We start from the raw sequence: 72,089 nt of genomic DNA, 5'->3' as shown, positions 1-72,089 counted from the left end.
AGTATTAAATACATGAAATTAAAAATTAAAAAATTGCAAACTTTTTAGAATTCTACAGTGTTATTATCACAAAGACAAAAGCCACATGGGTCTCATAAACTAGACACATGAAGTTCCGGTTAGTCTAAAATGAATATAATATTCTTCAATTTATAGAAAATGATAAAGAGACAGAACTGACGTATTACTGCCCATTTAACGTGTTAATTAATTAAATTATTATTATTTCAGTACTGTTGTTTTCGTCAGTATTTTGTCTATTTTTTTTAATTCGATTAATTCTATCAAATGTTTCATGCAAAGGTTTTATTATGTAAAGGCAAGAACTAGGGCGATTACTAATTTTATCATCAAAAAAATTTCTGAATGGTACAATATCACCACTCTTTTAGAAATTCTCCAAGGTCCATTAGCCGGCTATATATCATCTTGCTCACACGATAATCCGAAATTAGAAAGCAATGGGAATGGCAAAATCATTTCTACTTCTTATACTTTCAATTCTTCTCCGCTGCAAAATCTTAACCTTCACACCTCTCTCTCAAAAATATTGCAATAATTTGCCATCAGTACCAAATCAATTCTACACCAAAGCCGTACTAAACCTGGCATTCCTCGAGCCCAAGCAACAAAACGATGACGTATTACCCAGCCATCGGATATATTAGCACTCCTCGCTCTGTCAATCGCAAGATGCTGCCACCACCAGAACTCATCAAGATGCTGCAAGAAATTTCACAAAAAATCTCACTTATGTACCCAGACAATGAAATAGAGATGATATATTATAAATATATCCTTATGTTGGAATAAAATCTAAACTGTAATAGAGAATTAATCTAAGTTAGTCCCAATAAATTTGTGATTTTAAATATTAGTAGATCTCATGTACCAACATATTATTTAGTATTTAAAAAAGAAACATCAATGTAAGGCCTTCCTATTTGTATAATAGACCAAATCTATTTTTCTATTTTCTAAAAGCAAAAAAAGAAAAAAAAAAGTCTTCTCTAAATAAACTCAGTTAATTAGACAAAGTAAATCATAATATCAAACTAAAAATCACATGATTTCAAAAAAAATAAAAAATAAAGATCACTTTATGTCTTGTTAAGAAAAACAAAACAAAAAAGGGGTCCTAGAAGACTTTTTTTTTTTTCTCAGAATTGTACAATTTGACTCGTTTGACTTTTGAGAAATACCATAATATTCAAACACAAAAGCCACATAGGTCTCTAAACTGGTAAACAAGACATAATAAAATAATGATACATGTATTGAAAATATCATACAATTTAGTACAAAAAGTACAAAAGACAAAAAAAAAAATTGTTCTCTGGTTATTTTATCTATCTTTCAGTGATGGTGAGCTATTTTTTATACTACTTTTTGTAAGCATATCATTGTCGGATGGTATCCTTAACTTTATCAAGCAACAATTCACTTCATACAAGATTTCATGTTATCAAAGGCAAGAAGTAGGGCGAATACTTAGATTTTATCTTCAGAGAACATGATCATCTTTCTCAACACTTTTTTGAATATCATAAAAAGCAATAACTAAATGACAACAGCCACTACAAGAAATTTGATTTTTTAAGATGCCTTCTTCTATGACTTTTGCAGCTTTTGTCATAAAATAATATTTATTATGACGATTGTTTTTTAAAATCGTAGCCAATAATCTCATCTTGGCTTATGTTATATTTTGTAATCAATAATATTTATTTTACGACCCAGTAATTTGTCACCTAATCAAATATTTTATGACAAACATAAAATTAGTCGCAAAAGGACATGCATTTTTTTTGCTTAAAAACTTCCCTCCAAAATTGACCATTTTCTGACAAAATATCATCTTTTATGACAAAAAAATACGGTAGCAAAATTTAATTATAGGTGACATTATTATTTCGTAACTGAAGAAGAGATGTGAAATTGATCAAATAATTTGTGACAGAAAAATATTAGTCTCCAAAATTAATATGGTTTTGATTAATTTTAAGACCCTTTTTTTTTGTCATAGATAATTACTTACTGTAACAAAACTAAAAAATAATAGTCTAAAATTTTGTCTTGAGTAATATTGTATTTCATGACCATTTTTTCAGAGACAAATTATTTAGTATCTGATTAATTTTTTTATGACAAAAGTTACGTCACTAACAAAAAAAAAGAGAATAATAATTGATATTTTTTCTTTTTCAGAGACACATTATTGTTTAGCTTCATACAAATTTTGGTTAACAATGCTAGATTAATAAAAATTAAAATAATAGCCTAAAAATAATTAACTTGGATTAATAAAAAATGATGATTGACTTTTTTTTCTTCAAATCATTGATAATAACCTTATAATTGCTTCTTTTTTATTTTTAGAAGGACCTTATAATAGTTATTTAAGTTGGATATATATATTAGAAAAAATAAAACTTAAATAAAACCTAAATTTTCAGAGACACATTAAGTGGCCACTTCACGTACAAAACTACCCAACGTTATCTTCTCAACACCCCAACCCCTCTTCCAATTGCCGGTGTGTGTGAATGATTATTTCAAGATTAGTTTAACAAATAGTCGTCTTTACCTATCTTGTCTTGTCTTCCACTCATGGTAATTTTTCACTTTTCCTTTCATTTTTGGTTCAATTTTCTTATATGGGTGTTGTTTATTGAGTAAAAGATTTGATTTTTGTCATTGGTTTGTCTTGTTTCCCCTTTTATGTTTTTCGTTAATTCAAAAATATGTTGTTTGTTTGTTGTTTGATACGTTCAATTCGGGGAGGCAACATCTTAATTCTACCTTAGCCACCGTGCGGGCCATTAGAACCACGCCCTTTGCTGCCGCCCAGAAGGACGCCACCCCTCACCAGTCCACTCATGCATGCCAAAATAAGCCACTCGACAAAATTCACTCTCATCTCTCCTAGTACTTTTAAGTATCATTTATGAACTCATCAAATTTAATTTTTATTAGTTTAGTTGTGATTGCATTATGTGTTTGGTGAAATTAGAGATTAAAATTCTTGGATCTATTATTTGAATATTTTTATGCTTATCAAGTTTTTGATAAAATTCCTAATATAATCTAGTAAAAGAAAAACATAAAATACACAAAATAAATGAAGGAAATTGGAAGCGAAGTTTAGTTGTTTTTGAGAAACTTTTGTAAAATTAGGATATTAAGATGACTTTGTTTTTCAATTTGGGCAGTGGATTTAGGAATTAGGTGTGATGACATTAGATCCCCTTTCCCCCCCCCCCCCCCCCAAAACACCAAAACAACCAAAAAATTTCTTCGTAAGAACTTTAGAAAATTGGGATATTTCTATTATCGTTCACTTCATCTTGGTATGTAATTAATCATCTTTCTTTAATTTTTAAAGAAAAATTTAGCTAGTATTAATATAATGAAAAGAGTTAATAAGTTATTCAAGTCCAACCAATAATTATAAGTTAGAGTTATAGAACAAAATCTTAACTATCAAATATTATGAAGCTTTGATATATTGGTTCGCAGGATGGTGTTGAAGCTTGGGTTGGTACAATTTGCTCAAAATGTTGTTGAATTTGCTAGGAAACATATATGAAGTGATTAAATAAACTAATAAAGGTCAACAAGCCTTGGTTTTTTTCCCCTAATGTGGTTGTTGTATGTTTAATTAAAATTAATGTATTTATCTTCTTTTATACTGGGGTAATAAAAAAGTGTGGAGTCTCTCCCAGATTACTTTGTTTCAGAAGATGTATTAAAGTGAGCGTAAAAGGTTCAAGTAGTTTCCATACAAAATCTAAATGTGTAAGCTATCTTATGAGGATGATGATGATGATTATTATTATTATTATTATTTACTCAATCTCTTATTTCTTTCAATTTTATATTTATTATAAATATTGATTCATTGACTGCTTAATAGTTCAATTTGGTTCAAGTTTGACTCCAACTATTTGATAGATTAATTTAAAGAGTTTTGGATGTAAAATTTGTGCAAGTGAATCGAGGATGATTATGTGCTTGTAATCTTTTGATTATATTATTATTTTGAAGTAATATATGATTGAATTTGCTAAATAGTTTTGGGGAAAATCTTTAATTTTGTAAAGATTTAAAATGACATGTACCTTTAAAGTCATCATCTACCACAACATTGACTCAACAAAACGAGAATCAAAAATTAAAATCAAGGAAGAAAATAGCAAATCTAAGGAAGTTGAAGAATTCATGAAACAACTATGGTTTACATATCTCTCCGTTTGTGTAATGTTACTTTTATTTTTCTTCTACAATGTAATCATATTTTTGGACATGAATTTTTTTTTTTTTTTACATTTTAGATTTTAGATTTCTTTGTCATGAATTGTATTTATGTTAATAATATTTTTCACTTTAAAGTTCTTTTGTCATTAAATTTTGATTTCTATAACTACATATTGTTATTAAAATTTATGTGAGACTATATAAACCGCCTTCATAACAAATTTGAGACTAAATTAATTACCAATTGTATATTGCCGCAAATGATACCTACTTGAGACAATTATGTAACGTCGCGATACGTGAACTTCAATAACAGAAAAATAGCATTGCTAATTGTATATCCAAACCTCTAAAATGACAATTTTTAATAATTATTGAGACTCTATTTACATACTCTTGAGACAAATACTATAGTCACTATAAATCAACAATTGTGACAAATATGAAGTGTCATTAATTGCTTTTTTGAATATCTAATTCGATCTTTTTTAATACTGTTTGTGACAATTTTAACTTAATTTTAAGACAATAATAATTTTTGCCACAAAAACATATCTTTAATATGACGAAAATAATTCTGGTCGCTAGAAGTTTTTAAGACAGTCTTTCCACGACTAACGTGTAACGATATATTTTTTATCATAAAAAATATAAGATGACTAATTTGTTATCTTTAATGACGAAATTTTTTGTAATAAAATACCATTTTTCTTGTAGTGAGCAGAATCATTTCTATTTCTCTTACTTTCATTTCTTCTTCTCATCAAAATCCTTAGCACCTTCACACCTCTTACTCAACAATATTATAATTTGTCATCCCCCAATCAAGTTTACGTCAAGGTCGTTCTAAACCTTGGAGATACTCACCGCTTGGCCAACCACAAGGCACTGCCACCACACCGCCACCACTTATTAATGAAAACGACATGGTTACTTTGACAGACAAAAATTTCATTAGCTTCATAGAAAACAATTGAAATGTGATGGCGATTTTTTATACATCATAACAAAGAGTTGCACCAAAACATACAACTCTATGCATCTAGCTCACTGGTTATGTATCTCATTGGTTGCGTCTATGGTTGGAAAAGTGGATTTTAATGAAGCAGTGTTAATATAATTGAATCAATTCACAACTCTCTAAATTTTCCCTCATTTCACTAACCAGACAAGAACTCAAACTTTAACTTGGTATCAAAGCTAGATGTATAAGCTCTTATGGCTACTTCAAGCTCAAATCCAAACACAGTGTCCTCTGTTTCCTCATTCACCTTTACCTCACTTGTTAAGCTTGATATATGAAACTACATGATATGGAAATCTCAAACTCTCACTTCAGTTCGTGCTAATGGACTTGAAGATCTTCTTGATAGTTCCAAACACTATCTAGATCAGTTTCTTCCTGATGAAACTAACAACTCCACTGCGGAAGTTACATAAGAAAATCTAGCATTCACTACCTAGAAGAGAAAGAATCAAGTGCTACTGAGCTGGCTGATGTCCTCTATCAGTTTGGAAATTCTCAGTCTTATGCTAAACTTTAAAATTTGTCGTGAGCTTTGGAACAATCTTGAGCAATAGTTTTGTAACACCCCAAATTTTCCCAAGAATTCTAAAAGAAATTTAGAATGCAATCTCTAAACAATTAATTCTTATTACTATTCCCAAAAGAAAATCAATAATGTCCAAGGTCGAAACATAGTCTCTAAAATAATAAATATAACAATAATCCTCCAATACCAAATTCAACTCTAAAATAATAACCAAAATAGCAACAATTTATCCATCACGAAAATGCCCAAAGCTTTCGGCTAACAAATCTTCTTCTCTAAAAACCATCTCTAACATCACTCTGCAAAATGTTGGAGACGAGGGATAAGCCGTCAGCTTGGTAAGTAAACTCATACATAAGGTTGCTAATAAGGATGAAGTACATAATAATAATTATTAAGTGCCATGAATCAGTAATCATTTTATAATCTAATACATTTATACAGTAAAATTTATAACCAATAATGTCATAACATAATGACCATTTTCAATAAATAATCATTTGTCAATAAAACCTTTCATTTGTTTAATTTTGCTCATGCCTCATAGTGTCACATGTACTCTTGGTGAGCCGGTTGATAGTTCAATCAGGGTACTTTACCCCGCAATAATCGTCAATAGGAGCGCACAATACAGTTAACTGTTAAATCCTATCAGTACTGGTAACTAAGGACAATGAGCCAAAACCTTAAAATAATTTTCAATCTTTCAATATCAATCATTCAATTAAGTCTCTTATAAGACATTTAATTGGCAAAGCTTTACAAATTATATAATTTTTAAGGAAAAACAATTTATGGAACACAAGTATTTTAAAGCCATTTTTTAAAAAAAATTTAAGAAAACATTTTAAATAAACTTTAAACCAAAATGTAAATAATTATTATAAACTATAACAACAAAATACTTCAAAACTATAAATATGCCAATCCTTATGAACAACATTATTTTTTTCATACATAAATTCGTACATATATATAATAAACGTTATGCATGAATCCACTTATCTCAATTCGAAGCAACCAATAATAACCCCGTTGGTAGAAATTCAAATAGGTTATCTTTTTTTATTGGTTGTTTAGTACGACAAATGGTACCGTTGACCTTGGATAGTTGGCATAGAGTGGAATCAGACTTAAGAGAAAGACTTTGGACTTGTGTTAAGGTAGCATCCTACTTTTGTGGTAAATATTATTTAACTTATCAAATTTAATTATTAATGTTATTTTTCCCTTTAAATGCAGCAACAATTTAATGTTGATGGAAGTCATAGAAGATATATAATGAGTGCAATGGGTAGGAGCTGGAGGAATTACAAATCAGTTTTAACACATAAAATCAGAGCATTGGTTAAAAGCAATGATGTAACAAGAAAGCTTGAGGCATTGAAAGACTTGAAACCAAGGAACATAAAATCTAAGCAACAATGGCAAAGGTTTAAAGTAAGTTTCTTTCCCAATTAATGTACAAGTATAGTTTCTTATTAATGTACAAGAATAGTGTCATTAATCTAACATATCTTCTTACTATAGTTGAAGAGTAAGAGGTTTAAAAAAATGAGATCAAAACAAACTAACATCCACAGGACAAGTCGAAAAGGGATGGCTCGTTTAAGACATGAAATGGTTAGAAAAATCATATCATTAAGTTTATTTATTATTAAACAAAAAATTAGATGAGTAATAAAATGTTCTCCACTACATATTTTAGATGCAAGGGAGACCAAACTCACCGATAACTAGAGTTGATGTGTGGATTCTTGCACATACTAAGAAGGACAGGACTACAATTAATGAGGATGTTGCTAAAAAACTGGTGATAAATTCTTTATGATTTTTTAGTTCTTTATTCTTATTTTTTTGCTATTAACAATCAAAATTCTCCATGGATTAAAAAACAATTAATGAATATCAGAGGACACATGTGAGTGAAGATGCCTCAATAATTCACGATGATGCTCTGAACCATGTGATAGGAAAAGAACGTAATGGGCGTATACGAGGAGCTGGATTTGGAGTTACACCAACGTTGATGAATTTAGAAGCACTTAGCAAGTCTTATACTGCACAAATTAAAATGGAACTAAAAGATCTCAAAAAACTATTTGAGGAACTCAAGACTGCATTCATTAAGAACACTAGCAAACAAGAGGTAATAAATATGATTAAGAAAATTTATGTTCAATATAGTTAGAAGAAATACTTGATTAATAATAGTTTTTTCATATATTTTTAGGATCGAATTGACATAGATAGCATGATGAAAAATTCTCGAGACATTCGACTAGTAAGTTAATATTTTACTATTAGCTTTGAATTATTTAATACGTAAACCAAGTATTTTGCTTACGTGAATTGTTCTTTCTTTATGATATTTCAGGATCACAATGAGACAAGCCACAAGAGGAAATGTTCGAAAGACACTTCACATGCGAAAGTAAGTGATGATTTTTATAAATGCTATGCATCATTTATTGTTGATCCTCAAAACTCTGTTTAACACTAAAATGAATAGATTTTTGAGTTGTTGCTAATAAAGAACCATTCTCTTTATGAAAAAAAAATATTAGAATTTTGAGCTTGGAAAAACTGTTTGAATTTATTCGTATTATAATTGTTTGCCTCTAATCAGATTTTTTATTTATTATTATAGAAAGCTAAAACATGTGGAAGCACTTTCACAAATATTGAAAATGCTCGTTGTAGATTACTAGATTGGATGGGAACAGGAAAAGTTGTAGGGGAAGGAACAATTGCATCAAGAGATCCACTTGCCAAAGTACATCATATATGTCTTGGACCAGATTGCTGGAAAGTTTGGGTGATAATTGCACTGGTTGAAGATACTCCCTTATATCGTGCTACATCTGAGTTTCATGTTCTTAGTGATGCAATTGGAAGCACAATTGCTTGCCCAAAAAACTACATCTTGTTGGAGCAGGCTTATAGTTTCTAATTTTGTTCATACATATACTTGAATCTTACAAGTCAAGGGAAAAAAAACATTAACCTGGGCAAGAGTTTCAGTTTACACTTTGAGTATTATATTTAGTGTAGAGATTTAACAATCTTCAACTAAAATTTTGTTGTATGGATGCCAAGTTTAAATGATTTTATGGAGATTATTCTTAATTGATTGAACTATTATCAATTTTACTGGCAGCAGATTTCCATATTTATTTACTAATTTTTGCAGCCATTTACTCTTATAGCAAATGGCCTAGAAAACTGCATTTTATGCAGCGTTTCTTACTACAGCTGAAAAAGGCTACAAAAGTTTGATGTTATTTACTGCATCCTTCGTTAGGACATTTTTTATAAATGTTGTAATTGTGTTTTCGCATCATTTTTGATTGGTTGTAAAAGATAATATTTATTGTAGTGATATAACTTGTTATATATTGAGAAAGAAAAGAAAAGAATATTAAAAAAAAGTGTTTGCTTGACAAAATTAAAATTTAACAACTATATTTGAATATATATATATATATATATATATATATATAGTCATTCTCTAGTGCGGACACCCTATTATTATTTTTTTATGCGGATAGGCTTTTAAGATATGAGGTTTAATAGAGTTAGTTTTTAATGTTATTAAACTCCACAGCTTAACAATTTGTTTGTGTTAAAAAAAAAATAAAGGCGCTCGCAGCATAAATACACACACTCTTTAGTCCTCTACATTTACATCTCAACTAGCAATGAGAGAAATGATCAAAATCTCCCTATTGTTTGAGAAAAATAATTATTTCCCCTTCTTTTTTAAAACAATGTAGATCATAAGATGTTAAAAAGACATTGTTAAATTTCAAATTTTGTGTCTTTTATTATATTATTCCTGATATCATTAAAAACCCACCAACTTTTGATCAATAAAATTTTTAGGGGTAAAATAATAAAAAACGTAAAAAAAATTATTTTTTCAGTAAGAGATTTGATAATTTTTCCACCAACTGCCTAATGAGAAATAAATATACATTGAGCACAAACAAATATTTTACAAGAAATCCATACACCAATGGCAAGAATTCTACACACCGAGCAGCCAATATTTTTTGTTTCGCAAAAAAAATGTACACTCATAACAGTGGAAGCTGATGTATTGATGTACATTTCGCTACTGTTACTAGACGTTAAGCAACTACAGTGAGGTACGTATAAGAGTCAATATGTCATTTTATGTTTCTAGTATACACTCATAATATATATGAGGTCGTATGTAATAATAGACATAGTGATGAATAATCAACGGTTAATCTTGAGTATTGTAAGCAGCATACTAAGCTCGCTATGGGAGGCAAAATTCTCTATAGGTTTGGGACTCCAAGGGGCGCATTCTAAATGAGATAAATTTTGATAAGTTTATGGGGAATAGGCCAAGAAACATAATCCTCAAATCCTTAATGAGGTGGCCTTAGTTTTGTACTTCTCATCCCACTCTCACCCTAATCCCCACACTACAAGAAAAAGTGCCTACTATGACAGGCAAAAACTGTCATAGTAGGGGTGGATGACGGTTGTTCATACCGTCATTGTAGCCAGCGTCAAGAATTGATGACAGAACAATACCAGTCATAATATGTGATAGATATTACTAGTCACATAACTGTCATAACTTTATTTAGAGGGGAATATAATAAATTTGAATTTGGCTCTTTTTTAAAAAAATTTGCGCACCATATTTTGAATTTTTGGCGGGAAAATTAAATTTGGCACGAAATGCAAATTATAATTAAATGATTTTTTTCAATTAAATCAAAAATTGAAATTATAATTAATAAAAATTGGGTATTTTGTTTGCACCATGAAAATATTATCATTTTAATAACAATCCTATAATTGATTTATTAGAAATTAATATATCATAAATTAGCTAATTAATTAGATTATTAAAATTAATATTGCCATAAAAAATTCACTGACAAAGAAAATGAAATGGATAACATTGACTAATTATTCATAATTGTCAGCAAACATAATTTAATCAAATTTGAGAGTGACAAGTCCAACATAAATAGAAGAGGAGTATTATACCAACATAAAAACTAAATTCAAGCAACATGTATAACACCAATGAACCATGATCAATTCAATTCTAGTAGCATAAGGAAGCCAACAACAGAGTCATTTCTACCAACATGAAGAAAGGCAACAACATAGTTCATTTCTAGCAACATTTCCAGAAACACAAGAGGAAGGCAAAAATATTGATCAGACAAGGTTAGTTGTTCCCAAACGTGAAAATCCAACCTAAGAACAATCGAAATGTGTAAAATTGCATCAATATCCAGGAGCTATTTTCCAAACAAAGAAAAAAACTAGTCAACTCCAGCAGTACCCACCATCTTTATCATAATGCAACATAGAAGTATAATAAGCTAGATAACTGCCCAAGTAAAATATAGCTAGTAAATTAATTTATTTCATCAATGAACTCACAATAACAACATAATAGGTAAGGGTTACCTCACATAACAACAAGTACTCTAGGAAAATGGTTTGCCCACTCAATACGGACTTCATCTAATTCAGCATCGGAATATGTTGTCTTTCCGTTGAACTGTTTATGAAAAATAAATATTATGTAGTGAAACTTTGACACATGACATGTTCTTTTTTATGAAGCAAATTATGATCAAGGAACTCACATTGTTCATTAGCAAAGAGAAGTCATTAATTAAGTCTTTCATGAATCTCATGACGTAAAATCCACACACGACTGAACTTGCTGGTTGCTGTGGGACCTATTCACAATCAGCAATTGCACAGTTCATTATAATAACAATTAAGCATGGTAATATATAATTATAGTTAAGGTAATACTTTTTACCTTTACAGATCTGACCACCTTATTATAATTTCATTTCTCTTAATCTTCTTGTGCTATAAACATTGTCATAGAGTTGTATACAAAAAAAAAAAATTGTAACAAAGTATCTGTAAATTATGTAAAAGTAATTTCATATTGACAATGGTAATAAAAAAAAATTGAACATATACTTTAATGAGCTCTTTTAAATCATCATAAGGATCTCCCCCATAAGAATCGAGATAATAAACTTCTTTTTTCAACACATCAAAGATGACCAGCACCCAATGATAACTATAATAAAAGAAAGAACATTAAGGTAGCAATTTCAGTAAATTAAGGTAAGAAAGGAAATTAATATGAGTTGAAAAGTATTAAAGAAGCATACTAGGGATTATAAGGCATAAAGATGAATTGTCACTTCTTCATTTTTTTCAACCAATCACAAACTCCACGTGCCTTAAAGTCAAATGATGTAGTAGGATTACGTTCTTTGCCTAGTGAAACCAGACCTGGATGAATGAATCCAAATGGTTTGACTCCTCTTTTCCCATGGAGAATGGAAGTATACAACATCCTGATAAACAAAAGACAAACAATGTTAAAGTCCATTAATTGGGACTCTTATAAAAAGTACACATAAAACTAGAATGATTATAAATCACTTACGCAATATAGACTTCAATTACGTTTACTCCTATAGTATCCATTGCCAGAACTGCACTGCAGTCACGCCGCCCAATATGAGCTCTAATCCATTCCAATTGGAAAACACCATCATCCAGTAGATATGGAATCTATTCTTGGTCTGACATCTTAGCTTTACACATTGTGCCAAAAAACTGCAGCAACAGAATCTTGTTTTGTTGTACCCCTCCTGCATGCCTTGTGTTCCTCCTTGCTGGCAAAGGCTTCACTGCAACTTTTTTGCCCTCGTCCTTGGTCTGTTTTACAGCATCTGTATGTCTTATCTCTATTATATCATTATGTTGTTCTGTTGATTCAAAGTTTAAATGTTTTTTTGTGCCTTGATATTTAGGGTTGCCATTTTTTTTTCCTTGTAACAAATCATCAGGCATCTCCACTAAGATTTCAGTTGGGTTCAATCTTGGACTCTTTCTTGCAATGACAGAGAGTTTTTTGGCAGGTGTATCCTTGTTTTTGTTTGTTATGTCTGTCTCTTTCTTACAGTTTACTATTGGCAAGTTCATATCTGCTGTGTTTTTAGGTGTCCCTTGCTTCTTCTTTTTTTCAAATGATCAGGCTACTACAAACATAATTGTTCAGTGTGATTGGCATAAGTAGTTTCTAAATACTCTAAATTTATCTTACAAAGTAGTTAACAGTATCAAAGAAAATCCAGAAATAACATATGTATAAATAGTAAACATACAGCAAACTAAATCCACAAACAACAGGTAAGAACAGTAACTACAGCAACCCTTATCCATCAACAAGTATATACAGTTAAGTAGAAGAAGTAAAATTGCAACAAAATAAATCCAGAAATAATAAGTAAAATAGTAAACAAACTGACCCTTGGTGTTTCAGCAACTGTTTCAGCTTGAACGAACTCTAGGCCATCATCTCCGACAGCATTATTGTTTTCAACAGGCACGCGAGGGTAGTTGGAACTTGCTATATCTGAATGACGATGTGTTTTTCTCATTTCTTCCAACTGCCGGTTAATTGATTCCCTCCATAGATGGTTCTCTCTTTGCCTGTCTCTATCAGCAGGCCTCTGGCAAGTTTGAAAATATAGAGACATGGTTACAAACTTGCCCATTCCTTGTATATGACCACATTTTGGAGCTTTTCCCAAAGATTGTGTGAGAATATCATTTTTTTCGGATGGCCGCATCTTTCCTTTTTTAGCTTCCATCTCCAGTTATCCTACCACACCAATGAATTAAGTAAGCTAATGTCATCAAAGTATAAGTAATCACATCTAAAATTACAGTAGTAAGCAAAAAATTTCTTATAATTTTTTTAATAACTGGTTCAACATCAGGGTGGTATCCTCTATTTTTCATTTGCCGAGCTCTCTTCCAAAGAACACTCATGTCCACTTCTTCTTCAGTAAGGTTTTTCCCTCCTTAGTTAAGGTGTGGCAAGTAGGAGGAAGCCATGTACGATTGTTGTTTCCCTTAACTTGTGGTGCTAATTTGGGCTTAATTTTCATTTCCAAGAGATTCATCCTCGACTTCAGTCCATCTTTGGACTTTCCAGGAATATGTAGCAGTGTACCGTAGATGTTCTCATACACATTCTTTTCAATGTGCATAACATCTAATTGATGCCGCACAAGTAAGTGCTTTCAATACTCTAAATTATAAAATATGGATTTCTTCTTCCACCACACGAGATCATCATTGTTCTCACTTTTACACTTTTTACTATTGCTTTTCCCTCATCTATTATCAATAGAGTTGACCAGCTGGAAAATTTCCTCACCGTTTAACAGTTTTGGAGGGGTTTCATCACACACACTATTGTTAAAGGTTTTTGCTTGGAACCGAAATTTATGACCATGAGGAAGCCAAAGCCGATGCCCAATGTATACATTTTTTCCACTGTGTTTAAGTCTACATTTTGGTATTTCTACACCACAATATGGGTAGGCATAATATCCTTTAACAGTACAACCCGCTAAATTTTTGTATGCCGGGAAGTCATTTATTGTCTATAGTAATACAGCCCGCAAATTAAAATACTCATTTTTGTAGGCATCATATGCCTCCACCCCAACATCCCATAAAGTTTGCAAATCCTCAATAAGAGGTTGCAAATACACATAAATGTATAAACCCGGTTGTTGAGGACCAGAAATCAAGAGGGACAACATCATGAATTTTCGTTTCATGCATAACTATAGTGGAAGATTATAAGTAATAAGAATTATTGGTCAGCAGCTATATGTACTACTAAGAGAGCTATCTGGATTGATTTTATCAGCTGGTAGAGCTAGGCGAAGGTTTCTAGGATTGGATGCAAAGATCGGCCATTTCTCATATACTAACTTCCAAGATGGTAAGTCAGCCGAATGTCGGAGTTTACTATCAACCATTCTCTCATTTGCATGCCAAGTCAAGTCCCTAGCAGTTTCTGATGACTGAAACATGCGCCTAAACCTAGGTATAAGAGGAAAATACCGTAAAGTTTTTGTAGGAACCCCTTTCCTATATTGGTCTACAGTACCATCTTTTTTCTTCCATCTACATAACCCACAAGTAGGACATTTAAAAAAACCTTCATACTCTTTTCTATAGAGTATGCAATCGTTTGGGCAAGTATGAATTTTAACATATTCTAAGCCCAAAGCTGACATTGTCTTTTTGGCCTCATACATATAGGTTGGAATTTCATTATTTTTCTTGGAAAGCATCTGCTAAAACACTCAACAATGCAGAAAAGCTACTGTCAGACCACCCAAATCTACCCTTCACATTGAACAATTTCACTAAAAAGGATAACTTAGTAAATTTTGTGCATCCTAGGTATTAGGGTTTCTCAGTTTGTTTTAGCAACTCTTTGAATGCCTTAGGGTCCCCACAACAACCCTTATAAACATCATTAACCATTTCTAACTCATTACCATTGTCAAACTCTATATTTTGTTACTGAAAATGGTTTTCTCTTTGAAGAGAATGACTCTTACGAATCTCTTCCCCGTGTCAAAACCAATTATCGTATTTCACATCAAAACCATGCATATATAAATGATCTTTTACAGTTGTAGGTGTTTCAAATGATAAATTCTAACAATCAAGGCATGGACACCTAATGACACTACTGCCTCCAGCATTTTTTATAGCAAAATTTATAAATTTCTCGACACCCTTTTCATATTCAGTCGACAGTCGATTACATTGAATCCAAGATTTATCCATTTTTGGCTTAATAATTAATGTTCCTGACATATACATAAAACAAAGAAAGAATATACATACTTAGAATATTTGTCTAATGTTACAGCACCATGTGAAATAAACAAAGTTAAACCTACATGAAGCCTTTCAAATTAAACACAATTTGGCCCATATAGTTTTCTCTTTTATATTAAAGAAACAACCTACTTTACGGAAAAGCATAGTCATGGTCCAGAAACAAATTTCAAAATTAAAAATATAGCAACCAAGAAAGCTAATAAATTGAAATTCATACTTTTCAAAAGTTCACTCTCTTATTATACTATAAATATAATAAATAAGATAGGCCCCACAACAAACACATTACATAGTATCATAATTATAAATTTAAAGATATGTAAATTTTAAGCAAGTGCATAATAAACTTCAAAAAGTCAAATAATAGAGGATAAGAAATGGAACTTACCAGATTAAACACAACAATCTGTTGCTATATCCAATTCCAGGTACAAATCCAGCAACAATATTTATTACTGAAATATATTTTGAATGATCAGTTGAAAGAATTCCAAAACTTGGATTCAAAAGGGCTAAAAAGGTACCAAGAAATTACATTAATCATATGAGTAAGCCTAAGAAGAAATAATAAACTACAACTTCAAATAATATACATCAGTAGAACAAAAATGAAAGCAAACACAAAGAAAGCTTCAAGTACCTTCATACAAAGTCTTCCACAAATCAAGAACATCAAACTGTCACGTTTATGCAGCAATCACAACTATTTATATTTGACACACAAATGTTACAACTGAAGACAACAACAGTAACAACAATACCAGCAGATGCAAAATAGCTACAACACCTCATGTATAGGTAGATGACAATGAGATGTGAGAATCCCTCAATTTTACATAACAGAATCAATTACTAAGAATGCCTCCTCAGGCTTTGTTATAGACATTTCAGGCCAATATTTAAAGAATCAACTATTAGAACATAAAGATATATAAGTTGCAGATTATCACCATCTTCATACACTAACACTCATTTAACTTAACGAAGCTTCAATATTAGAAATAGCTAGAAAAAAAATCACACACAGACACATGAATATAAATCAGAATTACCTAGAATAAAAAAAATTAACAACATTATGCAATGCACGATTACAACTTAAAACAGAACTCAAAATATTTTTAAAGACTATCTTCCTGGGAAATTATTTAGTAAATTGATTACCGAAATATATGCAATATATGCAATACATGCAATATATGCAATACATGCAAATACATTTCAATTTTTTACAAATCATTTACTACTTTACATAAAAGTTGAATAAATAGTCAAAATTAAATACATGCAAATGCAGAAATGACTCACCAGTGGGTGTGAAGCTTCAATTCACCGTCAGGCCTAGGGTTTCAACTTCGGCAACAACGATTTGGGTCTTCTTTCAAGGTAAGCGATTGGGTTTCTTTCAGTCAATAAAAGTACCATGTATGTTGTTCTCATTCCAATTTGGGTTTCGATTAGCACTGACTTCGTCCCAACAAAGAGAGACGGTTCAGTGACAACTGCAGTAAAGAGAGACGATTCAATGAAACAACCAGAACGATTTTGAAACGATGGGTGTTTGGGTGTCGTTAGTTTGCTATGGCCGGCCTTTGAGGGTTTGCTACAAGTGTGCTAATCGATTTTGAGATTCCACAGTGACGCTTGCAAATTTTCTGAACACTTAGAAAAATTTTTGCCTCCTTTCTCACAAAATTGTTTCCCCCATTTACAAAACACAACGTTTTATTATTATTTTTTGTTATTTACGTTTTTGGTTTTCCTCAAACACTTGCAAAACATAATGTTTTTTAATTTGGCATACAACTGAGACGACATTGTTTCACTTCTTTTTTTAGTAATATAATATTTTTAAAAATCAAGTCAAACCCACGCAATTAAAGTCAACATAAAAAATCAGTCTTTCATTCTTGATAGCCAAATAATTTATCACTAGTCTATTATAATTTCTTGATATATGATATTTATATCACCAATATATCATAATTTCTTGATAAACGATATTTCTATCACAGCTATGTCATAAGTGTATGACAAAAAGTAAATCTATCACGATTTTATTGTGTTAACATTTATGTATTCATAAGGTTGATTTTAATGATAACAAACAAAATTAAGAATGATTAAGTTTTTAAGAGCTCAAATTATTTTTATACATTTTAAATAAATCATTATTTTCACATTTTAAAGGTTTTATACTTAATGAAAAAATGATTTTATGAAATTAGTTGTTTTTCAAGTTTACAGTTTAATTGAAAAAGTTTTGAAAACTTTGAAATCAACAAGTATTGCTTGAAATTTTGGAGAAGAATTTATTTGAAAAGTATTCATAGCATTTTGGGCCATATTATAATTTTAGAAAGTTTTGGAAATAGTAAGTATTATTTAGAAATTCTGAAATTGGACCTATTTGTAAAAGTTATAACGTTGTGGGCCATAGTACAGTTATATAAAGTTTTGGCGTCAAAGTGTCATTTTGCAAAATAGTTCACTGTAGCATTTACTGTAGAAAACGGCGATCCGACATTTTGATAACGGCTCGCCGACATCGAACAAAACTAAAGATTAGCCTCTGGACACTAACGACGATCTGACATCTAAATAACAGCTAATCGACATTGCATAGAATTGAAATATTAGCCTTTGGACACTAACGACGAGCCGACATCTTGAAAATGGTGATCTAACAATTTAAAATTCTGTCTAACGGTAACTTGGACCAGTCAAAACAGCGATCTGACTTTGAGTTAACGACAATCCGACTTCGAACAGAAAGTCAATAACGGCTAGTTTTCAGCTCCAACTATAAATAAGCTCAATCAAATTCAAAGAAATGTAGATCACAACATTATCATTGAGCTTGTAATCGAGAATACAACATTCATTAAGCTTTAAATTTGTTCTTGATTCATTTATTCACACATTGAGTATGGATTTGTAATCATATATTTTGTGTGAGGAAAAAACACATTTGTACTATTTGTTTTGAGTGATTGTAAGTGTTGGGATACACTTGAGTTAAGAGAATGGAGATAATCTCTTGGTGTAAAGGTTGATTGACACCTTGGAAGTCAATTGTAAGCATTTGAACCCTTGAGAGGCTTGAATAGTGAAATCCTCAGGCTGGGTGAGCTTGGAGGCTTGGACGTAGGCGGGGATTGCCGAACCACGTAAAAATCATTGTGTTTATTTTCTCTTCCCTTACTCTCTTATTATTGTGCTTTATTGAATTTATTGTTTTTTATTCCATTAAGGCATTAGATTAAATTGTTGTGTGGTTTGCTTAGCTTAATTTTTAAAAACCCAATTCACCCCCCCTCTTGGGTTGCACACTTGTATTTCATATTGTTGTAGGCCTCCAGACCAAAAACTGTTACACAGAGGATTGTCATAGTAGGTACCTTTTCTTGTAGTGCCATATATAGGGGATTTTATCTCTTTTGTTGAATTGATGCAGGAGCTCAAAGGTAGGCTCCAAATTTTTTTGTTATTTATTCAAATATTTTACATTTTTATGTGATTCAAGATATTGTTCCAATAAATTGAACATGATTTACTATTAATAATTTTAAATACTTTACAATGTAAGTGATGGTTTTATTTGAGTCATTTTAATTTTTATTTCATGAAATTTATATTTAAAAATCTACTACAAAGTAGATAAATGGAGAATAAGGCGGGGATGGATAAACTATTCTGTACATAGAGATTCACCCAACCCCATTAAATCCATTGGGGAATGAGGGCTAAATTTTTAATTGGCTCAAGAATGGAGGAGGCCTCTCCACCCGTACCCTATCCTACTATCATTCCTAAAGCTTGTTAATCCATGTAAAATTGAAAATATATTTTGTAGAGACCTAAAGTTTTTTTTTTAGTTTATTTAAAAGACAGGGCTGGGTAAATTTCAAATTAATTTCTTAGCATATATCTCTCTAGGATTTCAACTCGAGTGGCCAGTAAAAGAAAGATGATTGAAAAATACATGGTCAATGCTTTATCATAGAGGGCTAAAGGATGTCTAGATATTAAGCAGAGAATGCAAAAGATGATAATCAATTGAAGCTAGCAGTGGAGCTTTATAAGGTTAGAGGGGTCATGCCTCCGGCAGAGTTTGGAAAGTTTTTGGAATTTCTGAATAAAATATGAAAAATTCGATTAAAAAGACTAATTTAGCCTATGCACTCGTGATATATAACCGTTATATATAGGATAAAAATATAACTGTTAATATGAAATAAAGTCAAAGTGTTAATCTGAAATAAAGTCAAAGTGTTAATAAATAATAATAACCAAAAATAAAATAAAAAATAGAGTGGAGGTATTGACACCCCTACACTATTCTTACAAAACCCCACTTTAAATAAAATTATAATTAAAGAAAATTAAAAATTAAACACATATAAATTTTTTTCCAGCAAATTACTTAATTCATAATCAATCCTTTTCAAAAAAAAATAAATTCTATATGTTACTTCTTATTTAACTAAAATAAATTGTACAAATTTAAAATAATCTATTGTTCTCTTTTGATTTCTTATTGATTAAATATTTTTATACTTAAAATTGCTTTAAAATTATAATTTTAAATATGTGTTATTTTAGCCAATGATTAACACTAAAAAACTTATCATCCATATAACTTTTTAATTTAATTTGTGTGTAGATTAATAATAAAATTGAAAATAATTAAAAAAATAGTACAATAATGCTTTGAGTTTCAACAATAAAACAAATCAAATGAAAATTGAGAATTTAGAAAAATGTATCTAAAAAAAATGGCATTTTCGAAAATAAAATGAATATAACTAAAAAGGGGATTTTATGAGGAGATGAGAGGGGTGCCAATAGTTCAACTCTAAAAAATAAATAGACAAGGCCCATGCAATTTTTAAAAGTCCGATGTTAATAAATCTAGGGCCCCTAGATTTTTTTTTGGTTGCTTTTTCGTTTTGGCCTTTTTTTTTTCCATTAATACTCACAGCCATCTAATTGAGCATGAATATTTTATCTGCTATGTTATTTCTTCAATACCCTATGTGCACAATTTATGCATATTGCTTACGCCACTAAAGATTTGGCCCCTGAAAATTTTCCGAGTTCCGCCATTAAAGCCCATGCATGGAGTTCATGTTATATATGATGTAATTTAACTTTATGGATTAGATGAAATAACTAGAAGTGAATTGACGATGCAGAAACGTTTAAAGGTGATTGATAGAAGAATCAAAATTTCTGAATAATAAAAGTTTTATTGAAAAAGTCTAAATTAACAAAACTAGGGTTTTGGGTCTCATTATATAATAACCTTAAATTATCGCGAATTTATTAAAATAAGCAAATCAGAAATATTATTTTATAATAAGATTCTCTTAATCTAAACAAGAAATACAAAACAAACGACTCTCAAATTAGACATCTAGAAAAAAATACAAATCTTAAAAAAAAGAAAAATATCTTAAAACTGAAAAATGACAGGAGGAAAATAAAATTTTTGATTTGACCATGTGGCAAAACTTTGCAAACCATTCCGGGTTTGCTTTGTCTCTTCTCAAACTTCAAAACAGTATATTATATGCCCAAAACAAATACTTGTAGTATCAATTATGACCTTTAAAGGGTATCCTGCTTGTCTCATGCAACCAACCTACATCAAATCAATGAAACAATTCTCTTGTGACACTAATTAATGATCACGACAACAAAAAGTTTCAATCACAACGATAGTAGCAAAGGAAAAGAGAAAAAAACAACGAAGGAGAAGAAGATAAAAAAAGAGTTTATTATACCCAATTACAAGCCGTTGAAAGTGATCAATACCTTATGAAACACGTAATGTTCAAAGACAAAGGCACTTATTTTTTTCATAAATTAACTGGACATCTGGAATTCTGGTTTGTCACAAATGAATATCAAATGAATATTCTTAATTTTATCAAGACAACACACCATCCAAAAGGTCCAAGATTAAACCGTCAGAGTTACGTTTCTGAATACTACTAGTAAGTTTTTTAAAACTTCTGTTTATTTTAATGATTCTGTAACTTGTTATATATATTGGGACACAAAGAATATTAAAAAAATGTATTTGCTCGAGAAAATTTGACAACCTTGTCCCAATATACAACAATATATACAAGAAGTTACATTTAAATATTTAACAGTAGGAGATTTTAAAATATGAGAGGAAAATGATTAAATTGGACAAACAACAGGGGGTTTTGATTATTTTTCCACCAATCGCACACTCAACAAGAATCTTCGAGGGAATACGCACCAATCACTCAATATATTTCAAATAAGATAGAGTGTAAAATGGTGTATTGATGTACATTTCGATGTGCTTTTTAATACGACCAAAGGAAATTCTTGTTTTTTTAATCTAGAACAAGGTGAATTATCGGCTATTTAAGTATATCTTTCTTTGTGAATGAGATCTAGTATAGCAATATGTCAAGATCTCTTCTCTATCTATTACTTTATGTGCTTCTTCTCTTCAAAATCATTGACTTTATATAACACTATGATCCTCTCGTAATACTAATGATCTTGACAAAAAAAAAAAAAAAAAATCAATCATAATGATAATGGTGCTGATTTGCACCTTTCGTACTCGAAATCATTCACTTGCATTAATTAAATTCGAAACTAGGCACAAAATTTGGTGTTAGGAGGAATGTTTTTATGGGTGCTAACGATTTAATAACTATCTTTATAGTTTTAGAATATTTCAGTTTATGGTCCTACCTATTATCTAGATATATAAAAAAGACGTACGGTCTAATGAGATTACTATGAAATATTTACTCATTGGTGGAGAAAGTTCTTCTATTTTGATTCATGGTTTCTCTTAGGTATATGGGGTGAGATCGAGCTTGTCAATTTAAAAATGATAAAATAATTGGTCTATATATAAGTACCAACTGAAAGAAGAATTCTTAAAGGAGGATTAAGGAATTCCATTTAATCAAAACCATGGAACACATGCCTTATGATAACCTCGGATTGAAACCTAGGTTTAATAAAATTTTGGAAAATTTACCCATTTGACCACTTTCCAACTTTTAATATAAAAAAAGACCACACTTTAATTTTTCTTACAACAACAACCACTTACAAATTCTCAAAACAAAACAAACAAAACATTTAGCCCAATATTCAGCTAAAAACATCTCATATCGCTCCAATTACGCCCACCAGAGTTCCTTCACTTTCGGTGTTTCTTGAGTTCCTCTGAGTTCCTTCACTTCCAGCAGCGATTTCCTTCACTTCCAGTGGCAATTTACGTGAGTTATAGTTTGGTTCCAGCAAGTTCATTCACTTACGGTTTTGGCAGCTTAGGTACTTTCACAAATTTTTTCATTAATTTAGAATTTTTTTTTGTTTAAATTGCCTAGTTGATTCACCATTGATCACAGTTAATCATTAGGATGTGTATTGGGTATGAAAATATTACAGTTTTCTTAAGATTAAGATATCTAATAAATGGCACACCAAGTATTTGTTTAAATATCTCTAAGAAATTGTTGATCTATACTGAGAATTATTTTGAGGTTAAAGAGAAAGTTGGTGTGCCAGCCAATCAAGAACATGAGTGGTTGCTTGTGTTGCCTAAAATTTGGCCATGTTAAGCTTGGGCAAAGTGGGTGGCTTCCCCTCCATCACCTAACCAAATGGCCATGCGTGGCATGGGAGGCTGAGCAACGCGGGTGACAAGCTTGCATCACCCAGGCATGCAAATGAGTGACGACGTGATTTGGTGCGTTCTAGGTGACAGGAACTAAATCTGGACAACAGAATTGTGTCGCCCAGATTTGGTTGGATGATATATCATGTTGCCCATGTACCGGGCAACGCAGGGTGACAACAACTGAATCATGCTGTCGCCTAAGTTTTCCAATTGTTTCATTGTTGTTTTGTTTTTCTTTTGAAACATTTATGCTAATGTTATCCTAAAGTTTTCCGACCGTTTCAGTTTTGTTTTTGTTTTTGTTTTTGAAACATTTATGCTAATGCTGTCCTAATTTATTGCTTAGATATGTCTGACAAGTAGATGCATCACTGGTCATTGAAGATACCAATCGAGGATCATTTCGCCTGTTGCGTTTCGAATTTAACAAGATTTAATTTTGTCATTACGTATATACAGACCCAGTTAACTGATACTCAATTTAGCCTATTCAAAAAGTCAATTTTTGGTCATTTTCTAACGATGGGGGACCTTGGATTTAGCGACAATCTTGTACATTATTTGTTGCTCAAACTAGTCATGAAACAAGTTGATGATGAATACCAAATGTGGTTTAGGATTGGCAACGAGATGTTACGTTTCTCTCTTCGAGAATGGTGCTTGGTGACAGGATTGAAATGTGGTAATGTGGAAAATTTGCACAAAAAATACTTGGGTGACAAATACGTGATTAGTATTTCGGTGGTGCACAATACTTTAAGTTTTTTCATGCTGAATAACTGGTATGGCCCACAAAAATACCCCTGTAAATAGAACCATCAACCATGTCTGAAGCTACCCAATCTGATGGTACAATTGGAGCCTCCAACTGTAGTTGGTCTATTGGACTTGGAACTCTAGATCGACTTTAGCTACAAGCCATTAGACTAATAGACTGACTTTGGCTACAAGTTTTGGCTACAGGTCCTTGGACTGATAAGATGATTTTGAGATGAATCATTAACTTCTTGAAACCGATCTACATCCTCCAAAATGTTGATTGGACTATTGCAATGTTTAGAATACATTTGGGATTCAATGTTATATGTTTCTGCATGCATTCACATCTGTATTAACAACATTGTCATCAATAGGATCATTATGGGAGCGGAATGGGGAGCAGTGTTTAAAGGCTGAAGTTTGAATTGATGGCATCAAAGAAAGTTCTATCGGAACTTTAGGACTTGTCGTTACATAAATAAGAGTGCACCCATAGTTAATTGGATCAGAGTTCATACGCATAATCACTCTCACCATTTCATCGTCCACTATGTCTATAGGCAGGAATCAATGGGTTTCGTCGGATGAGTTGATTTCACATTTGTCTTTACCAAGAGGGAATATTCATTCGGACTTTTCTTCAGAATTTCATACAACTTTGCAATAAATTGTTCAAATGTTACATCGTTTTGGAAACAAAATGCAGTAACTTTTCCATTCTCGTGCTCCATACGACCATCCTCCAAAGTCTCCCATACTCTATCAAAATACATCATAAGAACTACCAACTCTATTAACCTGATGCAAAATAATAATAATACTTTATTAAAAATACTGCAAACAATAATATTACTATATTAATTAAATAACTAATTATCAACAAATTCGGGTGATCCGGATTACAGCACTATCACCCAGGTGATAGATAATGTCGCCCAAATTACATGCGATTGCATATTGGGTGACATGAGCACTAATCGCCCAACATGTAGTGTTTTGTCACCTGGGTGATGAATACGAGAATTCAGGCGACAAGTACGACAAGTTATTCTAAGTTTGGGCGACAGGTACTTGTCACCTGGATTCTAGGTTTCGTCTTCAACATTGTTCAAAACCCATTTTCGTCGAATTTTGCTAGAATTTTACTAATTTATAAATCTCTGACCTCACATTAACCATTTAATGTACCCACATTGTAGTAAAATGAGCAACCGATCTTTTGTATTAAACCCAACCAAAAAATAAAAGATAGATATTGAAGAAATACTCACCCTAACTTCTTATTATTCTTTAGTTTTTTGCTTGATTTTGTCTTCAATACTTTGATAAATATAATAGTTTGATGAATTTGAGATAGATAAAAGGGAGGTTGAGTGATAGTTGGATAATGTGGGAGAGGTGAAATGATGAGTGTTTTGGTGGTGTGTGGAGATGTTCGACTGTTGCTTGGGAGTTTGGGGTTTGTTTGTTTAGTTTTAGGGGTATTTTGGTCTAAGAACCTTGTAAATGGTTGTTATTGTAAGAAAAACTAGAGTGAAGTCTTTTTTTATATTGAAAGTTGGAAAGTGGTCAAATGGGTAAATTTCCCTAAAAGTTTAAAAACAGAGGTGTATAATGCAGTGGTGGATTCAACATGTGACCAGAGCCCCCACAAGCAAGCCAAAAACAAAATCAAAGAATTAAAGAAAAAATTATTTTGGGTTTCTAAATGGCCCCCATTCTATAAATTTAAAAATCCATAAAATTTAAACTTTAATTGTTAAGAATTATAAAGCCTACACTTTAATTAAAAATAATAATAGCCCACCGTCCAAAACATTTTTCTATTTCCAAAAATAAGGATAATTCTTCTAGTTTGCCGCAACAATAAAGAAAACATTTTCGGCAATGAAATTCGTCAAGAATCATCTCTAGAATTGGATGGGATGAATAATAGTTTGGTTGTTTATGAAAAAAAAAATTTAATACAATGAATCTATTAGATAACATATTAAAAATATAAAATTGCTTTGAAAACAATTATAAATATATTAACAAATATTTTATATATTCAAAATTTTAATTTTTATATTTTACTATTATTTAATTAAATTCCCAATAATTTTTTTTTTGAATCCGCCACTGTTATAACCATATTGCTCTCATTATTAACAGCATCACTAAGGGATTAATAAGGCTTACTAGGGTTTCAACCACATCAAGCACCTTGTCGATGTTGGTGGCAGTCTTAGAGTAACCTTTATTGCTTTCACTTTCAGGCATACCCCTATATTAAAGTCATTAATTTCGACTTGCCTCGTGTCATTCAGCATGCTTATGCCTATCCTAGCATGATTTATATTCATAATCCCATTGTTAAATAATAAAGAAATTAATATATGTTATTAATAGAGTTCCAAAACTAATTGGAAAAATGAGAATTACCCTTGTTGTTTCGAGAAATAAAAAAAAAAAAACCTTCATATTTTAGAACAGGTTCAAACTCCCTCAAGTTACATCATTTTTAATTTTATAATTATTTTACTTTTCTACACTAGTCTTGATGTACCACAAAATTTAAATATTTTGAGAATATAGATTAACTAAAATGACTGATATACCCTTAATCATAAAATTAATTTATAATGAATTGTAAATTATAGAGAAAATTTACAAGTAAGAGAATTATCATAAATGCCCCTAATAGTTGTATAAAGTGTCCATTTAAATTGCAATAACAATTGGCCATATGTGACTACTGGAGCACCCACATAAATTGTAGTACTATATAAAGAGGAGGCAAATATAATATGCTCATATATAAATTAACATAGCAATAATATTTGGGCATATGTGTCCATTGCAATATATATGTTGGGATATTACAAAAGATGATTAAATGGTACCTAAAAATATACCACGGGTAGGTATATGCATTCATTTTGTTTTAACCTTTTGTCATAAAATCCAACTCACTCTACCCTATATAAAAAAATTTCCTCTTTTAAACACAAATACCATTGACAAATAACTTGTTACCCTAATAAGTCTTGTGAATATAAAAGATACATACATACATACATACATACATACATATACATGTTAGGTAATTTTTTGTCATAATTTATAATTCATTGTTAAGTTAATTTAATCATTGTGGGCATATAAGCCATTTCACTTGATTCATATTCTCAAAATATTTAAATTTTATGGCTAATATCAAGACTAGGGCACTAATTTGAGTAAAATTAAAAATAGGAAAATTCTCTATGCACCACTTTTATTTCTAAACTTGTATCAATCAACTACTTTGACACTAAGATTTTTTTAAAAATGACAATTTTAACCCTAAATAAATTAAATGATCATTTTATTCTACAATTTTTTTTAAAAAATTATAATTATAAGAATAGCTCTGAATTTAATAAAACAAATAAATACCAAAATCCAAGATGTTAATTTTTATAATTATAATTTTTAAACAATAATTTTTGTAATTATAATTTTTTTTATTGTTCAAAGTTGGTTGAGACTATTATTATTTTGGTGATTAATTTAAACAATGAAAATTATTTGATAATTGTGATTGTATGATTGATTAAAAAAACCAAAAAAAAAAAGAAAATATTTGAGATGAGTAGTACATGTATTTTAGGTGAAAAGGATTGAAAGAATCAATAATATTTTATCAATTGATTAAATGGTTCTTACACATCTATTTTTCAATAAAATTTTATCAATTAGTTGTATTGTAATTATAATTTTTTTTGTTTTTAAAAATTTTATAGGATAAAATAATCTTTTAATTCATTTAGGAGTAAAATAATTATTTTATTTAGATTCTTAGTGTCAAAGTGGTTCATTGATACAACTTTAAAAAAAAAAAAGTAGTGCAAAAAAAGTTAAAATTTTATAGTGATTAGTTGTATATATCAGGAAATAGCGGTAGTACATAGATAATTTCTTTTAAAAATACAAGTTATGTATAGATTGTAGTCGCTCCTCTTTCCACCAAATTCTTCAAACTTTAAACTGTGCTATAAATATAGAAAATTAAAAAAAATTACACAAAAGAAGAATAATTCATGGATTATAATTAACTGTCAGTTGGATCATCATCATTGCTTGTGGCTCTGACCAAAGGCAAAAGGAGTTAGTGACAAAATGAGATGGTAAAAAAAATTGTAAATGATAAATTTTTTATAGAAAAGTACTCCCTTTGTCAAATGTTTTAAGGATTCGCCTACGTTACAACAGTTACAACGTACCAGGATTTTTATCTTTTTGTGACTTTAGCTCCTCACCGTTCGATTTAATGGAAAAGTAGCGTCCATGGTAAGGATGTGTCTATTTGGTAATTAACGTTATAGTCCCTATATTTTTTAAAAATTCAAAAAAATTACAAAGTTACAAATTTTAATGCATAAGTCCGAATTATCTCAAAATTGTAAATAATTAGACAATTAAAATTAGGAGAAATTTCATTAACATTTTCATTGTTAAAAATACAAAATAAATAAAAAAATAAGTAAATTTAATTTTTGAATAAAATTAAAATTAAAAATTAAAAATAATCAAAAATAATTCAAAAATAATTCCTAATTTCTTCATCTCATGCATCTCATGTACCATGAACTGGAACCGAAAGTAATTAAAAAAATAAAAAATAATCATAGAATGAAATAATAGATATCGTTAGTTTAAGTTAGAAAAGCATTAACCAATTATTCCTTGCATTAGCCCAAGCCATTAATTTGGTTTAGTACTTGGAGGCTGGAACTTCAACATAAAATAATAAAAAAAATATAATTCCAGATTATTAATTTAAGTTTCCACCCAAATTATAGTGAAATTTTCCAATTATTACTATTTTTTATGATGTTATATTAGTGTGTCAATGTTTAATATTCAAAATAGTAAGAATATGTTTAACATATTAACATTTGCAAAAGAGTAGAAGAATAAAATTCATAATTAAGATACTTCGATTCTAATCAAATTATATTGGTATGAATTAATTCAATAAGCCTATACACCCAAATAAGCTAAATAATAGGAGCTTTACTATTCCTAAGTTATACATTGTAGATTCTTATAACAATCGTAGATTATTATAACTTTGTTAATTAACATAACATTCTCAAATAGCTAATTAAAACTCTTTTGCCAATTAAAGTTGGTAGAAAAAATCGAATCCCAATCGGAATCCCAAATCCTGTTCCAAATGGTACATGAAATGGTATATGACTTAAAAAATAATTAAAATAAATAAGAATTTGAGATTAAATTTATTCTCATTAAAACTCAGGACTAGTCAGGACTTCAATCGGAATCCCGATGGAATCCTAATTATATCAAATTGTTTTAATTTTCTAATTTAATTAAAATGTTAAAAAAAATTCCAAAATTTAGCCAAAGCCCAAACTCAATGCTTGCTTTTGTACTCCTTTAGGCTAATTGTTAATAGCTTATGGTTTATATTTTTTGATTCATTAGATTTTTTTAATTAAAATAATCATTAAGCAAATAATAATAATAATAATAATAAAAGGAAAAAAGATTGGGCCACCTATGGAGTGGAGGGAAAGAATGAGAGAGAAAAATAAAATTATAATTAAAAATAAATTAAAAAAAGAAAAGTAAGGGGTCAAATGAAATTTACTGCATAAAAAGACAAAAGTTGTGGTACCTTGCAACTATTGCAAGGTAGTTGGATCCATGTTTCGAACCCATGTTCCGTGATCGGTCGGGTCCCACAAATAAATGTTTTTCTCTTTTCTTAGGGTCATCCTACAATTTCATATAACCTCTGATAAATATTTTAACAACTCGTATGGCGGTATTTCATTAAATAATTTTTAAATTTTATTTTTAATGCTAAAAAATTCAATAAATGAAAAAAAGAAGGAAATTTTTAAATAATAAACATAAAAAATAATTGAATGAGAAAACATTTTAAAATTTGTTAATCATATTGCAATTCTTTTGGTTAAATATCAATTTAATAGATGTTTCTTCCAAGTTTATTTCATATGTCTCTAATTTTAGTTAGTCTTCTCATTTATTGGTTCGTTTTTTTCAACTTTTCAGTCCTTAGTTTTGTGTTTAATGATCCTATTAAGTAGTGATAGGAATGGGCCGGGTTCGAGACGGGGATCATGATGCACGAACTTGAATGCAGTTTGGAAGCAATCCCCAAACCCACCTCATACCTCAAAAAGTTTTATTGAGGATAGGTTGGGCATGTCCTAAAAAATCCACAAATTGAATGGGGATTATAACGGGGACACTATTCCCATTTAATTTTTTTTTTCAAAACATTGATTGTCTCGTTTTTAGGACTTTTCTACAGTTCATGATCTGGCAGAAAATCTTACTGCACCTTTTGATCTCTTGTTGATGTTTGACCTTTCAAGGAAAATTATGCATGAGATTGCTCTGGCATTTGGGTGGATAATGTTGGATTTTTAATCCAATATTGTTGGATCATTAATCCAACATTGGATTTATATGTGAATAATCCAACATCGGGCTCCGAACCGAACCGAACCAAAATCGATCGAGCCTTAAGAGTGTGAACCGAACTTGAACTGAACTGAACTGAAATATTTTGGTTTGGTTCAGTTCGGTTCCTAAATTCGATTCGGTTCGGATTTTTCATTTTCTTAATTTTATAGATTTACCCTAATATTATCAGATTTTATACTTTCCACCTAATTTTACTTAATTTTGCAATTTACACTCCCATTAACTACCAATACCAAGTACCAAACTACACTCTACACATATAATATTAATAACACTATATAATATGAATAAACAAGTATAAAACTATTAAATCAAAAGCGAAATAATAAATGTCTCAATACAAAATATTCACAATTCATAAACACACTTAAACTTAAAAGTCTACTACAATTGACAATTCTACAAATTATAAGTCCATGGCAACCTAAAAAAAAAAAGTCCATAATAGTGCATCAATATTTGATAAAACTCCATAACACAAGTACACAAGCCATATAATAAAAATTCCCAATACAAATATTCGCAATTCATAAACACGCTTAAACTTAAAAGTCTACTACAAATTATAAGTCCATGGCAACAAAAAAAAGGGAAATTATCATTCATATACCCTATAAATGCTCTATTATCAAAAATACTACAACACTTTGAGAGTGTATCAATCGTCCACCCTAAGTTGACAAAATGTATATGCCGTCCACCAAACCGTTACTTGCCGTTTAAATAGGATAACACCAGAGGGGTAATTTGGTCTTTTCATATGATACAAGTGATAATTTAAGGGTATACCAGTGATAATAAAAGAATTTAAGGGTATACAAGTGATAATAAAAGAATTTAAGGGTATACAAGTGATAATTTTAAGGGGTAAAATCATCAATTCACTATTATTTCGTTAACTTTCAAACGGCAGCTAACAGTTTGGTGGTCGGCAGATAGCTTTTGTTAATTTAAGGTGGACGATTGATACACCCTCAAAGTATTGTAGTATTTTTGATAACAGAGCATCAATAATCGATAAAACTCCATAACACAAGCACACAAGCCATAGCTACATCCACCATAACACAAGCACACAATTCCGGGCTACCTTCACTAACCGCAACCACCTTACTAAATTCGGAGAAAGGGTCCTCAATCATAACATCATCATCACCACCTAAATCCCAAAAATTCGAACCACTTCCACTTCCAATAGCTAAAGTTTGGCTTCCACTTGTACTTCCACTTGCACTTCCACTTGTACTCCCACTACCACACGGTTTATATTGTGCATTGTAAGACTTATAAAGCTTAGTCAACAAATCTTTTACCATTTCCTTCATCTCAACACATTTGGCACTATCCTTGCCATATAATTTCTCAAAGCAATGTGTTGTGAATTTCATCTTTCCCCGTGGATCAAGCACAGAAGCAACAATCAACATTTTATTTATCTTGAAACAGCCCTCCCAATACTTATCAAATTTCTCCTTCATTTTAATAGCCATCAAACCCAAAAGGCTATCATTATTAGTAGACAACGATTCCAAAGATTGTTCAATTTGACATATCAAATTCTAACAAGTGTGCGATGTCACCTAAAATAAATTCCATATCATATATCAAAATTCAAAAGCATAATAAAGCTAAAATAAATTCCATATCATATATAAAAATTCAAAAGTATAATAAAGCTAAAATAAATTCCATATCATATATCAAAATTCAAAAGCATAATAAAGATGTGATATTACCTTCAAAGAAGAAGAAAATTGCAAAGTCGCATCATAAAAAGTCTTCAAAAATTTAACTATGCGAAGAGCACTCCCAATCACTATATAGCGGTGGCCCCTCACTTTTCTTCTTACCCTCCCCCCCTCTTTTTCATTGAAATAAGCATCATAAAGGTTATCTTCAAGTGCCATCCGATCAAATGCCGGCTTAAATTTCAATGATGTACTCAATATGGAATATGTAGAACCGAGTAGGGCAATCCAAAATCATACTTCCTCGGGAATTAATCTTCTCTTGTTGCACACGAATTTGAAATGCTTGCATCCTGGCAGTGGAAGACCTCACATATTTCACAACATTCCAAACACTAACTATACTCGGCTCAAGTTCCTTCAACCTTTCAGTCACAGTCAAATTCCATATATGCGCACAATAACGAACATGCAAATAATCCCCATTCAACACTAAGGCATCATCCCTCCAAGTCTTTAGTCGATCAATTAAGTACCTAAGAGCACCCTTATTTGGACTTGCATTGTCAACCATTACAGCACATACTCGCTCTATGCCCCAGTCAATCAAACATTTTTCAATTTGCTTACCAATTGTCTCCAATGAATGATCATTAACCATGTTGAAGCTGATAATCTTTCTATGTAAATTCAAATCTTTGTCAATAAAGTGTGCTGTGATGACCATGTAGCTAACTGTAGTAATGGAAGTCCAAATATCAGTGGTCAAAGATACTCTTTGCTTATTCCCAACTAATAAGTTCTTCAACTTAGCCTTTTCCTCAACATACATATCAAGAGTATCCCTAGTAATGGTTCTTCGTAAAAATGCTAGGAGATATCTAGGAGCCGCCACACTGTTAAAATGCTTAAAACCTGGATTCTCCACAACACAAAAAGGCAATTCATCAAGAACATCATCTTCATAGTTGCTCATCTATAAGCATCCTAACTAAAATATCTTGCTACAATTTCATCACTACCGACATTTTGAGTTAAAGTTGTTTGGTCTTTCTGAAGGTTCTTGGTACTTTTGAAACCTTTCTTGGTAATGAGTCCTCAAAGTGCTAGTCCCGTACCCTACCGAGCCACATTCAAATTCATTACCACAGTAGTTGCATTTGCACTTCTTATCATTATCTAGAAGTCTAGTGAAATGTTGCCACACTGTTGATCTTGGAGCCATTTTTTTCCTTGGTAGTGGCGGTTTGGATGACAAAGACTTTTTCCTCTTGTTTCCGATAGTGACAAATTGTTGGCGAATCATTTTCACTATCATCAACTTCAACTTTACGCTCAAGATCATCGGGTACACAATCGAGGTTGTCTTGAACTCTTGAATAATTAGATATCCACAATAAATAAAATAAAAATAAATAAGTAATATTGTTTTATTAACAATTTATTGAAATGAAAAAAGATCAATTAAATTTAATTTAACTACTAGCCAACATATCATAATTTAATTTAATAAGTTAGGCCAAGATATCATAATTTACTTCCAATAATTGTTAATTTAATTTAAAATGTTCATGCTAAAAAGATCAATTAAATTTAATTTAACTACTAGCCAGCATATCATAATTTAATTTAATTTAATAAATTAAGCCAACATGGCAACATATCAAAATTTACTTCCAATAATTGTTATTTTAATTTAAAACATCCATGCCAAAAAGATCAATTCAATTTAAATTAACTACTAGCTAACAAATCATAATTTAATTTAACAAATTAAGCCAACATATCATAATTTACTTCCAATAATTGTTGATTTAATTTAAAACATCCATGCCAAAAAGATCAATTCAATTTAAATTAACTACTAGCCAATCATAATTTAATTTAACAAATTAAGTCAACATATCATAATTTACTTCCAATAATTGTTAATTTAATTTAAAATGTCCATGCCAAAAAGTTCAATTAAATTTATTAATTTAATTTAACTACTAGCGAACATATCATAATTTAATTTAATTTAATTTAACAAATTAAGCCAACATATCATAATTCACTTCCAATAATTGTTGATTTAATTTAAAACATCCACGCCAAAAAGATCAATTAAAGTTCAATTAACTACTAGCTAATAAATCATAATTTAATTTAACAAATTAGGCCAACATATCATAATATACTTCCACTATTTATTAATTTAATTTGAATTCTCCATGCCAAATTGCCAATATCAAATTGCAACCTCACCAAGCTAATTAAGTCATTAATCATTATGCCAAATAAGTTAAATAACAAATATTATTTCTAATTTTTCATTGATAGAAGCATTATACATTTATCTATTTTCAATTGTTCAATTTTCGACTGCAATATACAATACAACATTACAAGTTACAACCATTTCAGTTCACTGCCACAACTCACAAGCCTCCACAACCACTATATCTGCCCACCATTTTTAACTCCACCAACAAGTATACATCAACAGTCCACAAATAGTCAATCCCTAACACAAGTAACACTAGCAGAAACTAAACAGTATACACTATACACACTATGTACGAGCCATGGCATAAATTAAAATAAAATAACACTTGTAGGCTGCAGCACCAAAGAGAGGGGCTGTGCTAGGCTGCAACACGACGTGTGAGGGCCTGTGCTAGGCTGTAACACCGCGTGTGAGGGGCTGTCACCGTGCTTGAGGGGAGGAGCTGTGTCGCTGCTAAGGGGTTGTGCTAGGAAGCCGTGCAAGCTAGGAAGATAAGGGCTGTGCTAGGTGCTGTGCAGACAAGGAAGAGAGGGACTGAGCTAACGCGAGGGAGAGACGGTTACGAGGAAGAAGCTGAGAGGGGCTGAGCTGAAGTTCTGTGCCGTCTGGTAATGGAGAAACACGCGGCAGAGAGGCGACGGAGGGAGGCGTGGAAGATGAGTGGAAGATGAGTGGGAGAGGAGAGAGAGGTCGTGGGTTGCAAATTGGGGAAACGCAGCTAGGGATTTGAGATTTTGATTTTTGAGTGATTTGTTTTTTCATTTTTGGTTTATATATTTTCATTTATTTTTCAATTAAAAAATTATTTATAATTAAATCAAGGAACCAATTGGTTTTTTGGTTCTGTCCGGTTTAACCAATCGGTTCCTTGATTTTAAAACCATTCTGCTTTTGCTCATAAAACCGAACCGTTTGCCCACCCTTAGTCACGGTATAAAGGGAAAGGGAATTGAAGGAAAAAAAACGTTTCAAAGTTTTAGCCGGCGGCTGTGCCGCGGCTTCAGGCTGCGACGGGTAGGGGAGTTCAGCATCCAATTCGATCCGCTCAATCCGTCTGATCCGCAGAAATCTAATCCGTAAAATTTTGATCCATGGATTGGTGGATTGAATTGGATTGAAAATTTGAAAATCCACAGTCAGTGGATTGGATATGGATTTACTACTGTGAATGTTATGGCAAACGTGTTTACTTCTTTGACTTTGAACAAGAATTAAGCAACCCACTAAACCAGAGTTTACAGAAACAAGATTAAGACAAGAATAGCAAAAGAACCAAGCAATCAAATCTACTCAACACACCAAGAAACTAACGTGGTTCAGCTCCACAAAGGAACCTACATCCACGGCTGTAAAACCAGCAAGGGCAGAAGCTTTATTGAACAACAAGAAGATCATTTACAACTGAGTCACCGATTACAGATTAAAGCCTATCGAATGTTTTCTCTCTGTAAATCCTCTCCGTTTTCTCTATATGTTTCACTAGCTTAGAGACAGCTTATATATGTAAGCTTCTCACGTGTGTTTCCACTTGCAATGAGTCAGTCTGTTATTTAACTAACTAACCAACTCTTGACTTGAATCCCACTTATGCCAGCTCATATGACACCTCAGCATGTCCATAACAGATTATAACTAATCTCGGCTTCACAATGAATCCGCAAAAATCCACAAATCCGCAAAAAAAAAACTTGTAAATATAACATTATTCTTACTACTAAATAAATAAGTTAAAATATAGTTACATTAACACCATATTATGTCTTATCTGATAATAATATAAAATAAAAATAATTAAATAAAAAATATATCTTCCTTAGCAATTAATTTTCATGTACTGATCTAAACAAATGAGATTTTTTCTTTTTGGTGTGTTATATTTTGAAACTTTGAATGTATTTTTTACCTTTATTTAAAAAATTAATTAATTTAAATATTATTTAATTTTGAATTTGATCGGTAGTAAAATTATTTTTATATTAATTTTTTTATTTAGTTAGTTCGTGGATAGGACATGAGTAAAATTTTTTAGCCCGTAAACCAATCCGTAAAATGATGGATTGGATATGGATTGGGTCAAATCTACATCCGATCCGCAGACGTATGGATTGATTTGGATTGAATTTCATTAATCCGTGGATTGGATTGGATTAAAATTTTATAATCCGTAAAATCGTGAATCGGATATAGATTGATGTCTAATCCATAAAATCTAATCCACGAACACCCCTAGCGACGGGAAGGAGAGGTTGCGACGACTAAGTCGCAGCCTGCAGGTTAAGGTGGGAAGGCGACCAAAGAAGAAGAAGGGAAAACGAATTAGGGTTTCTGATTTAGGACTGGTTTGGTCCGGTTCGGTCTAACCTGAACGAGTCCAATTCAAAGCGATCAGCTGTATAAACCGATCAACATTTGATAGTTGACTGGTCAAACTTTGACTTTGACCTGAATTTTTTTAATTTTTGGGGTAATTTTTGTGCAATTTTAAATTTAAATATTGGTAGGTTTATATATATTTTGAGATAAATTAATTGAAGCAACATGTCGCCAAAGTGAGGTCTCTTATAAGAATTAATTTATTTTGGAATATAAACATTTTTGTATATGTAATTTCTATAAATATCGATCGGCTCTAAGGAATGTCCATATTTAATAGAATTACATGTGCACCTATGGTAATAAACATGTGATGATTATTCGGTTTTGCATGTGAGCAATAAATCGGCCCAAAGGAATATTAATTGTTTGACATGTTCTTATTATCAGTGTTTGATTACTACACCAAGATATCAATTACAAGTTGAATATTAATGGAGTGTCCAGTATCTTAAGATGGGGATTATCTTTATTTGAATTTATGTTTGTTTTAAGACTAATATGAGCTTGTTTTGTTTGTTTGTTATTTTTTGTTCAATTGTGTTTGCTACTAATATTACTGCCAACGTGAATTATATTCCTATGTTAAATGGCTCTAACTTCAAATCATGGAACAAGAAACTCTAAATAGTTCTTGTAGTCATGGATCTTGACCTTGCGTTAAGGGTTGATTCTTCCCACCTCTTACGGGTGAGAGTACCCCTGGTGATAAAAAGGAAATTAAATGGAAAGGTGAGAGAGATCAAATCGCATGTGTGTCATGATAAGTAGAAGACCATTCTAGAAGCATTCAGGGGCTTAATGATTGAAAAAGTAACTACTGCTAAAGAGTTTCTTGAATAAATTGAACAAATGTTTGTCAAGAACAAAAAGGCTGAAATTGGTACGCTCTTGACAAGCCTAATTTCAATGAGGTATACGAGTAAAGGCAATATCAAGGAGTGCATTATGGAGATGTCTCATCTTGATTCTAAGTTAAGAGCACTTAAACTTAAGCTCTTTGAGGACTTACTAGTGCATTTTTTTTAATATCCTTACCAACACAGTTTAACTAATTTAAGGTGAGCTATAATTGTCAGAAAGAGACTTGGTCTCTGAATGAGCTCATATCACATTATGTTTAGGAAGAGGATATGCTGAAAAAAGATAAGGCAAAAAGTGCTCACCTAGCCTCTATCTCTAAGGGCAAGAAAATGAAGAAAAATAAGGAATGTGCAAATACAACACCTCAAAAGAAATAACAAAAGAAACCAAATGATCATGAAGGTACTAGTTGTTTCTTCTATGGGGCTGAAGGGCATAAGAAGAAGCATTACACTAATTATCCGCATGGAGTGCTAAGAAAGGTATGCTTTTTAGTTTGGTTTGTTCTGAGGTTAATTTAACTTTGATATCTAGACACACGTGGTGAATAAATTCTAGTGCAACCACTCACATCACTGTATCTATGCAGGGTTGCCTGAGTTGCCGAAAACCCAGTGATGGTGAAAGATATATCTATGTTGGCGATTGCAAGACAGTTGAAGTAGAAGCAATTGGAAATTTTAGATTATTGTTAAAAACTGGATTTTATTTGGATCTTGATGAAACATATTTTGTTCCATCTTTTAGACGGAATTTGATTTCTATTTCTAGTTTGGACAAATTTGGCTTTTTTTGTTCATTTGGGAATGGAAAATTTAGTTTGTTTCATATTTCAAAACTGGTTGGTTCCGGTTCTTTGTCAGGTGATGATAATCTTTATATGCTTGATACAATTGCTTCATTTAATGAATCTTTGCAATTAAGTACACGAGGTGTAAAGAGAAAATTAACAAATGAGAATTCAGTTGCATTATAGTACAAGAGATTTAGTCATATCTCCATACAGAGAATAAAGAGACTTATGTCAAATGAAATTCCCAGGCCCTTAGATTTCACAGGTTTTGACATATTTGTTAATTGTATCAAGGGGAAACAAATAAATAAAAGGAAATTTGAAGCTAACAGGATTTCGAATGTCTTAGAACTCATATATATAGACATTCGTGGGCCATTTCCTACGGCTGCTTGGAATGGTCAACAATATTTAATGACGTTTATAGACGATTTTTCTATATATGGCTATATATATCTCCTCCATGAAAAGTCATAGTCCTTGGATATGTTCAAAATTTTTAAGGCTGAAGTTAAGAACTAACTCGACAAAAAATCAAAAGCATCAGATCTAATCGTGGTAGCGAATATTATGGCAGATATGATGATTCAAAGACCATTTGCTAAGTTCCTAGAGGAATACGGTATCATCTCACAGTACACTATGCTGGGTTCGCCATTATGAATGGTGTTGTTGAAAGATGAAACAGGGCGCTTAAGAACATGGTGAGGAGTATGATTTGTCATTCTACCTTACTAGAATCACTTTGAGGAGAAGTGCTTGAGACTGCAACATATATCCTTAACAGAGTTCTAATTAAAGCAACTGCCAAAACTCCTTACGAGCTTTGGATAGACAATCAGCCTAGTCTAAAGCACTTGCATGTTTAGGGATGTCCAGTGATCATCTCATTCGGTTTTGAGATGAATTTAGTCGATGATTGCATATACCATAAGTTCTATGGGAGCAAATATATTTTTCTGGTTTTGTATGTCGATGACATTTTACTTGCCAGCAGCAATATAGGTTTATTGCATGACACCAAGAGATGAAAGATCTTGTTGACGCCTCTTTTGTATTAGGCATACAAATACACCGGGATCGCTCCTTCGGTATTCTAGGATTATCACAAAAGAGTTATATCGAAGCAGTTCTCAAGAGATATGGCATGCAAGATTGCAGACCAAGTAATACACTTATTGCTAAGGGAGACAAATTTAGTCTCAATCAGTGCCCTAATAATGATTTTGAGAAAAAATAAATGCAAAAGATACCTATGCGTCAGCAGTAAGAAGTCTGATGAATGTTTAGGTTTGTACGTGACCAGATATTACGTACGTTATTGGGATGTTGGGCAGATATTTAAGTAATCCATAAATAGACCATTGAAAAGCAGCCAAACGATTCTTACGATACTTACAGATAACAAAAGACTACATGCTCACTTATCGGAGGTCGAATAAGCTTGAGATCGTTGAGTATCCCGACTCTGATTTTGCTGGATGTCAAGATAGTATGAAATCCACTTTGGGTTACATCTATCTACTAGCTGGGGGTGCTGTCTCTTGGAAAAATGCTAAACAGTCTCTTATAGCATTTTCTACGATGGCAGTAGAGTTTATAACATGTTATGAGCCATCTAATCATAGAATATGGCTGTGGAATTTTGTCACGGGGCTGAGCATAGTAGATGGTGTTAACAGACCACTCAAGTTATTTTGTGACAATAAATCAGTAGTGATTCTAATAATAATAGGAGCTCGGCGAAGTCGAAGTATATGGACATCAACTTCCTAATTGTTAAAGAAAGAGTTTAGAGTGGACAATTGTCTACTGACCACATCGACACAAACTCCATGATTGCAAATCCGCTTACTAAGGGATTGTCACCCAAAATGTTTCATGAGCACACTGCTCATATGGGTGTCATGTCATTGAAAGATATTCAGTTTTAGTGGGAGTTTTTGATTTTAGATACTCGTGTAATATAGACATTTTTCAGTTATTTTGGTTTATGGATATTTAGGTTATTTTCTGCAGAAATAAAGTTTTGGTGTATTCACACTCTGATTTTGGTATGGTTTGATTTCACTAAGGTTTTAGGTGGACCAGTCAGAAATGCTTATGTTGATATCACATTGCATGAAATTTCCATGCTACGCATCCACATCATGATCCATGTCATTCAGTTGTATTGACATAGTGACGATTGATGGCTCAAGTTATGATAATTGTAACGAAGGTCGCTTTGATCCTATGTTAGTATGATTGATAGACCAGATTGGTTATAGATACATTTGGGTAATGAAAGTAAGGTTGAGCTCATACGGTTATTTTTGCAAAGATTAATTATAAGGTTACACATATAGCACAAGTGGGAGATTGTTGGATTTTTAATCCAATATTGTTGGATCCTTAATCCAATATTGGGCCTATATGTGAATAATTATGTGTTACAGATTGTCATATAAAGTTAAACCCAATAAAAAGTGATTTATTTAAGTTTTCGGTGTTATGGACTTTAATATATCTAATAGGATGTGGGCCTTTAATATGTAGAGATAACAGGAAAAATATTGTCTATGTAAGTGGTTATGGTTCTCAAGTCACACGTATTTTTATATTCCTTCTGAAATCTCATCATCAGAAAGATAGCCTTGAGAAAACTTAAAGGATTCTCTAGGAGAACGTGTAGATTTGGAAGGCCAACCACACAACCCTAAAGAACAATTCAATGTTATGGATTCAGGTACGCTTCTGCATAATTTTGTTATTGATTTTTTGTGATACAACATGAACATTCTTGGATATAGGTGCTGGTTTTCACCAAAGGATTTCTTGTCCCAACAAATCACCATTTGAATTTGAAGGTGAAAGAGCTGAAGATGCGTTTTCGGTGCTTCATGTTATTGAATATCCAGGTGTTGTCGGTGTCAATAACCAAGAGGTGAAAAAAAGGAATATTTGAAAGGTATGCAAATAAATAATATGCTGCATTTGATGCTTTCTTGCATTTTATAGCTAGTTGGATCTTACGAGAATTTTTTTTTCCTTAACATGTTTTCTTCTACCCAGTGGCCAATGTGCCATACAATTTCAGTGGAGCGCACACAGACTGACGGTAAAGTTTGTAAAACTTGGTGTTTTGGTGTTGATGGCAAAGCTTGGTCTTTTGGACGCGGCCAGGAAAGGAAGCTTCGTGTGGAACTTGGAGGTGACGATGGGTAGAGTCTAGTGCTTTGAGAGAGGTCGTGAGTTTAGATCTAGGGTCTTGTTTTTTTTTTATTATTTGGTTAAATTAAAATAAAATTTGAGTTAAAAAATATTTTGAGTTCGAGTTCGGAGGCCTGATAAAATTATCATATATGTGTTCTGTTTATAAATAATAATAATAGTACTATCTAATAAATATACTTATTAACAATGTTAATAATAGATGTTAAGAGTTATAGTATCATCAATCATAATACTAGTAATAAAACAATATCATCAAGTATTAAAGTTAAATGTAATCATGTATAAGCTCCGATAACAACTCAAAGAAATTTTTGTGACTTCAAATTAGTGAGTAAATGAATCCATAAAAAGGTAATTTGATAGAAATTTGTATGAAATATTTTTAATTAGATATTGTTACCTTATATTTGTCCATATCAAGAATTAAATCATATTATTAATTATATGAGTCATTAGTACAAATAATATTAAAAACAACAATATTTTATGGACAATTACGATACTTGGCACTATCAAATAATATAATTGTTTGAAAACTACCCGAGCTTTAGAATGATAAACTATTTTAATTCTCATATCGATATTGATGGATACAATTTGAATTCCTGTATGGTGCATTTTGGAGTTGATTTCTTCTAAATGCTTAGAAAAAAAATTGATATGTTATTGGTCTATATGTGTAGACTGCACTGCACCATCATATAATTGATCAAAGAGACATAAACTCCCAAAACGAAAAAAATCAAAGAGGTTTCACTAATTTTTATATTACAAAATATTTATAGATTTATAGTGTCAAAATAAAAAATAATATAACGACTGGGTGATGATTTTAGGCATAAAATGGTCACCGAAGCAAATGGTATAGCCGCATAACTGGCAGATATCAACGTAATTATCACGTGGCTACCTCATCTTTTAACTAAATATTAAAAACTTCATTTAATTTAGGAGACTATCAAAAACCCTCTCAACATAAAAATATATATTGAAACATACTCAAAATTATAATTTATTAAAAACAAAGACTGAACTTCCATTGTATCTCATACAGCGCGCTGTATATTATTAAGAGGACCCCTTTTCCTAAAACCTACCTACCTTTAAGCAAAAAAAAAAAAAAAAACTAGGCCTAGATTTCTCTTCAATTAGTTTTTATACTGAACGTGAAAAAAATTGAGGACCAATCACAAATTGAATGTGGCTCCAGTAGCATAAACGTACGACACATAGTACACTATCACAAATTGGTACTTCTGTTAAGCTGATTCTTTAGGGTAATTATGCAAGAGTTAGCTTTTAATGCGGGAATTAAGTTAAAAGATTAAAAGATTATATATATATATATTGTAAGGGCATCCTCACTTTATTAAGGTGTGGATGTCAAAAAAAGATAAATAAATAAATAAATTTTAATATACTAACAAAAAAAAATAAAGTTTTTAATGTGTTAAAATTTATATTTTTTATATTTTAGTGACATCTTAACTTTAATAAAGTGAAAATGTTCTCGTTAGAAAAGGAGACTCTCTCTCTCTCTCTCTCTCTCTATAGATATATATATATATATTACTGCTCATGATTTATTGATTTTGTCTCTGGCTTTGAAACAGGGCCTTCAACACAACGAAGCAAATGGCCTGTTAAGATCTGAAAAAACAATTCTTTTTGTTTAATGTCCAGGAGCCCTTTGCTTTTGGTCAAAGCCATGAGCGAGATCCAACCAAGTTCCAGTTCGGTATCATAATTGAAACCCCAGAAGTCGTTCAATCACTGCTTGCAATTAAAGCTTGTTAGTACCCACCACCAATTGGCTGATGGGTGATCAGTACATTAGCTCCAGCTGGGTCTGGCTTATCAGTATTTCCTGCTGAATGATATGAAGCCATGTTTAATTAATTTTCTTGAATTTCTTATGTGTTTAACACCGTCAGTCGATAGCAAATGCTTTAAGAGTCCATAAAGATTTTTATGGCATCTTCCGTCCATTTGGTATTGTAGGTAGGGGTGGGCAAAATAACCGATCCGACCCGATCCGACCCGATCCGACCCGATCCGATTCGAAATAAATCGGATCGGATTGACTATAATGCCCGATCGGATGAAATGTTGCCAACCCGATCGGATTATAATCGGATCGGGTGAAATCCGATCCGATCCGACAACCTGAACAGGTTGGCTTAAAGAAGAAAGTAAACGACCCTCACTGATTACAGCACACACGCATCCAGCAACAAGCAGTCAAGCACCAGTGACGCCACAGAGCACAGGACTACAGACCACACGCTACACAGCCTCACACACCACACACGTATACGGCACACATCACAGAGATGGAGGCACAAAACCAGTAGAGATAGAGGCACAAAAACAGTAGAGATAGAGGCACAAAAACAGTAGACCACACACTCAACGCACCCAGCCACACCCAGCAGCCTCACTCCCCTCCCTCACGCCTCACGGCCTCCCCCTCAAGCCTCAACGAGAGACCACACGACACACACCAACCTTTGCTCCCCTCCCTCACGCCTCATGGGTCACTGCCCCACCCTCAAGTCAACACTCAACATCGCCAACGCCAAGTAGAAACACACACACACACACACAGCCGCAGCCAACACATGCTTGCCACAATCACCGCCGCCGCCAACCACCAGTCGATCTACTGCCCCGCGAGGACTGCGACCAGATCTGCTGCTACCGCCTACCGATCTGCTGTCTCCACGCCTCCACACACTTCATCACCAAGTTTCTCCTCCAAGTTCCATTCGAAATCCAGCAAGCGGCAGTCGAATTTTTGTTTTGAGTTTGGATTTTTGAGTTTAGTTCAAATACGAACAGTTGTAATGTGTAATAAATTATATAACATATGTTAAATCATTGATTAGGAATTGTTAACCGAACCCGATCCGAACCGAATTAAACCCGATTTTTTGATCCGATCCGATCCGATCCGAATATAATTCGGATCGGATCGGGTCGGGTTGTCAATTTGGGTTGAATTCGGATGAGTTTTTGTTCGACCCGATCAACCCGAAATCCGATCGGGTTGATCTGAACCCGATCCGAATCCGATTTTGCCCAGCCCTAATTGTAGGCATATTAATAAGGGGTGGCAATTTGGACGAAGATTTATTTATTCGATTCTATTCGACTTGATTCCAATTAAATGGATTTGAGTTTAAAATATTAATTTGTTTAATAAATAAATGAATTTGATTCAATTTGCTAAATAAACGAATTGAATCTGGGTTTATGATCATTGATTTATTCATTCTTTTAATAAACTGCTTATAAATCAATCGAATATGACTCTATTCATTTATTATCCGTTTGATTCAATTATTTATTTACCATTAAATTTTTATTTGTAATTATAAGATGTAACAACAAGACAAAAATAATAATTCTGCATAAATGAATTAAATGAATTGTGAATGATTATTTGATTCATTTAATAAACAAATTGAATTAAAATTATAAAATTACGATTTACTTATTAAATAAATCGAATTCGAATCCATCAAATTTTGACCCAATTCGTTTATTAAGTTGATTCAAATTCGATTCGTTTTTTTATTTTGCAACTCCTAATATTAATAATTTGAAGTTGACAATCCTACATAATATCAACATAGGGATGACAAAATGTGGGCTTAGGCCGAGCTTTTCCAAGCCCAAGCCCATTTTAGTAGAAGCATAAGGGCCAGACTTGGACTTTCACTTATTTTTTTATTTTTTTAATTGTTGTAAATTTGAAATGAGTTAATAATTAACAAGTTATTATAATTAATAATGAATTAAAGAAATTGAATATTTTAAAATAAAATAATAAATGAAGAAAATTAAGCAAATAAATGCTAAAGATTTAATTTTTTTAATACTGCATTTTCTAATTTAAACATCATCTTGTGAATCGTTATTGATTAACGATTAAGAGAGAGTTTAATATTATAATTTTAGGTTTTGTGAAGCGTTATTGATTTATGAATTAAGAATTTAAGTTTTCTTTTTTTATTAGTTTTAAATTTTAATAGATTATTCTAATTTATAAATTTATTTTGTAAAAAAAAATAGAGTGTTGGGCCTAGTCCAGGCATTTTCTCTTAAGCTCTTATCTAATTCCTCGCGTAGAAGGATGGGCCAAAAGCTTGCGGGCTTAGGCCAGATGGGCTTTTTTATCCACCTTGTTCGCACATGGTTTTCATGCATGTTCATTTGCCTACAACTACTAATTCAGTAAAGTTGTAGTGTTAAACCATCTCCTCTATAACAATTTAAGTGTTGGCGAGGGCACCTATTCACGCAATAGTCGACCAGATTTTTTCACGAACAATTTGTATTTTCTGATCTTTGAGTTGTATCTGAAAGATGGTTAAAGTTGTTCCAACATCTCAGTCACATGATACAGAGATAAAAAAAAATTATCATAATCAACTCTCACATTCCACAAATGTGGAAAATAATGATGGTGATAATATTATGATCGAAGTTTTTCAGTGGTCTTATTGTAAGAAGGTTTTTTCCCAAAAAATCATGCATTTGATTGGGATCCCACTACATCTACAGCATCTCGAGGCACTTCATCTCACATGTTTCTTTTAACATCAGTACGTGTTTAGAACTAAAATTATGTTGGTTCATCTTTGGAACTTGTAAGCACTCCTAAGTTGACATAAACTCTACATTGACAACTGCTTGGCATCAGCTTCCATTTTGCATTCTCCCATCACCCATCTCAGCATCCCATTACATCTGGATAGCTTATGGGGCATGTTCGTCCAACTTAGTAAAATTGCACCTATTCTACCTATGTGGTTAAATTTCCACACATGCAACCACATTTTTGCATATTGTGCAATATTTTGCATAACATACATGCATGGTAGGCCAAGCTTGGTACATAAGTCCATTTGTTTTGTACATTGCTTAGAAATGATGTTGTTGTGGTTCTTTTGTTGTCCATTTAATAACATTTTTTCTTAGACATGTAATAGAAGAAATTCTTGATTGCGAGGATGAGCAGTGGTCACAAATTAACTAACATTTGGATAGTTGGGAAAAAATACACCCTATCTAAGGATTGAGTGAAAGTTGTGTTTGTCTCTATCTGTGCACAATTATTTATCTTGATTTGATGTATGAGACAAAGCAACCCTTTTTAAAAATGCAACTCCTTTTATTTGTGACTATGTTATAGTACGTGCAAACTTTTGTATTAATGATCTCTATTATGTCTTTTTTTAAAAACAAAGCTTATATGTTTTAATTATTTATTTATGTTAGGATATTTTTTAAGTTATCTATTTTATTCACTTGGATTTTTATTTCAAAAGATATATCATCGAAAAGTTTATTAAAATATTTTTGACAAAGTTATCAAAAAGTAAATATTTATTTTCTAAAAATATAATTTTTATGATAACCAAAAAAATATAGTGCAATGCAATGCAATGCAGTACCAAACATAGTATAATTAAAAATTAATATAGGACAAATAGCACTAAATGTTGCACAATATTAATATAATACAGTGTTAATGCAATACAACATAATACATTATGCTTGCATTAAAATAATGCAAAACATACAATATAATAACAATGTACCAATGCACCCATAGTACATAATCACACATGGGTTCTCTTCGGAGGCTGGACCAAACACTTAAATTGGAGAGGGATTGGTAATGACTGTCTCAGTCATCTGTAAGGACAACTGTTGCTAGCACTCCTTAAATTTTTATATAAAAATACTTTTTAAATAAATGTTTCGGCATGTGTTTCTAATCAGGTCCTGCAAATAAAGTATTACTCCTTTTTTAGAACCTTAATTGTTACCTATGTCTAACTAGGCCAACATTTTCTTTTCGATTAGTTTTTATATTGAACGTGAAAAAAAAAATTAAGGACCAAGACACTAGTCACGATAGGCGATTTTCGCTAACACTCAAATTTTTATACAAAAATACTCTTTTTAGTATTTCAAACCCATGTTTTCTAATCGGATCTCGTAAATAAAGTATTACTTGTTTCTTGAAATCGTACCTATTTGTTACCTACTTCTAACTAAGCCAACATTTTCTCTTAAATTAGTTTTCAATAAATGTTTCGGACCCATGTTTTCTAATTGCGTCCTGCCAATAAAGTTTTACTCTTTTCTTAAAAGCCTACCTACCTATAACCTACCTCTAACTAGGCCAACATTTTTTCTTCAATTAATTTTATATTGAACGTGAAAAAAATTGAGGACCATGCACACATTCAAAAAAATTATTGGGATTCGAATCAAGTCTCTAAAACCACTAAGTAACACATATACCATTGGACTACAAGTGTTTTATTATTTAAAAAATATTTCTAAATGCTTTTTATTTAACTCATTCAGAAGGTGCTCGGGGCACACTTAAAAAAAATAATGGTTCAGAGGGCTGAAGTCCCTCTTAAGCTTTAAAAATTAGAAAAATATAAACTTTAATATATTATAAGATAAAACATTCTGAATATGTATTTTTCTTATTTATTAATTTGATACTTATTTTAATAAAATGAGGAGTTCCTCATTAAAAGCTCTCTCTCTCTTTATATATATATAAGACTATACATTTATATGTATATAATTTTGTTGGTCTTAAAATACAGCCATCACACAACGAAGCAAATGGTCTAATATGGCCTGAACAAACAATTCTTTTTCTTTGAAGTCAGCAAGCCCTTTGCAGCTTTGCTTTTGGGTTTGGCAAGCGATGATAATAATATAGCCAATGGTTAGGTCCCATTTGGGATTGCAATTGAAACGACAAAAGTCCCATAATCTCAATATCACTGATTGCAATTAAAGGTTGTTACTACCCATCAACAACTGATTGATGGTGAGCACTATCAACTCCAGTTGGTCTTTGTGACCAATATTTTCCGCTGAATCATAAGAAGCAGTGTTTAATTAATGTTTTTGAATTTCTTCTGTGTTTAACACCTTCATGTAATTGCAAATGCCTTCAGAGTCCAAAAAGACTTGGGAAATTTACAATCATCCACCTGTTTGTTTTGTCTTTTTAAAAAATACACAAACACATTTTTTTTCAGCGCGCTACCTGAAGTTTGCTTTTTGTTGCATTCGTCCACTTCCGTCTAATTTCCGTTACTGAATTTAATGGAATGACCTTTTTACCCCTCAAAATTACAATTTAACCCAAAATAAATTGAAATTGGAGATAAATTAGATGGATTTAATTTTTTTCAAAGGTGGATGCTAGAAATTGGAGGAAAATAGTGTTTGTTGCTTGCTAAATTTAGAAATTTTGTATTTATTTTTTTGGAGGAAAATAGTGTTTGTTGCTTGCTAAATTTAGAAAATTTGTATTTAAAATAAAGGATAAACTAAGGATAATACTCAGAATGTTTGTTTTCTTTTTTATTTTTGTAGAAGATTCCTTATTTTGGGGGCAAGTTTAAAAAAGATACTTTTAGAAACAAATTTCTTTCTAATAGAGTTCATCCAAGGATTAAGATTAAAGCTCACGTGTAATTTTGTTATTTTAAAAAACTAATTAATTCGCGTAGGTGTCATATTATTAAATTTAATAGTAAAAGTAAAATACTTTTCTTTCACCTTTGTATTACCCTTTATTTCTCCCTCTAAATTACCAGTGAACTAAGGTACACATCCATGTAGCCATAAAAAAAGATGTTATCTAGATAAATTTGTTTATTAAACCAAATGTAAATATTGGAAAAAAATGTTGGCAATCGTTTCTACATATATTTTTTTAAAGATTAACAAAGCATAGTCATCTAATCACTGTTCGATTTAATGGATAACTAAAGTAAACATGCAGAGAACTAGGGAAGTACTATATTTTAATTTGTAGTAGTAACATCCATCCAATAGCCATCGGAAAAAAAAATGTTTTATAATGAGTAGAGGGAGGATTGAAGGAGATGAGCACATAAGTTAAAAAGAGAAATATATGAATGTCCTAAACATGATGTCAAGCAAAGGAAATCTTTTAAGTGTTGTTGGACATTCAAGAGGAAATTAAGGACAATGCTGATTTAGAATTCAGTTCATCCGAAGAGCCTGCAACACACATACTCGTGTTAGCTAAGGCAGCTTTTAATTTTAAGTTGCCTGTAATTTGATTGGAAGATCTTCCTCCGAAATGAAGTGTAATTTCAATCTTTGAATGAAATTATTGAGTTTAAATAAATTTAGATGATAAGAGAGAGGAAAGAGCATCGTGTTTCACGTTTATTGTTTGACGTAAGGACTTGCGTCTAGTTAATTAATTTTTAGAATTATAAAACTGCATGCAGTTTTAATATTAACCATGTGATAAACTTTAACCTAATTGTTAGAAATTTATATGTAAAATTGTATTAAAAAAAATCCCTTGAACCTGCTCTCATATATGTGTGTGTATAATTCTTCTGTTGTGTGTGCCAGTATATCAGGAACTTCCATAACATTGGCATAATTAAGTTTGAGCAAACAGTTCTTGACGTAATACATCTTGCTAATGACAATAGAGTGGCATAATTCTAATTGTCTGATTTCTTAATTGTATAATATTTTATAGGTATTGAGCATGTAGGGGGTGATATGTTCCAAAGTGTTCCAAAAGGTGATGCCATTATTATGAAGGTAAGTTTTTAATTTAATTTGCGGACATATTATGAGGAGTTCCTTAAATTAAATTTTTACAAACAATAGTTTGATTAATATGAGAATTTATATAGTGGATACTGCACGATTGGAATGATGAACATTGCTTGAAGTTGTTGAAGAATTGCTACAAAAGCATCCCAGAAGATGGAAAGGTAATCGTTGTGGAGTCAATGCTTCCAGAAGTTCCTAATACAAGCATTGAATCAAAATCAAATTCCCATTTTGACGTGCTTATGATGATTCAAAGTCCCGGTGGAAAGGAGAGAACAAGGCATGAATTCATGACCCTGGCTACTGGCGCTGGTTTTGGTGGAATCAGTTGTGAACTTGCTATTGGTAATCTCTGGGTTATGGAGTTCTATAAGTAGAGTGCATGCCGATGCATCCTAGAAATAAAGCAAATCTTGTGTTGATTGTCTTGCGTGTATCTCTTTCCAAGCATGCTGATATGTCTCCCAAAGACGAGCAAGAACCCATGCATTTGACAAACTTCCCACGTACCTGATAGCCATGCTTAAGAGGAGGAGTCTAGGACTTAATAATAAGTGCTTTGAAATAAATGGGTGCTTGACACGTGGTCTACCAACTATGTGTGCAATATTATTACCCATATTTCCTATTATTTCTCGTATTTCATGTGTTATTGTCTAGGGTGTCTTTTGTTGTTCCAAGGGCAGTTACTAGCGTAGATTGCGTGTTTCCAATTGGCTCTTATAAAAAGCCTCAAGCTGTTTGAATAAAGGATGCAGAAAAATTACTTCATAAAGCAATTCGCTTTTTTAAAATTCTTTTGTTTCCTCTGCTTCTGTATATTCAAATCCTCACAAATTACATATCACATGCATTTTTTATTTTCTAGAAATAAAAAAAATTATGTTAGACTTGTTTTAGGTATTCACCCTGCTTAATTATTTTTGGAAAGTATAGCTTTTAAATTCCAACACTAATGTGCTTAATAAATACTTGCTGCTATAATCTAAAAATTAATAAATACTTGCTGCTATAATCTAAAAATTAAGTTTATTTTATTTATACAATAAAAAGTCATAATAACTTTTAAAATTATTACATATTACCATACTTTATCATTTTTTTATCACAACACCTCAATACCAAATATAATAATTTCCTCAAAAAAATAAAATATAATGATAATTTATATTTAATAATTGAATATTGACTTATTTTTTGTCACAGATGTCTCACCATAACTTTGCCATATTGCTACTATGTTACTGATACTCAGCAAATTTCTTACACAAGTTTAACTTTTCTAATTGGTGTGATGATTGTCAATTAATTGCTCCTATATGCATTTGATTATGTTAGAATTATCAGTATATAGCTTTAAAATTGATATAATATGATATGTATTGTACATCAAGTGCGAAGAAATCAATTAGCAAGTAATTGTTTGCGATAAAACTTGTCATATATTCGTTGCTATGGTTGTTGCCAAGGTCTCCTCGAGCCAACACTAGGGAGTAGAGATCCCCAGCAGTTGCAAATTAAATGTTATTATTGATAAAATAAAAATATATTTGTAAATTAAATTATTAGATCCAAAATAACCCTACAAAAAAAGAAGGTTTTATGCAAAAGCAAGCATACTAAATTTATTTATTTTAAATTTCATCTCAAATAATTAATATAACATGTGATACGTCATTCTGAGACACGCACTGGATTTGCCCGCGTTTTTGTATTTCGAGTCCTTGGGTGGGGCCATAGCTCTTTAATCACGCTCCGTCAGAAGGGCGCGTGGGATGGATTGATTTTGGATGGGGCCATGTGCGGGATTAGCCAGAAATTCAAGCCTCTGTGGCCCTTCGAGCACCTTCTCTTCACAGTCGTATGGCTGGTGCCTTCCTAGCGCGTGGGTCCTACCCACGGTTCTCTCCCGATGGTCTCCTTCAAGGAGGAGTGGAAGAGGAAGCTGGCGTTGTCGAGCCCCAGGAGCTCGGTGCCAAGGTCGTGTGCGGCGACCGTACTGGAGTTGCTGCGCGTGTCGAGGGATTTGCAAGGGATTTGAGTATAAAAATGCTCAATGAGCCCCAAGAGGAAGACGACGTCGTTTGCGATCCCACCTGCGTTGAAGAGTTGTATAAACATGCAGCCAGTAAGGATAAGACACTGAGGATTTATCCAGTCACGTGGCATCAACTGATTGGCGAGCCTGGGCAGAACGTTGAGTTGGTTTCTGGAGAGGTGGTGGAGTGGCTGAGAGAAAGAGCCTCACGCGCTGCCAAGGGCAGTGATGGTTCGCGCCCTACCGCTGAGTTAGATTCTGGCGCTTAATGAGATCTGTAGTGGCTGCTGTAGGAAACAACCAATTATAGCATGCCAAGTGGATGCTTTATTTGAAACAACTAATAAATTAATGTTGGGCACGTTCGTTGGCAATGTTAATTACACCTTTTTAATGTTCCTTTGCTCCTTCATCAATCCATACATATTATCTGTAATTTTCCTTTTAAATTAATTGAGGAGAACATCTTAACCGTCTATATTAGCTTGAGCGTTACCAATAAAGTGTTGGCTCCACTGGCAATGGAGTCACCCTTAAGTGGTTTGATTGGGTTTGCTTCCCAGTTTGAGTCGCAGAAAAATCGCTTTTCTTGGGAGAATTTGTGCCTCTCTATTCGAGCGGGGACTTCTAGTCTGAGTTATGGTACGGACTTAAAAGTATCTCCCATAGTTGGGACCCTCCCCAGGATACCTCGTGGTTAAAATAAAAAAAAAATATTGGTTTGAACGTTGAACGTTTAGAACTTTTCGGACTCTCGAAGGAAACGAAAGACAAACCAGTCATTTCAAGTAATAAAGGTCTCATAACCTTCAAATTTATAACAAATCTATTTGATTTAATGATAAAAAATTCTATTAAAAAAAGGTAAAAAATTAACGTGAGTTCCCTAAAATTGTCAATTCCTTATTATCTTTGCATAAATGGTAATATGCATTAGTATTTAAATGAAATATAGGAATAATTTTGGTCACATTTTCAACATATGTGTAACAAGTAACAAGTTAGAATAAGTCAATTAGATCACCAATTTTCAAGGAAACATAAAAATAGAAGATCTCATTCACATTTCTATTGCTTCATTTTCAATAGATGAGCCAAACAAAAAGAAAAAAAAAATGGCTGGTCTTTTTGGATTGCTTGAGGCACACTAAGAATTTCTTTAACAGATGCAACAATGATGGCGTCATGGACAGAGCACACGGCAAAGTAAAGTCCAAAGATGGCGTCATTCAGCGCTTGAATGAGATATCGAAATTCTATGAACTCGCAGTAATTCAGCTAGAAGGGTGCATGAAATTTGTCCAGGAGGATGCAGACAACAACATGTTTGAAAGCTGCCATGAAAAAGTCCTGGCAGACTTGGAAGAAATTAAAGACCGTCTCCCGTGTCGCCTTCAGGATTCAGAAATGGCTTTCCGCGAAAAGGATAAGGAATTGACGGAGAGGTTCGAAAATGAGTTGAAGCTTAGGCAAGCATTGGATGCGAAGGAAAAAGAATTGGTTGCTTTGCAAAATGCTAACGTGGAGATTGAAAGAACAAAGAGTGATGGTGTCGCTGAGCTCAGTATGAGCAGTCCTGGAAGTCGGGATGAGGATAGAGATAGTGAAATTTCTGAGTTGATGCATTCAGTTGATCAACAAGTCTTGCATATCGAGCATGAAGTTATTGATGAGGAAAGGAATGGCGGTATTGATCACAAAAAGATTGAGCAGATGGGTTCTGATATTAATATTTTGAAAGAGACTTTGCATCAGGCTTTTGGGAAAATGCAGAATGCGATTTTTTTGTCTGAGCTGGGGCCCCAGGAGCAGCAATGGAGGTGGACTATTGAGAAGGATGCAATTTGTACATTGATTAATGGTTTTGTTAACGATTTTAAGGAGAACTTTGAGATAGAAATGAGGAAGCAAGAGAAGCAAGTTTTCATGAGCTTGAGTGAGCATTTGTCAGATTTGATGACGGAGGTTACGTGCTTGCGTAATGAGCTTGAGAGCTTTATCAATCAGAACGAGGCTCAACTGAAAGCTGCAAAAGGGAATGAGAATTTAAAATCTTCAACCAAAACTAATATTGAGAGGAATATTCCTCCGAGGCTGCGAAGATCTTTATCAGAAGGAGACAGTTGTGCGAATTTTTCCTCAAAGGTTGAAGAAGTAGAATCAGAAGAGGGTGTTGGTCAATCTGTTGCTAAGATCATAAAGAGTCACGAGTTTATAATTCGAAGAAAAAGTGAAGAGGTTAAATGGTTGAAGCGAGAAATGCTTCCAGAAAAAAGAGTGTTCAAACTTAAGAAGAGAGAAGGATCCGGTTAGCCTAAAAAGAAGAATCCAAGAAGTTATTGTAAGATTGGATAATTTAATGAACTGCAATGCCAGGTTGGTTGAGACTTTTGGAGAATATGGAGGTGATCAATGGGACGAATCCTCAGCAGCAAAAAACCTATTGAAATCTGATGTGAGAAAAGAAATGAACTCGGACATTGACAATTTGGATGGCGTCTGGAAGAAAATGAATAACGGGTCAGTCGCTGATGCAGCCGATGAAGAACTACAAATTGAAATAAGGATGTTGAAAGAGGAAGTTGAAAGTAACAAGTTTGAGGCTCAGATGAGAGAGGAAATATATTATACTGTATGCAGTGAGGCAGTTAAGGGGTTTTGCTCTGCACTGGATAAGAAATTAAAACATTTTCGAGATGAATGCTCTTTAAGTGAGGATATATGCTCAGTCCTGTACCGGGAAATTTGCAAGTATTGGAATGAGAAAATTGGAAACTGTTTGGGGGAAAAATAAGAAAGATAGCAGAACGCCACGTGTCAACTAATGGAATGATTTCAGCACAATTGGAGGTACCCTGCACAATCCGAGATGCCCGATATGACTTGAAGAACCCCGTATAAATAGAGGTACCCTGCACAATTAGAGGTATCCCACACAAATAGAGGTACCCCATATAATATGAGGTATCCCATGCAAATAGAGGTACCCCATACAAATAGGGGTACCCCGCGTAATAGGAGATACCCCACGTAATTCAAGGTACCCGGCAAAACGGATGCAAGAGAATCCTCCGAAAATATCTACCATGAGAAACGTCTCCGCCTCCTAAAAGATATTATTCGATTTTGTCAGAATTAGGAATAAAAAACGACGTGCAAAAAGGAGGGACAGCCGCCTGCTACCTCTGCCAAAAGTGAAGGACACTGTCCCAAGGATAGTGGTCCCTAGCCGCCTACCCGACAACTACTGCAGAAGTACCCTGGACCATTCTCCAGCACGCGCCATGTTTCCAAAAGATGAGATACGCCGCGAACATGCAAATAACGGCCCAAAAAATTATAAAGAGGTAAAAGGACGTTAGCAAAAAAGGGTACGCCACGTGGCAGCTGAGGTACTCCATATATAAAGGCGCATAGGTTTCATTCTCCATCAGGCTCTCACTCACCATTAACACTCACACTTCAAAAAATTGGTTTTCTTCAACCTTAAACCTTAATTTACAGAGTGCTAGCCAGCTCTCTTTGCCATAAAAGCTTGAGTTTGCTAACTTGAGCGTCGGAGTGTGAACGCCGAGATACTCCGGCTTCACCTCTAATCTCTATTTCATTATTTTGCAGGCGTGAAACCCATTTTGAAGGACACCCCTCTTGGTTTTGACCTTTCACCATTGTTACCACTCTCTCTCCCCTTCTCACCTCCCCCGAATTTCAGATACACCGCACCGCACACAATAAACTAGTGAGGTACTCCATCTCCCCAAAAATATAAATTTATTGTTCTAGATTGATTTGGCTTTTCCTACCCCAAAATCAGTTGAAAACAGAAACTATAGAATTGACAAGCTTATAACAGAAGAGGTTTCTCGTGCTGTCTTTGATGAGACCATCAGAGATGTGAATATTGCGAACTACACATTTACAAAACTCCAAGAGGTTGAGGTTCCTGACAAGTCACTTATAATAACGGAATATTTTGTGAAGGAGAATGTGTATATGGTTTTATTTGGGGAAACTATTGATGAGTGGAAGAAAGAGATAGATGCTTGCAACATTGAGTATCTCTTTAGATAGGAGATACAGGAATTTGTTTTTCGTGAGACGATGAAAGATGCTTGCCTATGTTTCACGGAAGGAGAAGCCCGGAAGCAAGACAAAAGTTCCGCCAACAATATAGACGGAAATTTTGAGGGAAATGGAGAGGATAGTTTTATCGAAAAACTAGATATGTTATTGAAGTGTTTGGAAGAAGATAGAGATCTAATGGTAAGTGCAAGTTCTGAAGTAAATGAACACAAGAAACAACTTGACTGGGTGGAAATGGAAACTGAACAGCTGAACGAGCATGAGATCTTTCAAGAACTGATGGATGAGGATGAGTCCACTTTTACTTCGGTGAGAAGCAAACTTGAGAAAGCCTAGATCGGTTAGCTACAAGTAAGACAATAATGAGTGAGTTGGAATCTAGTTTAGGCACAGCCGAATATGATAAAGAAAGAGTTGATGATCAAATGATTCCTGCAGATAATGTGCATGACAAAAATTCCATAACTTTCCAACAAAACAATGAAGAGATTTCTAGAAACCAATTGGATTCCATGTTTACACCTATACTGGAGTTTTCACAAGTATTTGGAAATTTTGAGCTCCAAGCACAAGAAAAATTAGCAGACAAAGTTTTGAGGTACTTCAGTTTACATTTATATTTCCCCTCAAATGCTTTAATTTAATCTTACTGTGAACATTGACTATGGCTATTTGTGTTACGATATTTATGTTCCATCAAATATTAGTTGTTTGAACAAGTGATTGACCTTTACTGCGCTACTTTTGTACAGGTTGGAAGAGATGAAGCATCAATTAGATTTGCTTGTTGAGCTTGTGTAGTGTTTAAGAGTGACTAATTATCCAATCAACTCGAAACACTTCTCCAAGATCACAATCAAACAAGCAAGATGCACCAAGAATCAATCCAGCAGAATACACAAAGAGTCTAGAACTAAAAAGAATTAAGAAAAGAACAAGAGTTAACGTGGTGCAGCTAGCTTTAATCTAGCTTACATCCACGGGAGAAATAAAACCCAATTCTATTGATTGTTCACAGAAGTTACAGAGAGCTTTTCAAGCTGATTACATAGTCTTTCAAGAAGCCTTTATTTTAATCTCCTCAACTCACAATAGCTCTCACTCTCACTCTCACTCTCTTTCTGTTGGCAGAATCAGCTGTATATAACAGCTTGTTAACGAATCAGTAACGAACCCAGAAACCCAAGTGACTGGCATGTGAATTAACTGATTCTAACGAACCAAGAAAGCAACTTATCCGTGCACGTGAAACTCTCGTGCATCACTTAAACTAAAACGACCTTCATTCATGTCGTTCAAAAGAGTAAGTGTGTTGCTTTCCAAAACGCGACATCAGCTGGTCATTTTACCAACTGATTTGCTTCATAATACAACAATTCTCCACCTTGAACAAATCACTCCCTGATCCTGGTTTCTCCAACCTGAGTATTTTAGAAATCACTCAGCCCAGTTTTTTCCAAGCAACTTTTGAACTTAGCTGTAGTTACGACCTTAGTAAGCACGTCGGCAAGATTATCATCTGTATGCACTTTCACCATACTAATCACACCTTTTGAGATTACATTTCTGATGAAATGTAACTTTATATCTATATGTTTAGTTTCTTCATGGTGGGCTGGGTTCTTACTCAAGTAAATTGCACTTGAGCTGTCACAATGAACTTCAACAGTCTCCTGCTTCATTCCCAGTTCTGTTGTCAACCCTCTCAGCCACAGAGCCTCCTTGACAGCTTCTGTTACAGTAGTGTATTCAACCTCTGTTGTTAACAAGGCAACAACATGCTGCAAACTTGCTTTTCAGTTAACAAGGCAACCATCCAAGAAAAACATATAGCCAGTTAAAGATCTCATTCTGTTTAAGTCCCCAGCATAGTCTGAGTCAACATAACCACAGAGACCTGCAACCTTTCTAGCTGATTTTCCATATACTAGGCCATACTCTTGTGTACCTTTCAGATACCTCAGCACCCATTTAACAACCTTCCAGTGCTCATTTCCAGGTGTAGCCATAAACCTACTTACAACACTTAAAGCATGAGCTAAATCTGGTCTTGTAAGTACCATTGCATATATCATGCAACCAACAACATTTGCATAAGGAACTTTTATCATTTCACTTCTCTTTTCATCTGTACTGGGACATTGTGAACAAGACAGCTTAAAGTGAGATGCTAGAGGGGTTACTACTGACTTGCTACTTGACATCTCAAAAGCTCCAAATACCTTCTCTAGATACTTCATTTGAGACAGAATCATAGTACCCTTCTTCATGTTCCTTATTATTTCCATTCCCAAAATCTTCTTAACTGGACCCAAGTCTTTCATATCAAATTCTGAATTGAGCAGTTGCTTCAAAGCCTCAATCTCTTCTCTTTCACTACAAGCAATCAACATATCATCTACATATAACAGCAGATATATGTAATTACTTGATTGTATGATCTTGTAGTAAACACATACATCATAGATGCATCTTAGATATCCATGAGTGACCATAAACTCATCAAATCTAAGGTACCATTGTCTGGGTGATTGTTTCAACCCATACAGTGACCTCCTCAGCAGACACACACAGTCAGCAGATTCAGGACTTGTGTACCCTTCAGGTTATGTCATCAAGATGTCCTCATTTAGTCTTCTATGCAGAAAGGCTGTCTTGACATCGAGTTGATCAAGCTCCATGTCTTTTACAACTGTTAAAGCCAGTAGCACTCTGATTGATGTATGTCTAACTACTGGTGAGAACACATATTTGAAATCCACTCCAGCCCTCTGTGTGTAACCTTTAGGTACTAACCTAGCTTTGAATCTTCTAAGTTCAGTATCTGTTAGTCCATCTTTGACTTTGTAGATCCATTTACATCCTACTGTTCTGCTGTTGGCAGGTCTTTTAACCAGCTCCCATGTATTGTTCTTCTTCAGTGAATAGATTTCTTCATCCATGGCCTTTTTCCACTCATCTTTGTATGGTCCTTGATAGCCTCTTTGTAGTTCTTGGGTTCATCATCATCAATTTGATGAGATGCTGTCAATGCATAGGCTATCAGATCTGCGTATCCATATCTGACAGGTGCTTTCTCTTTCCTTCTTTCTCTGTCTCTTGTCAGCTGGTACTCCTGATACTGAGCTTCAGTCTGTTTTACATGATCAGTTTCTTGATCAGTAGCTCCTTGATAAGATTCATCTTTATCTTCTGAAGCTTCTCTGGTGAAGGGCTCCACCTCAAACTGAATCTTGGTTCTCTCCTTATCCTTTTGTGCATCTGTGTCAGTAGGTTTCTTTATTTCCAGTACAACTTTCTCATTGAATATTACATCTCTACTGATTATGCACTTGGGGGGATTAAGGTCTGTACACCACAGTTTGAATCCCTTAACACCTTCAGGATACCCAATGAACTTTCCTTTAAGGGCTCTTGGAGCTAACTTCCCTTGACTCACATGTGCATAAGTTGGACATCCAAATACTTTGAGGCTGCTATAGTCTGCTGGTTTTCCATGCCATTTCTCAAATGGGGTTTTGAAGTCAAATGCTGCAGAGGGACTTAGATTTACCAGATAACTTGCTGTTAACAGAGTCTCAGCCCACAATCCTTTGGGAAGTTGTGACTGGATCATCATGCTTCTTACTCTGTCCATCAGGGTTCTATTCATTCTTTCAGCTAACCTATTTTGTTGAGGAGTCAGCCTTACAGTTCTATGCCTTGCAATGCCATGATCTGCACAGTAGCTATCAAACTCCTGATTGCAAAACTCAAGACCATTGTCAGTTCTGAGTTTCTTCACCTTCAATCCAATTTGATTTTCAACCAGGGATTTTCACTCTCTGAATTTGCCAAATACTTGATCCTTATGTTTTAAGACATAAACCCATACTCTCCTTGAATAATCATTTATTAAAGACAAGAAATAAATGTTGCCACCTAGTGAAATTATCTGTGCTGGTCCCCATAAATCTGAGTGTATGTATTCAAGGATGCCTTTTGTTGAATGAACTTATTTTCCAAAGCTATTTCTTGTAGCTTTGCCTAGTACACAGTCTTCACAAAAATCCAGTTCTGAGATTTGACTGCTGCCTAGAACCCCTTGCTTCTGTAATTTTTTCAGACCTCTCAAGCTCATATGTCCTAATCTAAGGTGCCACAGCAAAGTGTTATCACAGCTCGAACTGATTGACACTCCTGACACACCAGTTATAGCTTCCCCATTCAAAACATAAACCCCATTTCTTTTGTAACCTTTCATAACTACCCCATCTCCATTTGAAATTCTCAACTCACCAGATTAAAGCTTAATGCTATGCCCCATTTGGTCAAGCATACCTAGAGATATTAAGTTCTTTTTAAGTTCAGGAACATACCTAACTTCCCTTAACTCTTTTATTGTTCCATCATGCAATTTTAAGTTTACATTTCTTATCCCCACAATCTTACAAACAACATTGTTACCCATCATAACGTTTCCTCCATCAGTTTCATGATAGTTTAATAGGTAATCTTTAAAGGGGCACATATGAAATGTACAACCTGAATCTAGAATCCAGGTACCTTTTTGCACATGCTCTGTAGCCATACATACTCCTGCTGACTCATACCCCTCTTTCTCAGCAGTAGCAGCAGCTCCATTTTATTCTTTTTTCTTGTTCTTGAGTTCTGGGCAATCTCTCTTGAAATGCCCTTCTTTCTGGCATTGAAAACATTTCTTGCCTTTAGTATTTTGTTTATTGTTCCCTTGCTTCTTTTTCTTCCCATCATACTTATCAGTTCTTGCTTTTACTGCCAACACTTCTCCAGAGTTCATATTCCCTGACTTTTCTTGCAGCCCTCTAGTATTCAGGGCAGCCTTAACTTCATCCAATGATAAAGTCTGTCTCCCATACATGAGTGCAACAAAGTTTGAATATGAGGATGGAAGTGAACTAACCAGAAGCAATGCTTTACCTTCATCATCTAAACCTTCATCAATTATTTCCAGTGTATTACAGACTTGGTTGAATTCATCAATGTGGTCTTCGAGAGATGGTCCTTCAGCCATCTTTAGTGTGAACATCATTTTCTTGATGTAAAGTCTGTTGGCTAATGATTTAGTCATATACACCCTTTCAAGCTTAGCCCATAGATCAACCACTGTTCTTTCTCTTGCAACTTCCCTAATCACCGAGTCTCCAAAACTCAAGTTTATGGTACTCCTTGCCTTTTTGTCAATCTCAGCAGCTTGTTATCGTTTTAGTGATGATGATGATGTAGAGGCTTCTAATCCTTCTTTCTTGATGATAGGTTCTAAGGCATCACCTAGCCCTTGAGTGATCAGTAGTGCCTCCATCTTAACCTTCCACATGTTGAAGTCATTCTTCCCTGTAAACTTCTCTAGATCGATCTTTGAACTAGCCATACTTGTGTCTGATTTGGAATCCAGGCTCTGATACCAATTGTAGTGTTTAAGAGTGACTAATTATCCAATCAACTCGAAACACTTCTCCAAGATCACAATCAAACAAACAAGATGCACCAAGAATCAATCCAGCAGAATACACAAAGAGTCTAGAACTAAAAAGAATTAAGAAAAGAACAAGAGTTAACGTGGTTCAGCTAGCTTCAATCTAGCTTACATCCACGGGAGAAACAGAACCCAATTCTATTGATTGTTCACAGAAGTTACAGAGAGCTTTTCAAGCTGATTACAGAGTCTTTCAAGAAGCCTTTGTTTCAATCTCCTCAACTCACAATAGCTCTCACTCTCACTCTCTTTCTGTTGTTAGAATCAGCTGCATATAACAGCTTGTTAATGAATCAGTAACGAACCCAGAAACCCACGTGACTGGCATGTAAATTAACTGATTCTAACGAACCAAGAAAGCAACTTATCGTGCACGTGAAACTCTCGTGCATCACTTAAACCAAAACGACCTTCATTCATGTCGTTCAAAAGAGTAAGTGTGTTGCTTTCCAAAACGCGACATCGGCTGGTCGTTTTACCAACTGATTTGCTTCATAATACAACAACTTGTTTCCTCAATACAAAAACGGGAATTACTCTACAGAACAGCATTTATCAGAAGAAGCAAGAATCTCCAGAAGGCTGAAACTGAGGTTTTGAGCTGCAATTTCAGTTTTATTCACCTTAGTTTTTTTTTTTTTGGTTAAACAAACTGAATTTAACTTGGATTTGATGAATGTACATTTTAAGTGTGTTTCAAGCAAATTTTCTTAAGATTCATTACGTGGCTTGGATTCCAGGTGGATCTGCTGGGCGATCAAGTGGATGCACCATAGGCTTACTTGAGAAGATATACACAACACTGCATCAACATTCACCTGTATTGCAACAGCATTTCGAGGTGAGCAATGATATATTTTCTCAAAATTCTTTCATAATATATCTCGGTTTGTGATGCAACTACAGGTAAATTTGCCATCAAATCATGTACACTCTTCAAATGAATCAACCATCAATAGTGGTGCAGAATGAGAAGAAGGTATGAGTGATATATAAAAGAAAAGGTAAAAATGATAAGAAGTGAGAAAGATGTATGTAGTAATATGAAAAGTGAAAGATAAAATGTGAGTGATGAAAGAGTATGGTAAAATAAAAATAGACATGAATAATTTGAGATAGATGGGAAAAAAGTAGTGATAAGGAAAAGAAAAGAAAAATAATAATATATGAAGCATACTAACTCCAAAATCATTTAAGGATGAGTAGAGTGAAAATAATAATTCCAGGCATCAATAATGCAAAAATCCCTCCCCCACACCAAGAACTTACATTGTCCCCAATGTAAGATAATCAAAGCTCACATAAAAATTAAAGCGTAAGGATAAAAGATTAAGGGTAAAAAGAAACTTCCCTGAATTGTGAGCTTTGATCCACATAACGTCTATGGGTTTGGCGAAAATGGTGGGGTAAATCCCACACTCTCGAAGTATGCGGCCAAATTCTGCTCCATCTTGTTCAGCTTATGCTCCATTTTCTCTAACTGAATGCTCAAAGATGGTGCGGATGTAGAAGGAATAGTTGGCGGGGCAGCAGTGTCGTCGTCAAACTCGTCATCAGAGGTAGCACCACTCCTAGCATAAAGCTTCTTCGGAAGTTGAGTGGGTCCTGGTTCAGTAAACTGAAATCTCCCCTCCTTGAATTCGACCACACTTGTTCTTTCAAACACAGACATATCCAAAAATTCTTTTTTGCAAGCAGGATGTAAATCATTATTGTCGGGATTAAGCACACATAGGTTTATAGCTAACAAAGTAATGTATGGACCAAGAAATAAAGTCCTATACCGTTTAAGCACACTTTGAAATTGATCCGCTAACCAAAAACCTAAATTAGGCCTTACATCATTTAACATGGACCAGATAAAATAAAATTCAGTTTTAGAGAAAACTCCTGAGTGATCTTTCTTGCCTAAAAAAATATATGCTAAGAATCGATGCACACATTTCAAAACATGATCACGTAAGAAAGAACTCTTTGATTTACTTGGGTCATAGGCATTGTGATCAACAGATAAATTACGCCAAAGACCATAAGGCTCAAAATTTTCGCTAAAGTCACAAGTTGTTCCTAAATATGCATCACTAGAAGAATAATCATCATCAATGAATCCTAAAGCTAGGTTAAAATCCATGATAGAGTGTGAAAAATTTCGTCCCATTAACCTAAACTTAATGACATCCGGGGTATGTAAAGTAAAATCATTCGGCATATTAAATTGAAAAGTAGCATAAAACTCCCTAATCAACTCAACATAACCCAAACAATCAACATCAATAAACTTACGCAACCCAATCTTATCTATCAAATAATCAAAATTATCCTTAACATTCAATTTTTCAAGAGTCGGGTAATGAATATACTTAGCTGGAAGTATTTTGCGCGTGGAAATGTCTTTGTACCTCTCTTTCTCTTGTTGAGTTGCGAATGCGAGGCACCCTCCGAAATTGGATTCCGCAAGTGGCAAAACACTCATGCCTTTTCCATGCTTCGATCTTTGTCTCACGGCATGGCGTGAATCTAAAATTGTATTCCATGGAACCATAGTGGGAGCGGCAATCTTAGATTTCTTTGCGACGGGTGTCTTTTTCGATGACTTGGAAATAGATGCTTTCCTCTTCAGCATTGTTACAATAATTGCACTCACGGATTTCGATTTACCCGGCTGGAATACAGTGCGTAGGCTGGTTGCGTTGCGTTGCTGCTCAGTTGGAGCTTGCTGCGCGGCTTGGGGCTGCTTGCGCACTGCTGTGTTGCGTGCTGCTGGCGGGGCGCACGGCTGCTGCTGCTGCGTGGGATGTGTTGCGCGCACAATTGCTGCTGATTTCGCACGGTTGCTGCTACTGCGTGGGCTGCAGCTGCTGGTTGCTGCGGGAGAAAAAGATAATCAACAGTGAATTTTATTTTTTTTGAATTAGGGATTTATGAACAGTGATTTGTGATTTTTTTTTTTAAGTGATGAATCACTTTGAGACACTAAAAATTTCAGAAGTACTTTTCTAATAAGCACGTGGGCACGCCTTAAAACTATTTTACTTTAAAAATCACAGAAGTACTTATTAGTTAAGACGTGGGCACGCCTTATCGAAAATTTTCTTCTGGTCAAAATAAGCAAAAGCATTATTAAAAAAAATCTGAATCAAAATTAAAAATAAAAGATATAACTAAAATCAAAATAAATAAATCTTTTGGGTTGCCTCCTAAAAAGCGCCTTTATTTTATGTCTTTGGCTAGACACATTTATGCATCAATCTCTATAATTGGGACTCTCGAGAGCCACATCCTCCACAATATTCACCGAAAAACCTTCATAAAAACGTTTTAAGCGATGACCATTAACCTTAAAAACTTTGTCAGAGGTCGGACTCCGAATCTCAACTGCACCATGAGGAAAAACATTAGTAACAATAAAAGGTCCAACCCAGCAAGAACGTAATTTACCCGGAAAAAGTTTAAGCTTAGAATGAAAAAGAAGAACTTTTTGACCAACAGAGAACTCCTTTCTCAAAATCATTCTATCATGAAATGTCTTCGTCTTTTCCTTATAAAAAACTTCCTGCGCTATAGGGTTAATAACATCCATAGAAAATACCGAATGTTCCTCACTAGGATATTTCATGGCATCATTCATATTGAATTCTATAACCTCTCCATCAAACTCCATAGTGAGAGTCCCTTTATGTACATCCATTTTAGTCCTAGCAGTCTTAAGAAAAGGTCTTCCTAGCAAAATTGGGACAAAATTAGAGGAGTTATCATCTTCCATATCAAGTACATAAAAATCAGCAGGAAAAACCAACTCATTAACTTGTACTAAGACATCTTCTAATACCCCATCAGGATATGCATTAGACCTATCAGCTAGTTGAATTATCACGCCAGTTTCTTTTAATGGGCCAACATTCAAAGATGAATAAATGGAACGAGGCATGACATTAATAGAAGCTCCTAGATCTAACAAAGCCTTTTCAATTCTAACACTACCAATTTTACAAGGGATTGTAAACATGCCTGGATCCTTGCACTTAGGAGGTAGTTTCTTTTGGAGAGCTACTGAAACATTCTCCCCCATGTGAACTTTTTCATCTCCTCTTAATTTTCTCTTAGAGGTGCATAGTTCCTTAAGGACTTTAGCATATCGAGGTATTTGTTTTATAGCATCTAATAAAGGAATATTTACCTCAACCTTGCGAAATGTCTCAAGGATGTCTTTCTCTTGTTCCTCCTTCTTGGATTTTACAAACAGGCTTGGAAAAGGAGGAGGTATCACAATATGTAGGGGTTTCACTCTGTTGGGTTGCGCATCTTGAGATTGAGGCATCAATTCATTCTTCTCAAGCTCATCTTCTATATGCTTTGTCACTTTCTTACTAGGCTCTTGCAACTCTTTCCCACTTTTAAGGATGACAGCACTAACGTTTTGCTTTGGATTCACCTCAGATTGTGAAGGCAATCTCCCTAATACTTGAAACTCCAGACGGCTCACTGTAGTCACCAATTGACTCATTTGGTTCTCCAAGTTCTGAATGCTTGCTGTAGTTGCCTGCTAAAATTATTGAGTGTTAGTCGCAAGCGATTTAACAATTTCTTCAAGAGATATACCTGGCTTGGAGGTTGACTGTGGAGGTGCTGGTTGTCTTGGTGGATACTGTTGTGGGAATCCTGACGGCCTAACTCCATAGCTGAAGTTGGGATGATCCTTCCATCCCAGATTGTATGTTTGTGCATAAGGATCATACCTCCTCTGAGGCATGCCTGGAAATCCTCCAACTGCATTGGCTTGTTCAATGGGTTCTTCTTGAAGTGTAGGACACATATCAGTTGAATGACCCATATTGTAACAAATACTACAAGTCTTCACCTGTTGCACATTACCTACAACAAACTTTTCCATAAGAGAAGTAAGTTTATCTAAACGTTATTCAACAGAAGAAATATTTACCTCATTCACCTTCCTTGAAGTGAGATCTTGCCTGTTGCCAAATTGTTGTGCATTGGCAGCCATATTTGATATCAGCTCCCTTGCTTGAGTAGGGGTCTTGTTTACCAACACGCCTCCACTAGCAGCATCTATCATACTCCTATCCATCAATGATAGTCCTTCGTAAAAATATTGAATAAGAAGTTGATCAGAAATCTGATGCTGAGGACAGCTGGCACACAATTGTTTGAATCGCTCCCAATACTCATACAAAGTCTCCCCAGGAAGTTGTCTGATCCCACAAATGTCTTTTCTGATGTTAGCAGCTCTTGAAGTAGGAAAGTACTTCTCGAGGAACTGCTTCTTCAAACCATTCCACGTTGTAATCGATCCAGGAGGCAAGTAGTACAACCAATCTTTAGCTAACCCACCTAAAGAGAACGGAAAAGCACGCAGCTTAATCTGCTCTTCAGTCACGCCTTGTGGTCTCATACTTGAACACACAACATGAAACTCCTTAAGATGTTTATGAGGATCTTCACCTGCAAAACCATAAAACTTGGGTAACAAATGAATAAGACCAGACTTTAATTCAAAATTTACCTCTAAGTCTACATATTGAATGCAGAGTGGTTGCTGATTCAAGTTTGGTTCAGCTAACTCTCTAAGAGTTCTTTCTATAGGTGCAGTTCTATCCATCATTTGTTCTTCTAAATCGCTAGATGATTCAACTGAATTAGGTACTGTATCTATTTCAGAAAGCAAAGGCGACGAGGACCGTTGCTTAGCTCGCTTCGTCTGCTGTCTAAACTAGCGAGCTGTCTTCTCAATTTCAGGATCAAACGAAAGTGTACCTGTACGAGAAGAACGAACCATACACCAAGTAAAACGTAAAAATGATTAAATAAATGACACCAATCCCCGGCAACGGCGCCAAAGTTTGATGGTTGTCGAAGCCAACAAAAATAAATTCCTACTCTAAATAAATTGTGTATAGTGATTGAGCAGGGTCGTGTCCACAGAGATCGATAATTATTTAAATCTTTTTGAAACGTAAAACGTAAAATGGGGGAATTTTTGACAATAATAAAAATCAAATCAAAATAACAAGAATGCAAATTAAAGTTGTAATTCAAATTGGAGAAAGCTATGGTTGAAGGAATTAACTCAGCTTGATTCGACTACTGATCATTGATTCAAATATAGATTATTATTACTTATGAATACACCGGTTATAGCTATTGAGACCCTCTAATAGCCAATCTCTCCTTAACTAGTCGATAACCAAGGTACGACCGTTGGATATTTCCCTAATCAATAGACAACCCTAGATACGATCATAGGATTTAATCAATTGACAGCCTGAAAAATCAGAGAGACCCAAATCCTAATCAACACATATGATGATTCATTTAAATTAGATTGTTTATTCTCACAACACAACTCTCTGCTATGTTATTTGTCACAAACATTAAATTCTTCATACGATGAATCCTTTAATTGACAATAGATTAAGTTGATAATTAAATAGTGGCCAATTACCTAATTAACAAACATAATCATGAAAATAATTCAGAGAATAAACAAATACCCAAAAAGCAATAAAACAATTAAAGCACAAGAAAGATCTCACAGTAGTGATGAATCAAAGCTTCATTATCCTTCAACCAGAAAAATAGGTTTAGTTCTTTATAGAGATAAGAGAAAAATTAAGATCTAGGGTTTCTTTCTTTTTCTCCAAAAAATCCCCCTTTTTCACAATAGATTCCTCCCTTAAATACTCTCTCTCTCTTCTACTCTAGAATTCTATTTAAAATAAAATACTAATATCTGAAATATTAAATTCGTAATTACAAAAATAACCAAAAATACAAAACACGTTAAACTAAAAACTGCAGGTTTGCAGTTGACAGCACGCGCCCACGCCTTATCAACAAAGTTCTTCTACCGCTCATAATTTCTCCAAGAGAACAATCATCTTTAAACATCATCTTATACCTCAATTTTATCACAAATCAATAGAATTGCACCTATAAAAGTAAAACACAAGTAAATCATTATTATTAAGTGCAAAACATCGATATTAAAAGAAGTAAGCAATGCAAAACTAGTGCATAAATTGCACTCTAACAATACTGCACGATTGGAATGATGAACATTGCTTGAAGTTGTTGAAGAATTGCTACAAAAGCATTCCAGAAGATGGAAAGGTAATCGTTGTGGAGTTAATGCTTCCAGAAGTTCCTAATACAAGCATTGAATCAAAATCAAATTTCCATTTTGACGTGCTTATGATGATTCAAAGACCCGATGGAAAGGAGAGAACAAGGCATGAATTCATGACCCTGGCTACTGGCGCTGGTTTTAGTGGGATGAGTTGTGAACGTGCTATTGGTAATCTCTGGGTTATGGAGTTCTATAAGTAGAGTGCTTGCCCATGCATCCTAGAAATAAAGCAAATCTTGTGTTGATTGTCTTGCGTGTATCTCTTTCCAAGCATGCTGATATGTCTCCCAAAGATGAGCAAGAACCATGCATTTAACAAGCTTCCCAGGTACCTGATAGCCATGTGCTTGAGAAGGGGAGTCTAGGACTTAGTAATAAGAGCTTTGAAATAAGTGGGCACTTGACAAGTGGTCTATTAACTATGTGTGCAAAATTATTACCCATGTTTCCTATTATTTCTTGTATTTCATGTGTTATTGTCTAGGGTGTCTTTTGTTGTTCCAAGTGCAATTACTAGTGTAGATTGCGTGTTTCCAATTGGCTCTTATAAAAAGCCTAAAGCTGTTTGAATAAAGGATGCAAACAAATTATTTCATAAAGCAATTCTCTTTTTAAAATTCTTTTGTTTCCTCTGCAGCGATAACTTCGAATCCTTAAAAATTACATATCACATGCATTTTTTATTTTGTAGAAATAAAAGTTTTTCTAGTAGACTTGTTTTTAGATATTCGCCATGCTTAATTATTGTTGGAAGCTATAGCTTTTAAATTCTAACTCTAATTAGCTTAATAAATACTTACTGCTATAATCTAAAAACCAAATTTGTTTTATCTATATAATAAAAAGTCATAATAACTTTCAAAATTATTACGTATTCATACTTTATCATTTTTTTATATCATAACATCTCAATACCAAATAGAGTCATAATTTATATTCAATAATTGAATATTGACATATTATTTTGTCACAGTTGTCTTATCATAACTTTACCATATTTCTACTATGTTGCGGATACTCAACAAATTCCTTACACAGGTTTAACTTTTCCAATTGGCATGTTGATTGTCAATTAATTGCTCCTATCTGCATTTGATTATGTTAGAATTCTTAGTATATAGCTTTAAAATTGATATAATTTGATATGTATTGTATATCAAGTGCAAAGAAATCAATTAACAAGTGCAAAGAAATCAATTGTCACGATAAAACTTGTCATAGATTCGTTGAAATGGTTGTTGCCAAGCTCTCCTCGAGCCAACACTAGGGAATAGGAATCCCCAACAGTTGCAAATTAAATGTTATTATTGATAAAACAAAAATATATTTATAAATTAAATTATTAGTTGCAAAATAACTCTACCAAAAAAAAAAAGAAGAAATGTTTTATGCAAGAGTAAGCATACTAAATTTATTTTATTTTAAATTTCATCCCAAATAATTAGCATTACATATGGTATGTCATTCCAAGACATGCGCCGGATTTGCCCGCGTTTTTATATTTTGAGTCCTTGGGTGGGGCCATAGTGTTGGGATTATATGCTTTTTTAAAGCATATTAATTTATTTTCTGATTAATAAAATATTTGAGATATTTTCAATTGTATAATATTTTGAATAAGGTCCGTTTAATCATATTATATGTATTTATGTAATCATCATATGGATTCACAGAAGACATAAATACAAGTCATTTTATGATTAGATAAATTAAATTCGTAGTTGATAAATAAAGTTGGGCGCTCTATTTATGTTTAGACTGTAGTAAATTCATTGAATAATTTATCTTAATCATGTATGAATTTACTGATGTAGATTGACTACATTGAGTTAGATCACATATGAGATTTAATTAACCTTGAAATAACTGTCAGACTTATTAAATCTCATAGGCATTGCTTTTACCGTAATCTTAATCTTAACTTAGTTATGATTTCATGATTGTAATTGTTATTCCATTTGAGTTACCAATGGGAAAGACACACAATTGTGGTCAAGATTACCCAGTATCTTGGTGGGAGCAATTATGAGTATTGGAGTTATAGATTAACAATATAGAATTTGTACAACACATCTCTTGATGGATTTTCAGCACTTGATCATAGAATTCTTTGGCCAGAGTGTGTCAACATATTTAGTATGTTGAAAATGATCATTAGAGAAAATCAATAAGTATCAAGGAATAAGATGTAATTAAATCAATTGGACAATTAAGATATCGATTTAATTAATGATATAGTACAAAGGATTATGCAGTAAAGAAATTGATGTGTCTTGGGACGAATTATTATTCGAGTATACAATTATGGAGGTCAGTTCCAATCTTTTAGTGGAGTAGATTTGGAATTAAATAATTGGGCTAGTTTAATTACATGCCTAATTATTATAGCCACTATTGTATGTTCCCAAATGATCTTCGAGTTAGCTTATTTAATTGACTGCACCACTACTGGATTAATAAGCAAGATAACTATAACTGTAAGGGACCTTGTGTTATTTTACAAGGTGGGCCCCTATAACACAAAAACAAGTAATGTGACTTTTGTTTTAATTATTTTTTAATTTAAATTAAATGGGATTTAATAGAATTAATAAATAAATAAATATGGTGCCAAGGCCGCGTGTGGCGACTGTACTGGAGTTGCTGCGCGTGTTGAAGGATTTGCAAGGGAGGTTCGAGGAAGTCGAGGTGACGATGTTGTTATGCCACAACTGGGACGACGTCGTTTACGATATCGCTTGCGTTGAGGAGTTGTATAAACATGCAGCCATTAGCAGGGGTTTCTTTTGCTCCGAGTACGGCAGAGGTCACATTAAATTATGGCATATATTCTATATATAAAAATATGTATTAGACCTTTAATTATATTCATTTAACTCATTGATAACTGCATTCAATAGATAAACATCAATTGGTAACCAAAATTGTTAAGCACCTTGTTAGATTG

The 72,089-nt window shown here is 33.2% G+C and overlaps 2 protein-coding genes, 1 long non-coding RNA gene and 1 other non-coding gene across 4 annotated transcripts; all 4 read left to right on the top strand.

The window, feature by feature from the left end:
• Positions 1-2,483: 2,483 nt before the first annotated feature.
• LOC112496593 (uncharacterized) lies at positions 2,484-3,043 on the top strand. The gene is made up of 2 exons (XR_003063120.2): positions 2,484-2,613; positions 2,785-3,043. It is a non-coding gene; the product is annotated as an uncharacterized LOC112496593 (long non-coding RNA).
• Positions 3,044-52,145: 49,102 nt separating this feature from the next.
• Positions 52,146-52,815, top strand: LOC107174936 (uncharacterized). Its single transcript, XM_015526204.2, has one exon. The coding sequence runs from the start codon at positions 52,247-52,249 to the stop codon at positions 52,688-52,690; it is 444 nt and encodes a 147-aa protein (XP_015381690.2). The 5' UTR covers positions 52,146-52,246; the 3' UTR covers positions 52,691-52,815.
• A 791-nt stretch (positions 52,816-53,606) lies between these two features.
• LOC112496661 (uncharacterized) lies at positions 53,607-56,492 on the top strand. The gene is made up of 3 exons (XM_052439435.1): positions 53,607-54,605; positions 54,691-55,198; positions 56,236-56,492. The coding sequence occupies exons 1-3, from the start codon at positions 53,607-53,609 to the stop codon at positions 56,490-56,492; spliced, it is 1,764 nt and encodes a 587-aa protein (XP_052295395.1).
• Positions 56,493-67,130: 10,638 nt separating this feature from the next.
• LOC127901987 (small nucleolar RNA R71) lies at positions 67,131-67,237 on the top strand. Its single transcript, XR_008054392.1, has one exon. It is a non-coding gene; the product is annotated as a small nucleolar RNA R71 (small nucleolar RNA).
• Positions 67,238-72,089: the final 4,852 nt, after the last annotated feature.

Source organism: Citrus sinensis, chromosome 4, assembly GCF_022201045.2.
Source record: "Citrus sinensis cultivar Valencia sweet orange chromosome 4, DVS_A1.0, whole genome shotgun sequence".
In the NCBI taxonomy this organism is placed as follows: domain Eukaryota; kingdom Viridiplantae; phylum Streptophyta; class Magnoliopsida; order Sapindales; family Rutaceae; genus Citrus; species Citrus sinensis.
This window is presented reverse-complemented; position numbering and strand designations above follow the sequence as displayed.

What these genes read in the sequence shown, in the direction of transcription:
- LOC112496661 (XM_052439435.1), top strand. Translation starts at nt 53,607, where the DNA reads ATGGACAGAGCACACGGCAAAGTAAAGTCCAAAGATGGCGTCATTCAG. An exon ending in AAGAGGGTGTTGGTCAATCT is followed by an intron (nt 54,606 to 54,690) that starts GTTGCTAAGATC and finishes AAATGCTTCCAG; the next exon opens with AAAAAAGAGTGTTCAAACTT. An exon ending in GAATGAGAAAATTGGAAACT is followed by an intron (nt 55,199 to 56,235) that starts GTTTGGGGGAAA and finishes CCCCAAAATCAG; the next exon opens with TTGAAAACAGAAACTATAGA.
- LOC107174936 (XM_015526204.2), top strand. Translation starts at nt 52,247, where the DNA reads ATGGCTGGTGCCTTCCTAGCGCGTGGGTCCTACCCACGGTTCTCTCCC.